Raw genomic sequence first — 72,089 nt, 5'->3', positions numbered from 1 at the left:
ACCACACTAGAACATAATAGTTGTATGGACACCACACTAGAACATAACAGTTGTATGGACACCACACTAGAACATAACAGTTGTATAGATACCACACTAGAACATAATAGTTGTATGGACACCACACTAGAACATAATAGTTGTATGGATACCACACTAGAACATAACAGTTGTATGGATACCACACTAGAACATAACAGTTGTATGGATACCACACTAGAACTCATAACAGTTGTATGGACACCACACTAGAACATAACAGTTGTATGGACACCATCCCTTTCATTGTTAGGTTCATGACATCCTGACAAGTAGATATAACCTTCTGAGTCGCCTCTTCATTTATATTGACTCTTTTGTCATCAGTAGAGGGATCGGTTGACATGCCTGTGGTCCAGGCCATGAAATTGAAGACCTTATTTGGTATTACATTTGAGGCAGCTGACAGAGTCAGTTGTTGTGCTGTTGGTGGCCAGGTGAGTTTGGTGCTTTTCCCTGGGGCGATGGGGGAGGTGGGGGTGGAGGGGAGGAGGAGGAGGAGGAGGCGGTGTGGAGCAGCCTGGCCGGGTGGAAGAGAAGGAGGAGGAGGAGGAGGAGTGGGGTGGTGGTGGGGGTTCCTCCAGGAGGATGGTGTACTGGCTGTGGCTGGAGGAGAGTGACCCGCCCAGACCCGGAGGCTTCTGCTGCTGCTGCTGCGGTAGCCCCACCAGGGGGGCCTCCGTCTCCGTGCGCCGACCCAGGGACCCGGGTCAGCCCTCTAGTGGAAAAGCCCCAAAAGTCATCAATATAGTGAACAAAGTCATTGTCTTCCTCGTTCTCCTCCTCCTCCTCCTCAAAGTCATCAATATAGTGAACAACGTCACACGCAGCCTGGCAAAAAGGTACCCTTCGGCCCTATGGTTCCTGCTCACGATGGGTAGCTAAAGAAGCGACCCGACCCGACCCAGGCCGACAAATGGAAAAGCACCAAAGGAGCAGGCCAGCCCGGGCTGACCCGGGTCAGCCCTCTAGTGGGAAAGCCCCAAAAGTCATCAATATAGTGAACAAAGTCATTGTCTTCCTCGTTCTCCTCCTCCTCCTCCTCAAAGTCATCAATATAGTGAACAAAGTCATTGTCACTGTCACTGTCAAGCACCACAGTGTCACTGTCACTGTCCAGCACCACAATTGGACATGAGGAATTGCTCCCCTGGCTCTGCTCCTCTTCATCCTCACTGTCCAATGCTAGTATGTGTTCTGGCACATCATCATCATCATCATCATCATCATCATCATCGTCGTCCGATAATACGATCAGTGGAGGAGGAGCGTAGAACACACTCCCTCCCTACTTCATTCCCTCTGGTTGTCCAGGGGATCACTCTCAGGGGTGATCTGTCTCTGAAGCCAGGAGACGATACATGAGTGTCTCTCAGACGATGGTGGGACACAGAGGAAGAAGGATGACCTAAGAGAATAATGACATATTATCATATAGTCATCAGTGTTTCCCCTAGGTTTGCTGCCTTGGGAGGGTGGCATGGATCCTCCACCTCCACCTCCACCCCCCCCCCCCCCCCCCCCCCCGCGTTGTGAAATGTTAATTTCTCCTCGTAATCGTTTTTTTTCAATGCTAACATTTTATTTCATCGGTGAATCGGTATTGTTTCATAGTCCGGGTCTCCTTTTTTATGCGTTAGCCGCTTGGAACTCTGGGAAGTGGCCAATTTTCTGTGCAGCCTCCTCAGCCCAGTGGGCCTCCAGCGCAGCGACCGCTTCATCCACCTGGTAGCGCAGCGCCTCAGGAGACGCTAGCAGGCGCAGCAGATCACGGTTGTCCATCTCCAGCAGCATGCCTGTGACCTTGGGGGCGATGCTGGGGTGCATGCTGAGGATGGATGGGAAGAGATGCTCACCTGGAGGGAGGGGAGAATAGATATCAGTAACAGTAACTGTTGTAACTTTATAGGTTACCTGATCGATTGACAGTTAAAAGAGATTGATTAATATGTTACATGTTTGATTGACAGTTAAAAGAGATTGATTAATACGTTACATGTTTGATTGACAGTTAAAAGAGATTGATTAATACGTTACATGTTTGATTGACAGTTAAAAGAGATTGATTAATACAATACATGTTTGATTGACAGTTAAAAGAGACTGATTAATATGTTACATGATTGATTGACAGTTAAAAGAGATTGATTAATATGTTACATGATTGATTGACAGTTAAAAGAGTTATTATTTATCGTTAAGGTAGTTAAAAAACAAGAAGTACATTTCTGTTGTATTAGTTAAAGAATGGGTTTCAGAACTGCAGGTTCCAGAATGCCTTGCAACAAGACGTCTCACAGAAGTCGACAGCTTGTTGTTTTTGAGAAATGCAAATTGTACCGTCCAGAATATGAAAGTGAATATCTAACAGCTTGTTTTATTGAATTGAAAGTGATCACAAGTGTATGTCAGCAGATTTGTATATAAAGAACATTTTCGCTTGATAACACCAGTCATAGCCATCATTTCAGAAGGTAGAAATTCTACAGTAACTGTAACAGCTAATGGGGATCCATAGAAACAGACAAATAGACTCGCCTATCATCTGCTTCTGGTCCTCATGGGGAACTGTAGCCAGTATGGAGGCAGTCAGTGTCTCCTGGTCCTGGTCCTGGACATGGACAGCAGGCTGCTGCACGGGGACTTGTAGCTGGGGAGCCGTGTGCTGCTGGCGGTCGTGTACACCAGCTGTGGACTTGTTCTGGGGCACAGCGTGCAGCCGTGCCATAGCTGGATCACCATCTGCAACGGCAGGGTGCTTTCTCAAGGCCTGGGTAGCTGAGAGGGGAAGATAAGCATAACCAAAGGGATATTTATGGCAAATGTTTGGATAGTGCTCTTGTCTCTATGTCAGGGGTCCCCACACCTTCTGAAACATCCCATTCAAGCACCTTTCAAGGACTTTCAAGACTCGATTCCCTCAAATTCAAGGACCCAACACGGCATAGTTTGAGACGGAGCAGGTTGACGAGCTGAGTAAAACATTTTTGAATATATATTATTTATTTTTTAGCGAGAGAGAGAGGGGAATTCAAGCACTTTCAATGGCCCATGTCTATTTTCCAAAAACTTTTAAGACCTTGATTTATTTTTCTCAAACTCACAAACTTTCAAGGGTTTCAAGGACCCGTGGGAACCTTGCTATGCGCAGGGATGCTTCACTAAATAAACTGACCTATGTGCTGAGACGTCATCCTACGGGGCACCTGGGAAGGTGTGGCGGGGGTCATAGCATCGAAGGTCTGAGGCCCGGTAGCCCATGGAGACGTGGTGGTGTCGTCGGGCGTGTTCTGGAAGTGCTGAGGTTTCGCCTCAGGTTCGAGGGTAGCCAGGTGATGAGTGGGTCTCAGCTGAGCTGAGGAGTATTGGGCGGTTCCACAGTCCTGGGTCTGTGGAATGTGAGAAGCCATGAAGAGTCCAGGTGGGGGAGCAACCTGGTAGGGTAAGTTAGGTAGGAAGTCTGGGTCGGGAACGGCGCAGACGCTGGCCATCCTCTGTGGCATGTTCCGGTTGGTTCTGAGAGCCTGGCGCTCCTCCTTGCGCTGGGCCAGGGCCACGTACAGGGGCTTCGCGCTGGTGATGGTTCCGAAGCGGGAGAACTCTTTGTGCAGTTGGTCGTCGTCCAAGCGGTCGTGCAAGTTCTTCACGTACAGGTTGACACCCTGCTGGTAGAGAGAGAGCATGTTTAGTGAGATGTTTTTATACCTCAAATACATCAGCAATGTTTACCGAGACTATCAGCTTCTTTTTCTTATACACATAATAATGTTAGCTGTAGCTAACCCAGTGACTAACACTGACAGATATTGACAGCTGTCAATCTAGAGGGGGAGTGGTTGTGTTACCGCCCATTAGCTGGCTGTGTGAAGGTGTGAAAAACAACCAACTCTTTAAACAGCTTTTTCTCTGGATTGTGATTGTATGACACATCATTCGAAAGCGTACAATCTGTAGTTTAAGCACATGTAAAAAAAAAACTGAAAAATGACTTTGCCTACTGGTTGCTTTGACTACTTTTCACCAGCAGCTGTCACATTTTTTCCTTCATAAACACACACCTGGTATGTGGTCCTGTGGCCCTGGTTCAGTTGCTCAAACTGGCTCTTCAGGACAGCCTGGCGCTCTCCTCTCTTCTGGGCCCGGCCCACATAGACCCGCCTCCCGTTTATCTCCTGGCCGTTCATCTCCTCGACGGCCCTCTTGGCGTTCTCGTGCCTCTCGAAGTTGACGAATCCAAAACCCACGGATCTACCAGCGCTATCAGTCATGACCCGGACGCTCAGGGCCGGTCCGAATCTCTCAAACCTCTCCTTCAGGCGTCGGTCGTCCATATCCTCCCCAAAGTTCTTGACGTACACGTTAGTGAACTCTCGCTCTTTGCGAGACTTCCAGTGTCCGACAAACACTTTTTGGTCGTTCAACAACGTGCCGTCGAGTCTCTCGATAGCTCTCTCTGCGGCCTCCTGGGTGTTATACTGGACGAAGCCGAAGCGTTTAGAGAAGCCGTTCTCGTCAGACGCTACCTTGCAGGAAAGGATGTCCCCGAACTCGGAGAACGTGTCGTAGAGGTCCTTGCTGTCGAAAGCCTTCGCTAAATTCTTGATGAAGATGTTGCCGACTCCACTGTTCCTTCTAGAGGGGTCACGCTGACACCACATGATGCGCATGGATCTCCCGTTGACGTCGTCGAAGTTCATGGTGTCCAAGGCGCGCTCGGCGTCAGCTCGCTGTTGGAAGTTGACAAAAGCGTACCCGAGAGACCGACGTGTCCTCAAGTCCCTGCACACTCTTATAGAGGTGATCGGTCCAGAAGGGCTGAATTTCTCACATAGCATTCCTTCAGTGGTGTCCATGTGGAGATCTCCTACATACAAGGAGGCCGTCGGTTGAATAGGCGCACTAGGATTCATTGTCTGGTGACTTTCGGATAGCGAGAGTTGGAGAAAAACTGTGAGAAGAACGAATAACTAATCTATCTATCTAGCTCTTCACAGAGGAATGGCAGGTAAATGAACGGCATGTGTACTGCAGCTGGATTCTAGAACCCCAGCTGCATGTTCTACATTGTTATGTCATCACATGGTGACATCCTTAATGACTGGATGTGATGTGGGGAATGTTTTAGAAGAATTCTAACTTTGGTCATTGTTACATCACAGACCATAGCCAGGGTCCATTTTGTATAGAGGTCAGCAAACCCATATTAATAATAATAAAGTTTATTTGTATAGCACTTTTCCTGCAAACGTTGCAGCTCAAAGTGCTTAGGCTATATTAGGAATACTTGAGGAATCCTTTCCCCAGCGGAGATGTATTACACGTAAACAAGGATATTGTAACTGAATATGAGGGACAGAGGGACAGAGGGAGGTAGGGAGAGAGGGAGGGAAGGAGAGAGAGAGAGACTGAGATGGACGGACAGGGCGTTTGTGTTTGTGTGTGTGTGTGTGTGTGTGTGTGTCTGTGCGTGTCTCTGTCTGTCTGTCTGTCTGTGTGTGTCTGTGTCTGTGAGAGATAGAGAGAGAGAATCCGCTCCAGTTTGCCCCTCAGCCATGCTACAGATAACAATAAAAGACCACAACAGTTTGGGGGTACTCAACGTGATTTGTTGCAAGGTTATATTTCATGTGTTTTAATGTGTTCTCTGTTATGATGGGAGTAATTCAACAGGGGCGGCTCTTTTTTTCTTCCCCAAGTCATATCGTTGAGTCGAGTTCCTTAAACGGTGCGAACGATACGATACTTCTGTTTCTGTTTTACTGCAACATGTACTGATCTAGCTCCAAACAAGAATGTTTGCTGGTCATGTATTTGCATGTATATGCATAATTATATGTCATAATCTGTGATTGCAACAAACTCAAAAAACTTTTTTTTTCTTTTTCTTTTGTCTCCCAGTACGAGTACAACGCTTGGGCAGCAGACTGGTCCAAAGAAATGAGGGGGATCCCCCTGATCAGCAGCCGGCCACTGGACAACTGGATCATGTTCCTTACCCACCGCAACGCTGACGTAGCCCACGCCCTCCTGGACGGCTTAAATAAGGTGTCCCCACCCATGGGCATCCGCATGCAGAGGCCTGTTATGTGAGTTCTCACTCTGGGTTGGAGGAGACTGGAAGGAGGCACACACACACACACACACACACACACAGTGCTATAGCACCACCTAGTGGCAGGGAGCAACATATGATACCTAAGTTAATTACAACGGTGAGTCCAGCTGTGAATGGGCACAGCTAGAATTAAGGTTCCAAGCTTGAGTTAATGAGCACTTTAAGCTGCAGTATTGTACCACAGGTGTTTTACAAAGCCTTGAGTATTCTTTGCCAATCATACTTGGGTGTTATCTCAAAATGAACATGGTATCATCAGTGGAAGTCCCATCGGTTAGATGTCCCAGTGCTTTGACGGTTTTGGTCTGTGTACAGGGTGGAGTACGAGGACCGCCAGGAGTCTCTGCTCAGGGCTCTGCAGCACAACGTTACAGAGACCACCCAGATGGTTAGTCTCTGAGCATAACATGTCTAGCAATCGTCTTAATCTGTGTCCAGGTAACCACCTCTAGGTGTTGAATGAGGACTAAAGCATGCGTGTTACCTCCTCAGGTGGTGGTGATCCTCCCCAGCAACAGGAAGGATAAGTATGACAGTGTGAAGAAGTACCTGTGTGTGGACTGTCCCACCCCCAGCCAGTGTGTGTTGGCTCGCACCCTTTCCCGCCAACAGGTCGTCATGACTGTGGCCACCAAGATTGCCCTGCAGATGAACTGCAAGATGGGAGGAGAGCTCTGGAGTGTAGAGATCCCAGTAAGTCGACCCAGTAAGTGGTCAGAGATGTACTGCACCCCCTCCACGGCCTTCCACAAGGAGGGGGACAGGGAGAGGAGACCCTGGGCATCCCTGGGGGAGTTGCTGGAGCCTCCAGCCTTGGTGACGTCTGCCCGGCCTGGACCCCCGCCTCCGCCTGTGTGACGCCTACACAGGACAGGACAGCTCCGCCTCCTCTCCTCCCCCCCAGGGGGTGGGGCTGGTTCTGGGAGAGAGGAGGCTGTGGCTTACTGAGGCTTTTACCATTCAAGCTCTGCAATGAAACACAATGAAAATAGAATTGAATAGAGTAGAATGAGCATTTTAGATTTTTTTGGGTGGACAAGCTGATATTTGTCTTCTGCCTTTGCTGACCCTCCAACACATACGCACACACTCATACACACACACACACACACACACACACACACACACACACACTCATACACACACACATACACACACTAGGGCTGTCCCAAACTACTATTTTTCTAACGATTAATCTAGCGATTATTTTTTACGATTAGTCGGTTACTCTAACGACTAATTTAACGATTAGTCTAACCATTATTTTTTTTACTGTTCGATTAACTCATTGACTGCCAAAGACGCCAATTGGCGTCATATAGAATAGTAACGTTGACTGCCAAAGACGCCAAATGGCGTCTTTGGGATTTATTTATTTTTCGCGGGGATCGCGTTATTGACATGTTCTACACCTAGCGAGTGAATTTCAGACTTGGGTGTAATGTATTTCGGTCCCAGATGGGGGCAGTAGTTCGATAAAAGCCTGGAGAAGGAAGTGGCTTGCTGTGGGTTGTAGTAATGGCGAAACGGATCAGGGTATGTGCCAAACGCGGCGCGGAGCATTGCGGCGCGGAGCATTGCGGAGCATCGCGGCCATCGCGCGACTCTTCAAACAGTTCAGAGTCGGATGATACAGAAAAAGTGCAGCAAAAAAAATAAAATAAAAAATTCTGCAGAAAAAGCTCGTTTTCTCTGTTTATTGGTCAAAATCAGGTGTTTTTGCTGAAACCACCCTATGTTCTACGGCCGATTTCTAAACACTCAAAGAGGCTAGAAACAAACTTTATTTTTCTGATGAAAGAAGAGAGTCTAAAGTTTTGGTAGATATGGTCAATGTTTATGTAGTCCGAAAAGTCAATATTTGGTGGGTCTTCAAAGTTCAGCGAAAATGCCCCAAAAGTCTGGCAGTGTGGAGCTCTCCGCTCTGAACATGGCTGGCAGTCAAAGGTTAATGTATCACTTAATTTTCCCCAAAATAATGGCTTGTATTGTCTCTCTCTGTTTAACAGTGTCTTTATAAAGCACTCTGGGTAATAGCTGCTGCTCTTATAAAACAAAGCAGCGTGTGACATGCACATTACTCAGACGGCCGCCCCTTTAAATGATCAGCTGATGTATGGGGGCTGTCTGTGGGCCCGCAATTAAACACAGACACCTTTAATTCGGCGACCTGCTACTACTACTACTACTACTACTACTGTAACTGCCTCTGTCAAACAGCCCCAGACACAGGGCAGACTCACTGCTATGTTTAGCCAACTTGAATGCCAACATGGCCATCAGGGTTTTTCCTGGCTCAAAATGAGGCGGAGGTGGTACCAGTGGTGTTTGACATCGGGGGGGACCCATGAAGCAGGGCTGTCTGGGGGTCCTTAAACATCAAACACTTAATTTCTTGCTTTCTGGTGAATTTATATGCACCAATTTGTGCCCTTTCTGCATCAATTTATGGTGGAAATGTCATGATTTATGTAAAGGAAAACACAATATTCAGGCACCAGATGACCATTCAAAATATAATGTAATATAATGCAATATAAGGCTCTCAGGCATTCTGTACTTTCAAATATGTATTCTCCTTGAGCAGTCAACATACTATCAGCTATTTCGTTAGCAAAAACGAAAGCTAACTTATTTGCGAAACAGCGCCCCCGCCACCACTTCGGCGCAGTGACGCAATTGCAGTTAGATTTTTTTGCGACTTTGCGACGCACCGACGCACATTACGTAGTCGATTACGTAGTCGATTACGTCGACGCGTGGTCCCAGCCCTAACACACACACACACACACACACACACGCACACACGCACACCTCTAAACTGGGGTCCTGAACCAGCATCCATGCATTACCTTGGAGGCCTCCTCGTGCAGGCTGCAGTACTGGATGCTGCGAGAGCGACCGCGGACAGAGCTCTGGGGCCTCTCTCTCTCTCCTAGGCCATACTGCACACTGCGGGAACGGAGCTTAGGCCTGCCCTGGCAGTGGTGGTGGTGGGGGTGGTGGTGCTTTTCCCTGGGGCGATGGGGGAGGTGGGGGTGGAGGGGAGGAGGAGGAGGCGGTGTGGAGCAGCCTGGCCGGGTGGAAGAGAAGGAGGAGGAGGAGGAGGAGGCGGTGTGGAGCAGCCTGGCCGGGTGAAAGAGAAGGAGGAGGAGTGGGGTGGTGGTGGGGGTTCCTCCAGGAGGATGGTGTACTGGCTGTGGCTGGAGGAGAGTGACCCGCCCAGACCCGGAGGCTTCTGCTGCTGCTGCTGCGGTAGCCCCACCAGGGGGGCCTCCGTCTCCGTGCGCCGACCCAGGGAGAGAGAGGGCGAACGGGCCAAGCTGTCCTGGGGGGCACCCTGAGGGGAGGTGGCGGAGGAGGAGGTGGAGGGGGAGAAGTAGGGCTCGTCCCCGGCCCCCCCGCTACCCCAGATGCGCCCCCCCCCCCCCCCGCCATATTGGTTATGAAATCAAATATACTGTATTTACATATGGTTTTCCCATTTCAGGCATGCAAGTTGTTTTTTTATGCATAAATTGTCGTTGATTGTCTGCCCCAATTATTTCAGGGGATCATCCGAGTGCCTGCACCCTGCCAGTATGCCCACAAGCTTGCTTTCCTGGTGGGTCAGAGCATCCACAGAGAGCCCAACATGAACCTGGATGACTTCCTCTACTACCTGTGAGAGGGGAGCAGCTACCTGAAGAGCACTTTGGAGTGAACTTGCCTGCCCTGGCAGTGGTGGTGGTGCTTTTCCCTGGGGCGATGGGGGAGGTGGGGGTGGAGGGGAGGAGGAGGAGGAGGAGGCGGTGTGGAGCAGCCTGGCCGGGTGGAAGAGAAGGAGGAGGAGTGGGGTGGTGGTGGGGGTTCCTCCAGGAGGATGGTGTACTGGCTGTGGCTGGAGGAGAGCCAGGGGTTGTTCTGGTCCTTGTGAGCGTGGGCACAGAAGTCCATGCAGGCGGTGACCCCAGAGAAGGGCCTGGTGGTGCTTTTCCCTGGGGAGGTGGGGGTGGAGGGGAGGAGGAGGAGGAGGAGGAGGCGGTGTGGAGCAGCCTGGCCGGGTGGAAGAGAAGGAGGAGGAGTGGGGTGGGGAGGTGGGGGTGGAGGGGAGGAGGAGGAGGAGGAGGAGGCGGTGTGGAGCAGCCACAGACCCGGAGGCTTCTGCTGCTGCTGCGGTAGCCCCACCAGGGGGGCCTCCGTCTCCGTGCGCCGACCCAGGGAGAGAGAGGGCGAACGGGCCAAGCTGTCCTGGGGGGCACCCTGAGGGGAGGTGGCGGAGGAGGAGGTGGAGGGGGAGAAGTAGGGCTCGTCCCCCCCCCCGCCGCTACCCCAGACGCCGCCCCCCCCCCCCCCCCCCCCACCGCCATATTGGTTATGAAATCAAACATACTGTATTTACATATGGTTTTCCCATTTCAGGCATGCAAGTTGTTTTTTGATGCATAAATTGTCGTTGATTGTCTGCCCCAATTATTTCAGGGGATCATCCGAGTGCCTGCACCCTGCCAGTATGCCCACAAGCTTGCTTTCCTGGTGGGACAGAGCATCCACAGAGAGCCCAACATGAACCTGGATGACTTCCTCTACTACCTGTGAGAGGGGAGCAGCTACCTGAAGAGCACTTTGGAGTGAACTTGCCTGCCCTGGCAGTGGTGATGGTGGGGGTGGTGGTGCTTTTCCCTGGGGCGATGGGGGAGGTGGGGGTGGAGGGGAGGAGGAGGAGGAGGAGGCGGTGTGGAGCAGCCTGGCCGGGTGGAAGAGAAGGAGGAGGAGTGGGGTGGTGGTGCGGGTTCCTCCAGGAGGATGGTGTACTGGCTGTGGCTGGAGGAGAGTGACCCGCCCAGACCCGGAGGCTTCTGCTGCTGCTGCGGTAGCCCCACCAGGGGGGCCTCCGTCTCCGTGCGCCGACCCAGGGAGAGAGAGGACGCACGGGCCAAGCTGTCCTGGTCCATAGTGTAGGCCTATGTCTTCACTGGTCCATAGTGTTTACCTATGTCTCCTACTGAATCACTGGTCCATAGTGTAGGCCTATGTCTTGGTCTCACCATCACTTCCTAACGATTGTCGGAAGAGAAAAAAAACACACAAGTTAAATGCCAAATGACAATGACATGATTGACACCAACCAGTCTTCAATCATGTCTTCATCTACTCTCCACCAGTCCTGTAGCTCCCTCTACTGGCCAGACGCTGCATGCTCCCCACAGGGGGCCCAAGTGTTTACACAATTTAGTCTGGCAGTATTGTTGTTAATAGGACCACAGTTATAGTCTGGCAGTATTGTTGTTAATAGGACCACCGTTATAGTCTGGTAGTATTGTTGTTAATAGGACCACAGTTATAGTCTGGTAGTATTGTTGTGAACAGGTCTACACAGTATAAATCCTGATTTTATGACATTATAATTGTACTGTGACCGTCATATTTTTTCTCCGCCAACTTGGAATGGATCTCTTATCCTTTAAAACCATAAGAAGAGACATGCACCATGCATGTCCATATGCAATTTTGGACCAATCAGACTTACAGGTGATTTTAAGTTTATTTTTATATGTTTGGCCAGATTTTGCACCTTCAGAAAAATCCATCATGGCGGACCTTATCGGTTCTTGAGGCAAATATGTTCCCCATGAGGAAAGACACATACGTACCAAGTTTCATACATCCGGGGTGGAAATGCCAGCATTCTGAAGTTAATTATTTACTTTTGGTTATTATAGCGCCACCTATGGTTTAATCATGGTCATTCTTTCTGCCATAGTTACTGATGCTCTCTAGTTGTGGCATGCAAATTTATAGCATTTTCGGTCAGGGACTTTGAGCTATTTGACCAAAGCGGGGAAAAAGAATAATAAGGATTATACCACCAATAACAATACTGTTCCTACGTAGTAGTAGTAGTAGTAGTAGTAGTAGTAGTAGTAGTAGTAGTAGTAGTAGTAGTAGTAGTAGTAGTAGTAGTAGTAGTAGTAGTAGTAGTAGTAGTAGTAGTAGTAGTAGTAGTAGTAGTAGTAGTAGTAGTAGTAGTAGTAGTAGTAGTAGTAGTAGTAGTAGTAGTAGTAGTAGTAGTAGTAGTAGTAGTAGTAGTAGTAGTAGTAGTAGTAGTAGTAGGAACACTAATTAAGACAAGTATCCCAGTTCTAGTGGCAGCTGTCATGTGAAAAAGATAGGATACTACATGAAAACCATTGTCTTTTTCAACATATTTAAACATATGGACATTTGATTTTCATTTGAACAATATTGATGGATGGAGGTAATATAACTAATCAAATGAAACAGAAATTATTATTTTCTTAAATATTTAATCTATTTGTAAAATGGAATTAATGGAAATGCAATTTTCTTGTGAGCAAAAACAAGACACCCCCCACATGTATTGCTACTTTGTGTATTGCTACTCTGTGTGTAAATGATAAGAACATTGTTAGAGAGGATTTTGGAGGAGCCTGTCTTATTTAAACCTCAGACATTTAGTTTGGTTTGCTCTTGATTGTTGAAGTGAGTGGTGTCACCATGGAGAGATAAATCGAGCTCTCTGAGGCCTGCAGAAAGAGGGTTGTAGATGTGTATGAGTCTGGGAAGGGATTTATAAAGATCTCCAAACAATTAGAAATCAGCCATTCCACTGTCCTGAAAATAATTTACAAGTGGAGAACATTTAAAACAACTGCCAACATGGCCAGGTCAGGCCGTCCAAGCATTTTCAAACACCATGACTTCTGGAACAATGTGTTTTGGATGAAGTATTTATGCACAGTAACAGAAGACTTGTTTGGTACAAACCAAAGACAGCATTTGAGCACAAGAACCTCATAGCAGCTGTGAAGCCTGGGGGTGGAAATGTAAGCAACTTACCATGAGAGGAAGGGGGTTGTGGAGTACCCTGTACCAGTGGTAAATGTCTCCACAACCCCCTGCCCTCGAATGGTTAATTGCTTTTCTACAAAAGCTACCACATAATATAAAAAATACACAGATGTAACATTATTAAAAATACACAGTTGTAAGTTGTAACATTAAATTCATTTATTTACAATCATTAATCATTTCTTGACTTACTTGACTTAGGTCCTTTTTCTTCGGGTGTGAAGAGTAGGGCTCCGACGAGTTTACGCCACCGGTCTCTGTCCCTCGTCACAGCGGCCGCCGCCTTCCGGGGTCTCAGACCCGGCATGTCCCGCTGCCCAGGGTTCGAGTTATGTGGGAGCCAATGGGAGCTGAGCTCCCATAGAGATGGTCTGAGGCTCTCTGAGCTCCCATGAAGGCAGTAAAATCAAAAATCTGTGGGGGTCGCTAATAATACATTACCACAACTATTATTTGATCAAAATGTCAATGTAATGAATATTATTTAATTTATATTATAAATATTGTAAAATAAACATGTTTTCCAAAAGAACTACGCGCACCATTAATCTCCTGTGAATGACAGTATGCCTTTGACTGCCTGCACTTCACCACCAAGACACCATGGGGCGCAGTAGAATATTGTGCAACAGCAAAAGGTTGATTAATCAGCTGTGCGGTAAACCGTTGGAACACACAGTGCACAGCTGATTAATCAATTAAACCAATAGAGTGAGACACCAGTTGCCTTTCAGGAAGTAGTGAGATTGTGCACCTAGCCTATTATTGAGAAGCAAACATTCATTCATTAGCTATACAGGAGTATATACATACAGTAGTAACTACCATGCCGCCCAAAAAAAGGCCACTGCTGCCGACCGGGTCATCAAGCCTAGAAAATTTCGGGTTTTTATCAAAGACAAATTTGACCCTCTCCCGTTCATCCAATCTTGGATAAAGAAAGGACATCGGACGTCAGCATCATGGGTTCCAGGACCGCGACCGCAGCCTACTGAAAACAGACCACTTTGGTCTATCTTGTCTCCGTAAAGGTAAGGTGGCTTTTACTTTTTACTAACCTAGTGTACTAACCTAATGTATTTTTCGCTCCTTCTGTATAGCAAAAATAACACAATTATTGGCCGAGATACATGTGTGACTATCGCTTTTATAGCTGTTGTTTCATGTGGGGCTGTTGATGTGGTGAAATGAGTAGCCTGCAGCTGTAGCGTCAGGATATGTTGGGATTTGAGGATGAGGATGATGTTTCGGTACCGGTACCGTTTTTAAAGTATCGATTTGGCACCGGTATCGAATAAAACCCAAACTGTACCCAACCCTAACTATATGTTTACATGCCAACTAATTAGCTAATTCATTTCTGTCATTTAGAGCTGAGGGGAGCAACAGAGAGACGGACAACAGGACAGCAACAGAGAGACAGACAACAGGACAGTCACAGAGAGACAACGGGAGAGGAGAGCAATAGAGACAGAACTGAATGCACTGAACCTTTTTTTTATTCTTTGCATTATTAACACTGTTGTGTTATTGTGTTATTAAAGTGTTTAAGTGTTTTATGGTAAAGCATTATGAGTGGTGTGTGTGTGCAGGGTGCTCGTGAGTTGTATATTTTGGGGAGGGGGGAGGCTTGTGTATGGGGGCGGGGGGTCCTCACACAAAGGAGTAGCCTAGGGCCACTGACCACCTTAATCCGCTACTGCCTATAGCTAATTAAAACTTGTAAGTCCCATCGCTGTGTGGGCATGATTCGCGCGTGCATGAGAACATTTCGCACTGTTATTTTGGAGACCCCCACAGAGTTCAGCTTATAACTCGAACCCTGCCGCTGCCTCTCGACGGTTCTCCTCCAGGTTTCTTTGGGGCGTCCCCCTTGTTCTTCGTCCATCAGGGGTCCATCTGAGGGCTATTATATATTATATATTATATATTATATTATAGCCTATGCGTTGACGGTCATCCGGGCTTTTCCTCAACACGTGGCCGATGTACTTCCATCTTCTCTTTCTGATCTGCGTGCTTACTTACCATCTCTATACCAGCACGTTCTCTCACTTCTTCGTTTGACACCCGTGTATATATATATATCCTTCCGCCACAGAATATAGTTCCATAAACAACATTAACGATTGCATTGTAGGCTTGGCCACAATTCACTGGCCTTTGAGCCAACTTGTTCGTGATTGGTGCCTTGGAATGCCACTCCAGATTGGTAGACTGCTATTGGCTTAACAGTGGGCGGAGTCAGCACAGGTGTTCTTAATCAGATTGATTGGGAGGCGCATTGATACTGGAAATGCGGTCGGAGCTGAACTGAAGGGAGTTGGGGGTATTTACCACTGTTGCTAGCCAATCAGAATCCAGTATCAAAACATGCTGTTGGAGAAGTCATTGCTCACCATCATAGAATCCACTATGAATTCTATATTGTATCACAGGGTGCTTGAGGAAAATGTGAGACCATGCAAAATTGAAGCTAAAGCAGATGTGGACCATGCAACATGACAATGACCCAAAACATTCCAGTAAATCCACCAACGAACGGCTCAAAAGAAAGAAATGGAGACTTCTGGAAAGGCCAAGTGAAAACCCGGATCTGAATCCTATTGAGATGCTGTGGGGTGATTTGAAACGGGCTGTGCATGCAAGACAAGACACCCCTCAAACACCACACATCTGGAATAACGCTGCATGGAGGAATGGGAAAAACTGTGTCAGAGATTTAATTGAGGTTATTTCAGCCAAAAAGTGCAATACCCAGCTATGAGGGCAAGTTAGTTTTCATTGTTTGTTTTGTTAACACATTCACTTACTTTCAGAATGTCCTTTTTGGCCATTTATTTGTTATTTATTATATCTCATGGACCTCAATATATCCTGTGTATCAACAGCCAGTCCAGGTGTGTCCCAATGATCTAAAGCAGCAGCGTCCTCCTCTCTCTATCTACATGTCCTTTATGCTAACTGACCTGGAAAGAATTAGGCACCTTTAAATCATTTAGAAATCACCTAAAACAGTGGATGATCAACACACACATCTGTCAACATTGAAATGTCCTGTCCTATACCTGTATGTCATGTGTACCGCCTGTCTGTGTACCGCCTAACATGTCTTACCTGTACAGTCTGTGTTGCTTGTTTTTAGTCTGCTTATCGTGCGTATATGTTGCTTGCTCTTTTAACCCCCTATGTTATGCCCTTAAGCTAAATGCTTGTCCTGTCTACTTTTTTGTGCCTAGGTCTACCTATATTTTATCTTTTAAACGTACTTTTTTCCTCCAGGGAGCCGTATAAGACATCATGGCATAGGGACTGCGGATGAAAACTAGCTTTCGGGCTAACTCTGGTGTATTTACAATTTATTTTTGTTTTATTAATATGCACTGTCCCTTGAATAAATAAATGAATCTGAATCTGAAACACAGGACAGAAGAAGACAAGAGGGAGGACGACTTTCAGCTGATGGTTTCATCTGTTCAGGTCTATAATGTCAGTGCAGAAGAACAGTAGGAGACAAAGAGATACGTAAAGGCAGCACTCGAGTTGAGGGGGGATGAGGGGGGATGGCATCCCCCCCCTGAAATAAAAACAGTCAAAATCATCCCCCTTCTAAAACTGCCCTCCCCCCTTTCTATCCCTTATGTCATTTTATCAATGAACGTGGCATTACTGCTATTTCAACATTTAGTTTTGCGCATATTGAGTAAAATACTGTGGGCGAGGGAGGGGGCACGCACACATGCAATGACATTTTTACCAAGTCACTGACGCTGTGGGGATGCTAAAATTGTCCCCATATGATAAAATCCACCATCCCCCCTGATTGTCTTTTACAACTTGAGTCCTGAGTAAAGGAATGGAGCTTCTAGATCATTCCAGCCAGCCAAGGAGGCAGGAAGAGGCCGACGGTCCCCAGGATGCACACCAAGATGAACACACAGAGGAAGATGCGGTCGATCACCATGGCGACATACTTCCACTCCTGCTTGACCTGGAAGGCAATGGACACAACAATACATCCGTGTCTCAGTCCAGTCAGAGAATTAGCAAGACAATGTTGATTATTAGTTCTGTTATTATGATCATAATGTTTCCTTATTATGTGAACCGGTTTTAACTCTGTTGTAGTGTGTTGTTGTGTAGTGGTCATGTGACCTTGAAAAAGGTAGCCACATCATGAACTCACTGGCATCATTTATGGTGTGTGTGTGTGTGTGTGTGTGTGTGTGACATAGATGGTCAATCATTAAATACACATTTCATAGAGACAGTACAAATTATTGGGCTATATTTTCAGCCGGCATATAACAGAAGCTGGTCCAAACGCAGGTGTATTGTTTCGTTTGCGTCGGCAGTAACAGGTGAAATTACCAGTGCTAGGCTAGGGGGCGCTGTCTCGCATGCACTCAGGTGGGCTGAATAGCGGTCAGGTGCACTGAACAATTCTGGCCTTAAAATTAGCACTAATATTACAGACACGCCCGCTCCTAACACCAGCTCCCACTTTCGCACTAGAACTTGTTTTTTTACGTAGAACAGCACAGAACCCATAAGGTTGTGAAAGAATTGATTTCTCTTCCAAAGCATGTAGCGTGCAACACAAAACATATGTTACGGTACATGTGGGAATACGGTACATGTGGGAAAACTAGGGTTAGGGTTAGGAGAAGGAGAAGACGACAGCCTCCACGTGGCCTCCTCTGCAAGTAACAAGAAATGGTGCAAGACCAACTTGTGAAACTAATGTCGCCAACCAAACGTCGAGCTGGCAGGCTTAGGACCGGCGGACGGGCAGTCATCCCCACCGTCGAAAACCGAGGCCTGTCAGTGCTTCAACTCAATGTCGAGGGCCTAACAACCGCCAAACTCGAAGTCCTGCGTCACCTGGCTGATTCCAACGGGGCAGCGGTTCTGCTCCTGCAGGAGACACACTGCACATCCGACAACATCCTCAAGATCCCTGGGTTCCATCTCGCTGGGTCCATCTACAGCAAACAACACGGCGTGGCAACGTTCGTCCGGACTGAAATAAACTGGTCAGCCAGTAGCCAATCCCCACCAGGCTCAAACATCGAGTGGCTGGTAACAAAAATCCAGGAAACATCAGTTGTCAACGTATACAAGCCCCCACCATCGGAGCTGTCTGCGACGTCACTCCCATCAATAACTGCACCCGCCATCTATGCAGGTGACTTCAACTGTCAGCACACAGACTGGGGTTACAACCACACAACACCTAATGGAGTGGCGCTGAGTGAATGGGCCTCCAACACTGATGCCCTACTGCTCTACGACCCCAAGGAGCCTCCAACCTTCTTCTCTGCACGCTGGAACACCTCCACCAACCCGGACCTGGCCTTTGCCATCTGCCACAGCAACGACCCGAAACCGGAGAGACGCGTCCTGGACAGGTTTCCCCGCTCACATCACCGACCATCCATCATTAAAGTCCCATCACTGGTGGAACCGGTACCAGGGAAACCCGTCAAGCGATGGAACTTCCGAAAAGCCAACTGGGAGTCGTATGCTGAGGAGACTGAAAGAAGGTCAGATGGCCTGCCAGACCCAGACACAGCCGATCTGGATGCGGCCTATGCAGCCTACTGCCAGGTCCTCCTGGGTGCGGCAAAGAAGACCATCCCACGTGGCTATAACAGGAATTACATCCCAGGTTGGGACGAGGAATGCAGCCGCCTTCTGTGCGACCACCAGAGGGCTAGTTCCAGAGAAGAGGTGGACGTGACTGCAGCAGCACTGCTCCAGAAGCTGGATATCACCCGCAGGGCCAGATGGACAGAAGTTGTCGAATCAATCGACTTCACCCATTCTAGTCGCAAGGCGTGGCAGACCATCAACCAGCTCACAGGCAGAAATACTACACCCCACAGCTGCCCAGTCACAGCAAACGCCATCGCATCCCAGCTCCTGAAGAACGGCCGCTTCCCGGATGCTGACAAAGACTTTGCCCGACTGACATCGCGTGAGGTGTCCTGCATCTCGGGAGCGGCCAGTGTCGATTCCAACCTCTCGGGAGAATTCACAGCAGAGGAACTCAGTGAGGTCATGAGCAAGCTCAAGCCAGGCAAATCCCCCGGCCGTGACAACATCCACCCGGAGTTCGTCATCCACCAGAGCACAACAACATCTGGCTGGCTCTGTGCTTTCTATACATCATGCTACCGGAGATTAAAGCTCCCAAAGACTTGGCGACGTGCCTCTGTCATAGCTCTGCCAAAGCCAAATAAACCTGCAGAAGACCCCAAGTCGTACAGACCAATCTCGTTGCTCTGTGTCCCATTTAAGATCTTGGAGAGGATGATCCATAGCCGCATCGAGCCAGTGGTGGACTCACAGCTCCCACGGGAACAAGCTGGTTTCCGTCGTGGAAGATCAACAGCAGACCAGGTAACACTACTATGTCAGGACATCGAGGACAGCTTCCAGGACAATGAGAAAGCTGGGGTAGTGTACCTAGATCTGACTGCTGCATATGACACCGTGTGGCACCGGGGACTCCACCTGAAGCTGCTGAGGACAATACCGGACCGCCACATGGTGAAGTTCATCATGGAGACACTTTCCAACCGCAGCTTCATATTACAAACCAGCAGTGGCCAGTGCAGTAGGCTCAGAAGACTGAGGAACGGGGTACCGCAGGGGTCTGTTCTCTCACCGATGCTGTTCAATGTTTACATCCACGACCTACCTGATACAGCATCCAGAAAGTATGGCTACGCAGACGATCTTGCCATCATGCTGAGCCGACCAACGTGGAAGGCGATGGAAGAGGGTCTTAACGAAGACATAGGCACACTGGTAGCATACCTTCGAAGGTGGCGTCTACAACTCAGTGTCGGAAAGACAGTCGCAGCGGCATACCACCTTAGCACCAGAGAAGCCAGGAGGGAACTTGAGGTGCGCGTTGACAACAAATGTCTGGAGGCCCAGCAAGCCCCGAAGTACCTTGGAGTGCGCCTGGATCGGACATTATCCTTCAAGCAACACCTGGAAGAAGTCAAGGCCAAGGTGACATCCAGGGCCGCGCTGATCCGCCGCCTCGCTGGTACAACCTGGGGAGCCTCCACTAAGACACTAAGAATATCCACCCAAGCCCTGGTCTTCTCTGCAGCGGAATACTGCGCCCCAGTCTGGAGCAGAAGCCCTCATGCGAGAAAGGTCGACGTGGCTATCAATATCTCCCTCAGAATAATAACTGGATGCTTGAAGCCTACCCCTGTGTCCCTCTTGCCAGTCCTCGCGGGAATAGCACCGGCCGGCCTCCGACGGGAGGCTGCCACCCTCGCCCTGGCCAGGAAGGCACAAAAGTATGACTGGCACATCCTGCACAACACCACCATAACACCAGCACCTCCAAGCAGACTCAAGACCCGCCACCCTTACAACAAGGCAGCACAAGCCATGCTCAACTCCACCTCTGAGGACATCTCCAGAGATGCATGGTTGGCAGCAGCTTGGAAGCAGGAGTGGGAGTCAGCCGGGCCCTCCCGAATCCACCGCTACATCTGGGACCCAGGAGATGGCGCCATTGGAGGAGACGACCTACCACGCCGGCAATGGACCACACTGAACCGTCTACGAACTGGTGTCGGTCGCTTTAAAACATCAATGAAGGCGTGGGGCCTGGCGGACAGTGCGGCATGCGAATGCGGTGACCCAGAGCAGACCGCCGACCATATAATCACCATCTGCCCCTTATATAGACCACCTTCAGAAGCCAGCCTCTTCGACTTAGAACCAGAGATGCGGGCATGGCTACGCGACACCGAGTTGGACCTCTGACGTTACACGAAAGAAGAAGAAGGGTTAGGTGCTAGGGTGCTACGGTTAGGGTTAGGGGTAGGGGTAGGGTTAGGATTAGACTTGCCAGCATGTACCAAGTCACCCTAGCACCCAACCCTAACCCTAGTTTTCCCACATGTACCATATTCCCACATGTACCGGTCCGTAACACATACACCATACTGTATTCTTATTCAGTCACTCATCCACCTACAGAGAAGTCCATGTCCTCAGCTCGGAGGTGGTCAGCGATGTACTGCACCCCCTCCACAGCCTTCCACAGGGAGGGGGACAGGGAGAGGAGACCCTGGGCATCCCTGGAGCTGCTGGAGCCTCCAGCCTGGGTGACGTCTGCCCGGCCTGGACCCCCGCCGCCTCCTGTGTGACGCCGACACAGGACAGGACAGCTCTGCCTCCTCTCCTCCCCCAGGGGGTGGGGCTGGTTCTGGGAGAGAGGCTGTAGCTTACCGAGGCTTTTACCATTCAAGCTCTGCGATGAAATACAATGAAAATAGAATTGAATAGAATAGAATGAGCATTTTCGATTTTTCAGGGGACAAGCGGATATTTGTCTTCTGCCTTTGCTGACCCTCCAACACAACACGCACACACACACACACACAAACACACACACACACACACACACACACACACACACACACGCACACCTCTAAACTGGGGTCCTGAACCAGCATCCATGCATTACCTTGGAGGCCTCCTCGTGCAGGCTGCAGTACTGGATGCTGCGAGAGCGACCGCGGACAGAGCTCTGGGGCCTCTCTCTCTCTCCCAGGCCATACTGCACACTGAGGGAACGGAGCTTAGGCCTGCCCTGGCAGTGGTGGTGGTGGTGGTGGGGGTGGTGGTGCTTTTCCCTGGGCCGATGGGGGTAGGGGTGGAGGGGAGGAGGAGGAGGAGGAGGCGGTGTGGAGCAGCCTGGCCGGGTGGAAGAGAAGGAGGAGGAGGAGGAGGAGTGGGGTGGTGGTGGGGGTTCCTCCGAGAGGATGGTGTACTGGCTGTGGCTGGAGGAGAGTGACCCGCCCAGACCCGGAGGCTTCTGCTGCTGCTGCTGCGGTAGCCCCACCAGGGGGGCCTCCGTCTCCGTGCACCGACCCAGGGAGAGAGAGGACGAACGGGCCAAGCTGTCCTGGGGGGCACCCTGAGGGGAGGTGGCGGAGGAGGAGGTGGAGGGGGAGAAGCAGGGCTCGTCCCCGGGACCAGAACACACACCGCCCCGGACACCGTCCCGCCCCCCACCCCCGCTGCCGCGGCCGACCCTGGTGCGCATCATCTCCACGAGCTTCCCGCCGTTGACGTCTTTGACCACGGCCGGAGGACGCCTTATGCACAGGACGCCGGGCACCACATCCAGGAAGACGGCGCGCACCCAGCACGGCATGGTGTGCGTGCGCGGCGATCGGTGGTGCACGTTGAGCACGAAGATGGTGATGATGATGGAGAGGGTCTTCACGAAGATCATGGTGAAGAGGAGGTACTCGCCGATCAGGGGGATGACCAGCGAGGTGGAGGGGATGATCTCGGTGATGAGGAGGAGGAAGACGGTCAGGGAGAGGAGGACGGAGATGCACAGGGTGATCTTCTCCCCGCAGTCGGAGGGCAGGTAGAAGACCAGGACGGTCAGGTAGGAGATGAGGAGGCAGGGGACGATGAGGTTGATGGTGTAGAAGAGAGGGAGCCTCCGGATGAGGAAGGAGTAGGTGATGTCGGAGTAGACCTCGTGGCAACATTCGTACTTCTTGATGTTGTAGTTGGCCACGGCGCTGACGAGCACCCACTCTCCACTCTCCCAGTAGTTCATCTGCGGTCCGGAGAGAGGGCAGGGAGAGAGGGAGAGAGAGAGGGAGAGAGAGGAAGGGAGGGAGGGAAAGAGAGAGAGAGAACAAAAGAGAAAGAAAGCAAGAGAGAGAGAGAGATGAGAAATTATAAAGGCATTCCGTTCATATTTACCCATAACAGACAATGTGTCCTCAACGTCACAGCCTGGAATGGAATGACAGAGGAAAAGAGCAGAATTCTCACCTGCTCCATGTTGGCTGGCCACTCACCTGGTACACATTGTGCTGGCCACTCACCTGGTCCACGTTGCTGGCCATGCTGACCAGGTCGATCTTGGCCCTGTCGTAGGTCCACGAGCCGAACTTCATGGTGCAGTTCTGCTGGTCGAAGGGGAAGAAGATGACGTCGATGCTGCAGGAGGACTTGTAGATGGCCGGGGGGACCCACTTGATCCAGCCGTCGTGGAAGAGGTGGGCCTTGGTCAGGTGGGTGACGGTGAAGTCACCGTCGGCACTGGGGAGGAGAGAGAGGGGGGAGCCAAACGAATCACACATCGTGACGTTAGAATTATAAGGTTCTATCTCAATTTTGTCAAAATTTTGTTTTTTTTACATAATCTGATCCATTAGGTGTTTATTAATGCCTGTGTGGTGCCTGCAAACTGTGACACTTTAAAATAACGTGAAAAAATACTTTTGTGCAATATGACAACCCTAGTTGACTATCTGTGCAGTATAGTACAGTGGATTGTGTACATAGCCTTTATTTATGTAAACCAGCTCCTTACCTTCTTGTGATTTTATGCTTCTTCTAAAATGTTTTTTTTTGTTTTCCTTTCCTAACACCAGTGGAGCCACCCCTCCTAAATTTCGTTGTTTGGTACCTGTACTGTAGCAATGACAAATAAAGTCCATTCCATTCCATTCCATTCCATTCCATTTTTAAAATGTTGACATTTTTGAGTTAGTAATTAATAAAATACAAAGGTTCCATCTCACAGAACATAATGGAATGTGAAAACTTTGACGCTCAATATCTCTGAACTACCCTAAACGGAGATAGAACCGTAATTCTAAGCTCACAAGATGGAGAGGTAGAGTATCTTAACTCCATGGTTAGTATGTGGATGGAATGTATATGTACAACATTCTGTATTTAGGGTATTTGGATGGAGTTTATGTCTATTAGGGGAGGCTGGTTGAGGCATCAGCTACCTCCACCAGCCTTCCCTGATATGTATATGTTACGGTACATGTGGGAATACGGTACACGTGGGAAAACTAGGGTTAGAGTTAGGTGCTAGGGTGACTTGGTACACGCTGGCATGTCTAACCCTAACCCTAACCTTAACCCTAACCCTAGTTACCGTAGCACCCTAGCACCTAACCCTAACCCTAGTTTTCCCACATGTACCGTATTCCCACATGTACTGTAACACATATACTATACTATTTTAACCGCCTATGATTAATGTATGCTCTTTTAACCCCCTATGTTATGCCCTTAAGATAAATGCTTGTCCTGTCTACTTTTTTGTGCCTAGGTCTACCTATATTTTATCTTTTAAATGTACTTTTTGTGCCGTATACAACATCATGGCATAGGGACTGCGGATGAAAACTAGCTTTCGGGCTAACTCTGGCGTATTTACAATTTATTTTTGTTTTATTAATATGCACTGTCCCTTGAATAAATAAATGAATCTGAATCTGAATCTGAAATCATGTATTTGAGGGTGGTGGGTAGCCTGGAAGTCGGGGGCTATAGTGTATCAATAATGACACTTTGGGGTGAAAACCTAAACATACTTGTTGTACAGAACGATGTCTGGTCTCCAGATGAGCTGTGAGGGGATCCTCATGGACGTGATGTTTTCATATTCTCTAGGGTTCCATCTCAGTTTGTAGTCGTACCACTCCTGAAAGAGCAGAAACAACAGTAACAGTATGGCAACAAACAGACACCTCGACACCAAATCGCTGCCCAAAAACTGCTAACCCTAACCCTAACCCTAACCCTATTGTCGACAGTATCCGTATGATTAAATGGAGAGATACTCACTTGTTTCACCCAGACGTTTGTGGTCATCATTTGATTTTTCTCGTCCTTGGAGAAAAAGAACAGTTGGCTGTTGGAAGGGGATATGTACTGTATGATCACGGTCTTAAATGACTGATAATGTGCAAATTCATGGTACCCCTTGAAAAGAAAGGTCACATGTTTCAACTGTCATACTGTAATATCTGGCCCTAGCATAGATTACTTTTTCTTGTGATGACTGATAGACGGACGTTTCACTTACTTAGACAAATATATTTGTTGTAAGTTGCTTTGGATAAAGGTGTCTGTTAAATGCCAAAAGTGTAAATGTAAATATCACAGGAATGAAATCAATGGTTCATTGTCCCTCACCACGTCGATGAGCTGAGCGATGGACAGGCCGAAGCGTACACTGACCACGTCAGTGGTGTTAGCGACGGGCCGCGCTAGCTTGTTGTAGCGGCTGAAGAGAGTGTTCAACAGCCTGTCCTCCGCCTGAGCCCAGGCCCCGGGGTGGGAACACTCTGGAGGAGGGGAGGGGGGAGGGGGGAGGGGGGGGGGAGAGGTGGGGGAGTAGTGGAGGGGGGAGAGGTGGGAGAGGGGAGAGGTGGGAGAGGGGAGGAGGGGAGGTGGGAGAGGGGAGGGGGGAGAGTTGGGAGAGGGGAGGAGGGGGAGGAGGGGAGGGGGGAGAGGTGGGAGAGGGGAGGAGGGGAGAAGGGGAGGGGGGAGAGGTGGGAGAGGGGAGGAGGGGAGAGGTGGGAGAGGGGAGGAGGGGGAGAGGGGGGAGTAGGGGAGGGGGGAGGAGGGTAGAAGGGGGAGAGGTGGGAGAGGGGAGGGGGGGGAGTAGGATGTTGTTTAGGATGAGTAGGATAATGATGAGAATTAGGGGGAGAAACAAAGGGGAGGAAGAGAGACAGAGAGACAGAGAGACAGAGAGACAGAGAGACAGAGATCCAGAGAGACAGAGAGACAGAGAGACAGAGAGACAGAGAGACAGAGAGACAGGGAGACAGAGAGACAGAGAGACAGAGAGGAAGAGAGACAGAGATAGAGACGGAAATGAGAGGAAGATGGAAGATGGAGGGATGTGAAGAGGGGAAGGAGAAAGGAGTGATTTTAGAGGGAGGGGGGAAGAGGGAGAGAAGGAAGAAAAAACAACATTATTTTACATACAATTACACATTCCACGTAAACATACATTATTCACTGTAAAGTGTATATGCACCTGCTTTGATTGTTTTACTAACAACACAGTACACGCTTCATGGTTCAATCCCATTTTATGTCCCCCATTGATCAACCTCCAACCATCCAATCTCCATCTGCTTCATATTCCTCTCTTACTAAAATATAATGGATCCATACCAGCACAATGGAGCTCTTCATCTTTGGAGTTTGCATGCAGGGAGCATACACTACCTTCTCATCTATCCTTCTCTGGCCTTCAATGTAATCCCTGTGTTCTCTACTAGAGTAATCCCATAATGGTAATACCAAGATGCCTTTCCCGTCAGTAATATCTGTACGTGAACTTGAATGACCTACAAAAACGAAGTCATATAACCATAGCAGTGGAGGCTGGTGGAGGTAGACATCGGAGGATGGGGCTCATTGAAATGCATGGAACGGAATAGGGAACGGTTCCTTATTCCATCCCGTACATTACATTGAGCCCCGTCCTCCGACGTCTACCTCCACCAGCCTCCCTGAGCTCATACATTCAATTGCATGACGCAAGACGTGTGTTCTTTTGGCTACATCATGTGGCTCATACATTTGATCATGTGTGTATCATGACTTGGTTGTTTGAAAAGATCTCAAAAATAATATAATTGATGGTATAATTTGGGTTCATTCACAACTGAGACTATCTCTTCCCACTAGAGGGCACTGTTACAACATAGAGTCCAACAGTTTCTACTAACCTTATGTGTGCGTTCTGCAACGTAAGATTAGATCAGATTCAACTTTATTGTCATTGCATTGTACAGAGTACTGAGACAACAAAGTGTAGTTTGGCATCCAACCAGATAGTGCAAATAGTGGCATAGTGCAAAATACATGATATTATAGACTGTGCATGATACTACAGTGAGTATAAATAAATGAGTATAATATATACATGAGATGAATATCAATATGATATGTACAGCTGAACAAGGGCAATAGGTATTGAGGTATGTTACATGTCATGTAAGTTGTATAATTGGAGACCAATAATTATTACCATAATAAATACAGTATGTATAAACAAGCAGTAGTGCAAAAAAGTTTCACTGAAGTCCTGAGTGTGCAGCCAGTAGAGGTATGGGGGGGGTACACTGATACTGGGAGATCATGTTCCTCTTGTTGGGGGGTGGAGGGAGGGTGGTGGGTTCAGCAGAGTAACAGTTGCAGGGAAGAAGAAGCTGTTCCTGAGCCTGCTAGTGTGGGAACGGAGACTCCCGTTCCTCCTCTCGGATGGTAAGACGCAGTGGCGGCTGGTGCTAACATTTTTGGGTGGGGCACAGTCTTAATAACCAGGGTTCCCTTTAACACATTCAATCACCAATCATTCTGATCGTATTTTCTCTCTTCCCCTCCTAGACCCAAACTCACAGTGGTGGTTGTGAAGAAGCGGATCAGTTCCAGGTTCTTTGCCCAAATTTGCGGCAAGATGGCCAACCCACCCCCTGGAACAGTCATCGACACTGAGGTCACCCGCCCAGAATGGTATCGATTCAATACGCAATTCAGAAAATATGTTGTTTTTTTAGAGATGTGCTATGTCTGCTTTATCCAGTCTTAAAACGGTGGCTACAGTTGCAATTTCCCATTTTCAGGTACGACTTCTTCATTGTCAGCCAAGCTGTTAGACAGGGAAGCGTCTCCCCAACCCACTACAATGTGGTGTATGACAGCAGTGGACTGAAGCCTGACCACATGCAGCAACTGACCTACAAACTCTGCCACATGTACTTCAACTGGCAGGTATGCTGGGTTGTCTTACCAGTAGTAGTTTTAAAGGGGAGGTTTACCCGAACTTTCATTATTTCGTGTGCAGCTGCATCATAGCCATCAAAACGTGAGGTCTGTTGTGACGGGGAGAGAGGGGGGGATCTTGGGAGTTTGGAACATCAGGGCATTCAAAGCGAGATATAATTTTACTCAGAGATTGTTTTATAACATGATTCTTTGTGTGTGGATATGTCTACTTTAGAATAATGAAAACAACAAATGCACAAAATTACAGGGTAAAGGTCTGCTTAAACTATTCTCTTGGTCAGTAATTCAAATGCAGGCATGAACAGGGTGTAGTTCACATTGAAACACATCTTAAACCTACTGATGTATCCATATTGGTTATGAAATCAAACATACTGTATTTACATATGGTTTTCCCATTTCAGGCATGCAAGTTGTTTTTTGATGCATAAATTGTCGTTGATTTTGTCTCCCCCAATTATTTCAGGGGATCATCCGAGTGCCTGCACCCTGCCAGTATGCCCACAAGCTTGCTTTCCTGGTGGGACAGAGCATCCACAGAGAGCCCAACATGAACCTGGATGACTTCCTCTACTACCTGTGAGAGGGGAGCAGCTACCTGAAGAGCACTTTGGAGTGAACTTGCCTGCCCTCTCTGCCTGCACTGCCCTGCCCTGCCTGCCCTCTCTACCTACCTGCCCTGCTTGCTGACCCTCCTGATCTGCCTGCTTCACTATAGAAGCTCTGCCCCTATTCCCCGGAATCAATAAATACACCCAGCTTTGGGTTTTACTCTCCATCTGCCTCTTGTGTTCTGCACTAGTCTGGTTGTCACAAATAAAGAGAGTTGACTCAGTAGTAAGAGGGCATTGGCTGGCAACCATAGGTAACATATATGTAGTTTTACTGTCTAAACTTCCTTCCATTATCCTTATCAGCCAACATAGTGAATTCAAATCATATCTTTCATACAAGCACAACATTGACTTCAGAACATCAATTTCTGGGGCAAAGTAACCACACATTTCACTTTCCCCTTTGAACATCCAGAGGAAATTAGATGCAGTATGTCCATCCAGAATCCATGTTCAGCTCTGTTACTGTACATCTTAATACATAATACATAATACATAATACATTGGTATCTTGTTTTTTCCATCCACTCTTGTTCTTGTGCCCGTTCCTCGCTTCTGTCTTGTCTGGGACTTTAAGCTGTTTGCTTCATAGCAGTCCCACACCACATCCACTCTGTCAACACTTTCCAAGTAAGCTGCAACAACTGAAATACCTACATTCATAGCCTAATAGACAATTCTGGACTTAGAGAACTATAGTAAATAAATTATTATATGAAATATATTATGAAAATTGAATATGCATATTCTCAGATACTGCGATTTCATTTTAATCATTCTCAGTCACAACATCACTGATTTCACCACTAACTATTCACCAGAACATTTTATGATGTTGTATATGGTATCATTGTAATCCTTGACCTTCAAAACAGGGGGGTAGACATCATTTGTTCAGTGTTAAGTTATCATGTTTGGTTGAGGAGATATGAAGCAAAATACACAATTGGGCTATGGCGGAAAGGAAAATGCCCGCCATGGCCACTAGGAGGAGTTTTTGCGAGTGCTCCACGTCTGAAAATGTTCATGTTCAAGTTCAATGCCCAAACTGTACAAGTGTACCAAGTGTTGTGCTTTTATGAAAAAGTGAACTATTTTTTCACATATTAACCGGACTATACCAACTAGTGGACATATTTTAGATTGGAGCAAATCGCATGTGACTATTATGAAAAGGGGAGGTAGAGAGCTCTCCCCGAAATGTCCGTGGTCGTAGTGATTACTGCGCCATTACACTACCAAGATATAGTTCTCTCTCCTACCCAACTGTATAGCCTACTATATAACTAAACAACGAGTATGTGTACAGTGTCTAGTAAGACATTTGTTTTACTTCCTTTGAGTCGAAAATGCTGCCCGTGTATTCAATAAATAACATATTTATAGAATTCAGTATTCTGTGAACCAATGAATGACAGGAGAATTGTATGACGTGCGCAGTGATACTCAGGGGTGAGAAGCCCTACAAATGACCTGATACAATTCGTATCGCAGACAGTTGATCAGATTTGAAAGAAGTCACTTCTATGTAAGTACATCTAAGGCGTTCTGTGAGGAAATAGAGCTAGCTACACGATGTTTATGACCTTACATGCTGCCAGATAATCACTGTCAAAGTAATTAAAGAATATAAGCTTTTAATTGAGCCACATGAGATGGTTTCAAGTCCAGTTGCCACCAGTTGTGATTTTAGCGAGCTAGTTTAGACAGGCCGCCTGTTCTAACGCGATGTTTAAATGTTCAATAATATTAGCCAGTTAGTAATTAATACATCTAAAGCAATGCATTTTAACTGTAGACTACAGAAGCAACGATGACTCTATTAGCTAATGTATGAAGTACAAAGTGGTTGTTAGTTAGCTAGCTAAGGCTGGTCTCTTGCCTCGTGCAGCACTTTGCGCCAGTATGTGGTCACGACTGTGTAAGTAAGTAAAGTAAGTAAAGCTTTATTTATATAGCGCCTTTCGTACATGAAATGCAACTCAAAGCGCTGTGGTCACATAGACATGTGCTCGTGACTGTCTTTAACCATCTATGGCACCTTGTTGCCTCTAGCCATTATTGGCCTTTTACATTCACACAATGCATCCCCAGTTATGATGCAATACTTAGAAAAAGAGGCAGGGCCATAAGGAACCAATAGCAGTGTTTGAATTTGTCACTCTGGAGGCCATGCAGCATCCCTTTCTTCCAGACCTTCCCACAAGAATTAGCTTAGACATTTCTGTCCACAAAAATCGATTAAAAACATATTTTCCTGGCCTTTTTCAACTTTGAAAAAAATATATTCACAATAATAGGTAAGTAAAGCTTACTTTCTAATAGTTTAATAATTTACTTTATTTGCTAATTAAGTAATGGAAACAATCCTAGTCCCTAAAATTAACTACTCTGTCCATTTACCTCATAACCATAAAACCAGACTCAACAACCTAAACAACTCCATTGAGAAACTTAGCCACATCCCCCAAATCCCCCCACAGGACTTTCACACCTACCAAGATCTGATTCATTGGACACCCCTTACAGGAACTAACATTTGGACTCTCTGGCAGAAGTCTTTAAACTAGTGACCCTCTCTAGCGCAGACCAGCGGGAGAGCGGTACTAATCCCCATCACCTAGAAACGAGTGTCAAAAGCATCTTCAACCTCTCTAAGTCCTTCCGACCTACCCCAGCCCAAATTTCCCTACTCAAAAGGGGCCTCTCCTTTATCCCCACCCTCGACTTAACCAAGAGGTCTCGCACGCGATTACAAACGGAGGCTCTCTCCTACCACAGGCGTCTAGAATTAATAGCCTTCTTTGATAAAGACCCCGAAAACACAGTAGAGATCCCCCGGTTCCTACCCAAATCCACCTGGGAACCTTCCTACACCCAACTCCCCCATTTACTATCCTGTCTGAGGCAAGCGGATGACGAAGCCATCTCCTCCATGCCCCTTCTCCGGGAAACCCCCAACCTACTACCAGAAGAAGTCTCAGCCCTCAAATTACTCCAAAATGACCCACACATAATCATCAAACCGGCAGATAAAGGCTCAGTGGTTGTCATTTTGGACAGAGACCAATACATCACTGAAGCCGAAAGACAATTACATTTACCACAATATTACACAAAACTAGCGGCACCTATCTTCCCCAACACTGCCTTAGAAATCTTTGACATACTGTCAGAATTACACGGCACAGGCCACATTAATGACAAACAAATACGCTACCTGGCCGGTGAGGTAGATCCACAAGCCAGATGCTTTTACCTCCTCCCTAAAATCCATAAACCCCCTTCCTCGTGGCCTAAGCCCCTTGAGATACCAGCGGGCAGACCCATAGTCTCAGACTGCGGCAGCGAGACCTATGGTATTTCAGAATATATTGATCATTTCCTTAACCCCCTAGCTACTCTTCACTCTAGCTATGTTAAAGACACTTACGACTTCATAGCCAAAGTTAAATCAGCCCAGTTGGGCCCCAATGACCTACTCTTTTCAATGGACGTAGACAGCCTATATACTAACATCGAAACTGCACCAGGGTTAGAGGCAGTCCGCAAATGCCTATTGGAGAATCCGGTAGTGGGTCGACCGGACTTTCAAATTATGAGACTCCTGGAAATAGCACTTACCAAAAATGATTTCAACTTCAATGGCCAAACCTACTTGCAGATCAAGGGAGTAGCCATGGGCAAAAAATTTGCCCCAGCCCTGGCAGACATCTATATGGCAGAATGGGAAAGGACCATCCTCCCCCTCTGCCCCCTCAAACCATCTTACTACCTCCGGTACTTAGACGACATCTGGGGCATTTGGCCTTACTAAAGGGAAGAATTCAAGGAATTCGCTAATATACTAAATTCCCACCACAAATCCATTACCCTCAAACATAGCCTTGATTTTAACTCCATTGATTTCCTAGACACCACAACCTTCAAAGGAAATCATTTCCCCCTAACAGGTAAACTGGATATTAAAGTGTTTTTTAAGGACACTGATACCCATTCCCTCCTCCACCGAACTAGTTTCCATCCTCCCCACACCTTCAGAGGCCTAGTAAAGTCCCAATTACTTAGATTCCACCGATTCCAGACCTTCCCACAAGAATTAGCTTAGACATTTCTGTCCACAAAAATCAATTAAAAACATATTTTCCTGGCCTTTTTCAACCTTTAAAAAAATATATTCACAATAATAGGTAAGTAAAGCTTACTTTCTAATAGTTTAATTTACTTTATTTGCTAATTAAGTAATGGAAACAATCCTAGTCCCTAAAATTAACTACTCTGTCCATTTACCTCATAACCATAAAACCAGACTCAACAACCCAAACAACTCCATTGAGAAACTTAGCCACATCCCCCAAATCCCCCCACAGGACTTTCACACCTACCAAGATCTGATTCATTGGACAGTATGGACACCCCTTACAGGAACTAACATTTGGACTCTCTGGCAGAAGTCTTTAAACTAGTGACCCTCTCTAGCGCAGACCAGCGGGAGAGCGGTACTAATCCCCATCACCTAGAAACGAGTGTCAAAAGCATCTTCAACCTCTCTAAGTCCTTCCGACCTACCCCAGCCCAAATTTAGAAACAGAAAACATCAAAACACAGACATGCGTGATAGAAGCCTCTCCATGGTAGAGGCAAGCAACCATACTTTGATTAGAGTCAGTTTGAGGATAAATGTCGATATATTCTGACAGATTACATCTCCATGGTAACGCCATCGAGGTAACATCAACAGATGATAAGGAAGTGGTGGGCGTGGTCTCAGGGGGGCACAGGAAGTGCTCAGGGCATGGTGACATCACATCCTCTCTCCTCCGATAAACATTGGCTGTGTTCGGAATAGCGTACTAGCATACTCAATGAGTATATACTGCATACTACCTACTAAATTCATAATAATACTGTAGTATAGTAGTATCCGAAAACCAGCCGACCATTATGCATCCGCCGGGAGCGGCGAATTTAAACCTCCATTTTAAACCTCCATTAGCTAAAATATGTAATTTTGGCTTTACAAGTGTTAACATGTCATTTTATGAAGTTTTAATATAGGCGAGAAAGTAACCACATATATTCCCAAAATGTGTCCAGTTTACCAAAATAACACGTTTATATATCTGATCTAACGATTTTTTGCGCCTTCTGTTCGCTAGCTGTGTTCGTAAATTCGCCCTGGAAATATGATCAGCACTCATGGAATGCCTCTTGTCCAATCAAATTACCTGGTCCCTTTATGACGTTGCACCCAGTGTGCGCTCCGGCGCTCTCAGAGCGATTTTAACTTCTCCCTTCATCCAGGACACCTTGTGCATAGTCTACCCACAAATAGAGTGCTTATATAATGAAGTTCCATGAACAAGAGTGCTCCAGGCACAGGCATATGGATGCTTAGGGTCATGGTCCTGTTGCTCACGGCCATACTAGCCTGAATACGACCTGTCGTAGAGCGGGATAGCAGCGGGAGCGTTTTGAAAATTATTGTGTGCATGAGAGTTTGGTGTTTGAATATTTGCGTAGTTTGTGTGAGTGAAAGGAGAGTCAGTGTGTAAGAGTTTATTCCCCCAGCAGCTTGCTGTTAGGGGGGATATTTTTGTTTTTTCGTTTTGTTTGTACACGGACGGCTCAAACATGGTAAAAGAACTCGGAACGACAGACGACACGACTAAGAAAACGGACACCGGCATGGCGAAAGAAGGAGAGAGAGAGAGAGGAGATGGAGAGACAGAGAGGGAGAGATGGAGAGAGAGAGGAGAGAGAGAGAATAGCGAGGAAGAAGCAGGCGGCGGAAGCGAGGGCGAATGCGGAGAGAGAGGAGAGAGAGGGAGAGAGGAGAGAGGAGAGAGAGGAGCCGGCCTACAGCAAGGAGTTGACGGTGGCGGTGGAGCTGGTCGGCGAGGAGAAGGTGACGATGATGGCACTGCTCCGGGCGACGAAGGAGGTGTGCGGGCTCGTCGTGGGCTGTCGCTACATCAGATTAAACAAATACGAAGTCACGATGAGCCATCCGAAGGGGAAAGAGAGGCTGCTCGACGGCTTCAAGATCAAGGAGACGAGGCTCATGGCGAGGGAGCTGTGCGGGGACGAGATGGTGGTTTCCTTCATCGGGCTGCCGGTCTACACCAAAGACGGGGACATTTTACGGAAACTATCGGACTGGGGGGGTGCAAGCGGTCTCCCAGATAAAGAGGAGGATGTGGCCGGGGACCAGCATTTGCGAAGGTACACGTTTTGTTAAGGTGAAATTCAATGATGTTGTTAAGTCACTGCCGTACTCGACCAAGTTCGAGACGGACAATGGGTCTGATTTCTTTCGGGTGATTCATGACAGACAGGTGAAGGTGTGTAGGATGTGTCTGCAGCCAGGGCACATCCTACGGGAATGTCCCGAGTTCAGGTGCAGAAGGTGTGGGCTCAGCGGGCATTATGCGAGGGAATGCGCGACTTTTGAAAACAAGTGCAGGGGGTGTGGGGACCTGGAATCCCAATGTAAGTGTAGGGAGGAAGAGGAAGTAGTGACGAGTCCATCCACTGTTTTTAGACAGAGGGAGGAAGAAGGGAAGGGGGGAAAGGGGGAAGAGGAAGAGAAGGGAGAGGGAGAGAAGGGAGAGGGAGAAGAGGAAGAGAAGAGCGAGGGAGAGGAGGAAGAGGGGATGGAGGAGGGAGTATCGTTGACAGCTCAGACTGTGTCAGAAACTCAGAGTACGAGGTTGTCGGGACTGACAGGAGAGAGTGGGGGGGGGGGGCATGGGGTCGAGCCTCGACAGCTTTATGGGGGTAACGCAGGCATCGGAGTTGCAAGGGAGCGCACAGACGACCGGGGGGAGAGGTTCCCAACAAGAGCCTTTGCCCCCGAGAGTCGTGCGCCCGAAAGAAGCACAAGAGGCAGGCAACAAATCAAAGGAGGGAACCCCCATGAACAACGAGTCGGAATGGCGAGGGGCCGTATCCGTAAGCCCCCCCCCGAAAACATCTGAAAAGATGTTAACAAGTGTCAGTGACGATGGGTGCGGGGAGCAAGACGAGTCTGAGCTGTTGACGATAGTGGGAGGGAGGAAGAGGGCGCTGTTAGAGGGGAAACTAAAGCGCAAGTCAAAGCAGCAGAAAGCGGAGGGAAACAAGAAATAAAAGTAAAATGGTAGTAAACATGTTTATCCTCCTACACTTGTTTTCAATGGTCACGCTTTCCTCCATAAACATCAACGGGCTCAACAATATGGAGAAGCTGGAGGAGGTGCTGGTGACTTTCACATCTGATTTTCTGATACTGCAGGAGACAAAGTGGACAGACACCAAAATGACAGAAATCAAGGGGAAATGGAGGGGTATGCTGTTTGCAAATAATGGGACAAACAAATCATGTGGGGTAGCAATATTAATTAAAGAGAATAGGGTAGAGAATGTAAAAGAGGTTTTGAATGACGGGAAGGGTAGAGTAATAGGGATAGAATTTAATATAAATAATGTTATCTTTAGATTAATCAATGTGTATGCATCAAATAGAGAGGTTGAAAAGAGGGATTTTTTTGTAGAACTGGGTTTGCACTGCACAGGGAATTGTATTTTGGTGGGTGACTTTAATGTATTTTGCACTAAGATGGATGTTTATAGAGTAGATAGTTTTAAGACAGATTCAGCTAGGAGGGGGTTATTAGAAATGATAGAGCAGAGAAATGTAATAGATGTGTGGAGAGTTAGGAACACAAGTAAGAGAGAGTTTTCGAGAAGACAGGTAGTTAGTGGGGTTTTGAAGCAGAGTAGAATTGATTTATGTTTAGTGTCACAGGGGATAGAAAAGGAAATAGGGGATATACAACACAAATTCACGGGGTACAGCGATCTTGGGTTTTGGAGACAGTGCAGGAGTATTATGAGAATTTATTCAAAAAAGGTAGTGTAGACAATGACAGTGTAGGAGAAGTTTTGGGGACAGTTGAGCATAGGTTAGCGGATAGTGACAGGGAAGGGTGTGATAGGGATTTATCAGAGGGGGAGGTCACCTTAGCCATTCAGAGCTCAAATAATGGCAAAAGCCCGGGCTCTGATGGCTTACCAGGTGAATTCTACAAGTGTTTTAGTGCAGTGCTTAGTAAGATTTTGTTGAGGGTTTATAAGGAAATGGAAAGGGTAGAGAAGGTTAGTGAGTCGATGGCAACAGGGTTAATTACTTTATTATACAAGAAGGGTAGTAAGTTACAGTTAGGGAATTACAGAGGGATTAGTTTATTGAATACAGATTACAAAGTGTTAGCGAAGATTTTAGCCAATAGGATTAAGTCAGTAGTAGGGTCCATAGTGTCATCGACTCAGGCGTATAGCATACCAGGGAGAGATATAGCGGATACAATAGGGTCAGTCAGGGATACAGTGAAACACATGAAGGAAGAGGGAGGGATAGTGTTGAGTGTAGATTTCAATAAAGCTTTTGATAGAGTAGAGCATGAGTTTATGTTTAGGACGTTAGAGAAGTTTGGTTTTGGGGAGAGGATAGTTCAGTGGATTAGGTTACTGTATAGTTGTGCAAAGAGTAGGGTAAAGTGTAGTGGAGTTTTGACAGATAGTTTTAGTTTAGAAAGATCAGTTAGGCAGGGTTGTCCGTTGTCCAGTCTGCTGTATAGCATTACAGCAGAGCCACTGGCGACGATGTTAAAATCAGACAGACACATTCAGGGTATACATATTCCAGGGGGTGGGAGGAGTTTAATACATCAGTATGCAGACGACACAAACATAACAGTTAGGGACGTAGATAGTGTGAAGAGAGTAGTCAAGTTATTAGAAGTATATGGGAAAGCATCAGGGGCCAAAATGAATGTAGAGAAGTCAGAAATACTGTGTGTAGGGAGTGTAGACATGAGTGAATGCGATTTACCTTTGAAAGTGGCAAAAGGAATGATAAAAGTGCTAGGAGTGAATGTGGGTGTGAATGAAAAAGAAGCAAGGGATGTAACATGGACAGGGATTTTGAACAGGGTGAAACAAACACTGAATTCATGGAGAAGGAGAAAACTGAAACTAAGGGGGAAGGTGACGGTAATAAACTGCCTGATCCTATCAAAGGTGAACCATGTTTTAAGTGCACTAGATTTACCTTTGTGGGTCACGAAAGAATTGAATGGGGTGATAAATAGTTTTTGTGGGATAGCAAGCAGGCACTAATTAGGCACAGGGTGTTAATAAATAGTTATAAGAATGGGGGGTTAAAATTGATAGATATAGAGGTGAAGAAAAGGGCACTTAGGGTCAAAATTGTGAAAACGTTTTTGTATGGTAGGGATGAATATTGTTGGATGGGTTTCTTTGAGGATTATTTGCACAGGTATGGGGGGTGTGGTGTGAATGGTCTTTTAGTGGTTTTTAATAAACCACGGTATGAGGGAATGTCACTGTTTTATAGAGAGGTGTTTGAGGCATGGGGGAAATATTTAGAGCAGGTAAGGTGTTATGTATGTAGACAATAACATCGCTAATTCCCGATCAAGAATGGAGGCAGAGACGGCGAAACACTTTGATTATATCCGTAGTAGCTTTACTGAACACATCGCAGGTATACAGGCATAATCCCTTCCGCATTTACCTATCCGCTTTTTATCACTCCAACTACGGTGGTCCACATAGCTCAAAATTACACTTCAATACATAACATATTTCCTCCCCCCTTAAATGATAATGTCCACATTAGCATCATACACATTAAATGTCAACTAGGGAGAGATGGTAGACAGGGTTAGCACCAGGCGCTCAGGAGGTTTCCTGTCTCTTGGGGGATAGCGCCTCAGCACCGGAGAAGGGCTGGGTTCCAGCTCGATCACAGGGCATTCGATCACCGAGGGGTCTGGAGGTGCTGGCTCTACTGCAGGCGGCGAAGGGTGCTCAGGTGTGGTGTCAGCTCGTCCGTGAACGTGAATCCTGATGCCCCGGATGTGGGGCTGGTCACTCCTAGCTCTCTAGGCAACAACTGGTCCACGTGCCTACGCCATGTCTGATTGTCTTTGGTGTGAACATGATAGGAAACAGGTCCAGTCTTCCGGAGGACCGTGGCAGGGGTCCATTTCTCCTTAGTAGTGTAGTTGCGTGCGAGGACAGAGTCTCCAACATCAAACTGTCTGTCTTTAGACCGCTTAGCTCGCTGATTTACTTGTTCCTGCTGTTTCTCGTGGACTGATGTTTCCGTTGAGGTAGGTCGCAGCAGATCAAGACGTGTCCGAAGCTGCCTCTTCATTAGAAGGTAAGCTGGCGAGGTCCCAGTCGTTGCATGAGGGGTATTACGATACTTGAATAGAAAAGTATCAAGGCGTTGCTTCAAGGGAGCCTCACTCTTGGATGCTTTGAGGGCATGTTTTACAGTTTGCACCATTCTCTCCGCCAATCCGTTGCTGGATGGATGGTATGGACTTGAAAGGATGTGCTTAATTCCATTGTTCTGTAGGAAGTCCTCCATCTCTGTTGATACAAAAGATGGCCCATTATCAGTGACGATCTGCTCAGGGAGTCCAAATCGACCAAACATCTCCCTCAATATCTGAATGGTCTTCCCCGAGGTGATGGTGGACATGACAGCCACCTCAGGCCACTTTGAGTGTGCGTCCACGGCCACCAGCAGCATAGCTCCATCAACTGGTCCTGCAAAATCCAGATGAACTCGTTGCCAGGGACACGCTGGCCAGTCCCAAGGATGCAGCGGAGCCAGGCTTGGTGTGTTTCTGATGACTTGACATGATGGGCATGATCTGGCTTTAGATTCAATGTCATAGTCTAGCCCAGGCCACCAGAAGTAACTGCGTGCAAGCTCTTTCATCCTGACGATGCCACAATGGCCTGAGTGTAGCTCTCTCAGGACTGGTTCTCTCAGCTTTGTCGGGATTATGACCCGCATGCCCCAGAGCAAGCATCCAGCCGTCACCGTCAACTCCTTCCCACGCGAAAGGTAAGGCTGAAGATCCGGTGGTGCGTCAGGAACCTGTGACAGATCCCCTCTCATAACGCGGTCAAACACCCTGGAGAGGATGGGGTCCCCCTTTGTTTCCTTCCTGACACGGTGAGCAGTCACCGGGGCACTCTCCACCATGTCAAAGTAGAAAATGGTTTGCTCCTTGCTCTTAGGGTGATCAGGAAGTGGAAGGCGTGACAAAGCATCCGCATTGGCGTGTGCCCCTGACCTCCGGTACTTAATTTCATAGTTGTGAGCACTGAGGAGCAGTGCCCAGCGCTGCATGCGGCTTGCTGCCAGGGTCGGTATCCCTGCATACGGACCCAAGATGGATGTCAAAGGACGATGGTCGGTCAGCAGGGTGAACCTCCTTCCGAACAGGTAAGTGTGGAACTTTTTAATTCCAAAGATAATGCTTAATGCTTCTTTCTCTATCTGTGGATAGTTCCTTTCTGCTGTGCTCAGCGTACGTGACGCAAACGCGATGGGTTTGTCTTCTCCAGTCGGTGTGATATGGGACACCACGGCGCCCACTCCATATGGCGATGCGTCACATGCGAGTTGGAGAGGCAAGGACGGGTCGAAGTGTGTTAACACCCTCTTGTCGGTCAATGCTGCTTTGGCTATGTTAAACGCTGCGTCACATTCTTTTGACCATGACCATGTTTTGCCCTCCCTCAGTAGTTCGTGCAACGGCTTTAGCCGCGTAGACAGCTGTGGAATAAACTTGCCATAATAGTTTAGAAGCCCAAGAAAAGATCTCAACTGGCTCACATTCTCGGGAGCAGGAGCCTCTGAAATGGCGGTCACTTTAGAGGGCGCTGTGTGGAGCCCGTCTGCATCGATGACATGGCCCAGGTATTCCACTGCTGCCTTGAAGAAGTCGCATTTTTCCTGGCGAACACGTAAGCCATATTCTTCAAGTCTTCCCAGAGTTTTATCCAGGTTCAGCAGATGTTCTTCATCATCCTTTCCAGTCACCAAGATATCATCCAGATAGCATTGCACACCAGAGAGACCACTCAGGACCTGATCCATGGCCCTCTGGAACACTGCCGGGGCGGAGGTGATGCCAAACGGCAGACGGTGATATCTAAAGAGACCCTTGTGGGTGGTGATGGTGAGGAGCTCCTGTGACTCTTTTTCAACATGCATCTGTAGGTAGGCCTGGTTCAGATCGATTTTACTGAATTTCTTACCACCAGCCAACCCAGCAAACAGGTCCTCAATCACTGGAAGAGGGTATTGTTCAACAGTCAGCACCGGGTTAACAGTTACCTTGAAGTCACCACACAGGCGAACTGATGCATCTCTCTTGATTACCGGGACCACGGGGGTGGCCCAGTCGCTGTATGGTACTGGCTCAATGACCCCAATCTTCACCAGCCTCTGTATATCAGCGTCGACCTTTGGCCTGAGTGCATAGGGAACAGTCCTGGCTTTCATAAAGCGTGGTTTGGAATCAGGTTTGACCTGCAGCTTGACTGTGATGCCTTTCATGCTCCCCAGCTCGTCTTAAACACAGCTGCATGTCGCTTTAACACTGCTGATATGCCGGTGGTATCTTCTGATACTGCATTCACCTTTCTCCAGTTCAGACGCATCACCTCCAGCCATGGTCTGCCCATCAGTGCTGGATAGTCCCCTCTGACCACATAGATCGGAAGCCTGACTTTTTGTCCATTTAATTCAACTAGGACCTTAGCCCTCCCAACCATGGGGACGGTTTCACCTGTGTATGTTTTTAGAATGAGCTTTGCCTGAGTCAATGGCATATGGTTCAGTTTTTTCTTGAACAGTGTCTCTGACATTAGTGATACAGCGGCTCCAGTATCGATTTCCATCGTAATGGGATGTCCTTCCAATAACGGGGTGACACTATAGGCTGCCGAGCCTCCTTTTACAGTTAACACCTTTATTGGTAACTCCTCTTCTGAGTCTGTTCCACTGCTGCTTGTCTGTCCCTGCTTAACACTGTGCAGTTTCTTCTTTGACCGCCAGTTGTCTGTGTTTGCCTTGTCTGACTTTTTCCTATCTTTAAAGGTGTCCTTTGTTGACTTCTCTCTCTTAGCTCTACAAACCCGCTCAATGTGTCCCCTCTTGTCACAGTGATGGCATAGGAGCTCCCTCGCCCAGCATTCTGATGACAGGTGATCACGTTTCCCACAACGATAACATTCCAGGGTACCCCCTCTCTGTCTATCATGTGTGGCTGCTACCCCATGCACTCTTGAGGCAGCCCCTAGCTGCAGTGCTTCCCTGGCAGCTAGCTCCATTGATATTGCAATATCCACAGCTGTCTTAAATGTGAGGTGCTCCTCTGTGAGCAGGCGCTTCTGTATTGCCTCACTCCTTAATCCACACACAAGTCTGTCACGCAGAGTGTCACACAGTGATGTGCCAAACTGACAATGTTCAGTCAATTTCCTCAGTACTGCTACATATTGAGTAATGGATTCACCTTCCTCTTGATTCCTCTTGTGGAACCTGAACCGCTCTGCAATCACCAAAGGCTTTGGGCAAAAATGTCCATTTAACGTTGTCACAATGTCCGTGTAAGAATAGGCACCTGGCTTGTTTGGTTGGAGTAAGTCCCTTAGCAAGCCAAACGTTTTAGCTCCTATTATACTGAGGAAGGTTGCCACCACCTTGTCATTTTTAATGTCATTAGCAATAACAAAAAACTCAAACCGTTCAGTGTAAGCATTCCAAGTCTCTAAAGTGTCATCAAACTGTCCAAATGCTCCAGTCATCGGCATTTTCCCAATTTAAGTAAGTCCGTTTCACTTACTTGTGTACTCTCCTCCAATATGCGCAGTGTGAGTTTCTCTTTTCCCGAACTTCACAGCACGCACACCGCCCTGGTCATGACTCCCGCCGGTGATAATTTGTAATCCAGGGGGAAACAAAACCGCCGCACAAGTTCGTCGATTCTCGTCGCCAATTGTTTTGTTATGTATGTAGACAATAACATCGCTAATTCCCGATCAAGAATGGAGGCAGAGACGGCGAAACACTTTGATTATATCCGTAGTAGCTTTACTGAACACATCGCAGGTATACAGGCATAATCCCTTCCGCATTTACCTATCCGCTTTTTATCACTCCAACTACGGTGGTCCACATAGCTCAAAATTACACTTCAATACATAACATAAGGTACAAGTGTGTAGGGAAAGATGAGGTTTTAAATCAGCCCATCTTTTTTAACCTGAAGATAAAGTATAATAGCAAGATGATAGTTAGTAAGCACTTTGAACAGGCAGGGTTTAGACAGGTAAAACATTTAGTGTCAGAGAACAATTTCAAAACAGAGCAGGAGATAGTGCAGGGAATAAGGGCAGTGAATAGGGATATAAGAATAGGTGGGATTGCAGGAGTGTATAATAGAATTAGGGACAGTATAGGTAGGGAATGGAAAACTTTAATGTTAAGACAGGGAGAGGCAGGTGAGGAAAAAAGGATGGTAGAATTAAGGGTAGAAAGGAAAGGTTTAGAGGTCAAGTTTGAGGATGTGAAAACAAAAGGGATATACATGGATTTACTGGGTGATGGGTTGGTGAGGCCAGCGTCAGAGAAGGTGTCGGAAAGGGTTTTTGAAGGTTTTGATGTGGGAAAGGTATGGGCAAATTTGGGTGTGAAATATAATAGCGTAGAATGTGAGCACAATGATTTTAAGATTAGGCACAATAGGGTTTACACAAATGTCGTATTGCACCAAATGGATAGGAATGTAGGTAGGGTATGTGATGTATGTAAAGGGAGGGATGAACATTTTGACCACTTTTTTGTTGAATGTCCAAGTTTGTCTGTCTTATTTGTGAAAGTAAAGGGGTTGTTAAGTGTACACTGTGGGGTTACCGTCATGAATGAGATTGAATGGAAGGAATTGTTTGAGATTGAGATTGAGAGATTGAGATAACGTTTATTGCCACTATGCATTACACATATAGGAATTTGCTTCGTCACCACAGCAAGTGCATTTATACTTTTTTCACATGTCAAAAAACAGGACAACACAACAACAACAACACAGGACAGACAACAGTGCATTGGATAGTGCGGTATAAAGTAAAGTGCAGTGCAGAGTTTTTACAGTGAGTCCAGTTCAGTCCTGGGCAGACTTGGGGGCGGGGGGGAGGGGGAAGCCAGAGTCATTTATCAGCCTGGCGGCTGAGGGGTAGAAGCTGAGCCTGTGGCAGGCCTTCAGTTATTGTTTGGGGTGGTGGGAAAAAAGAAAGAAGTGAACGTAGATTTGGTTAATTTTTTGTTGAGTCACGTAAGGTATGCAATTGTATGTAGGAGGAATGTAGCACATTATGAGGGGAAAGTTACCAGGGTGTGGGATTTGTTTGTGTCACTATATAAAAAGGATGTTAGGTTAGTGCACACACTGGGGAAAGCAGATTTTTGTAAACACTTTGTCAATAATAGCACTTTGGTGACTATTACGGGATCAGGGATGTTAGGTTTTAATATAGAGGATTAGTATCTGTGTTTGGTTTTGAGTCAGTGTTTATGTTTGTTTTATGATTTTTCTGAGTTGACCAAGGGCTGCCAGGCATAGATAAGACCTGGTATGCTACTTGGTCTCATGTTGGTTTTGTCAATTCTGGTTTAGGTTTAGGGTTTAGGGTTAGGGTTAGGGTTGTGTTTGTCCCACTTTTTGCGCTGTCTGTCATGAATCACCGTGTTTTTTATGTGTCGTATCTTTTGCTTTATCATTCTTTATTGTTTTATCATTTCTTTATTTGTTGCAGCATTCTTTATTGTTTCTTTGTTTGGATTATTTTGCGTATGGTTTATTTGTTATGTTGATTTTATGATTTTTATGATTTTACCAAGGGCTGCCAGGCATAGATAAGACCTGGTATGCTACTTGGTCTTTTTTGTTGTCGTCTTTTGTCTATTCTATGTCTGTCCCACATTTTGTGTTGTGCTGTCTGTCATGTCTCACTGTGTTATTTACGTATCGTATCTGTATGTGTTTTGTGAATAATGTAAATAACCAACTGAAAAAATTATCTGTGAAATGTATTTTTGATAATAAAAGAAAAATAAATAAATAAATACGCCCGATCTCGTCCGACCTCGGAAGCTAAGCAGGGTTGGGCCGTGTTAGTACCTGGATGGGAGACCGCCTGGGAATACACGGTGCTGTAAGCTTTTCGTTCCTCCGCGTTACCGAGGAGAGGCGCGTGCAGCGGCCGAGGAGAGTGTACTCTTTCCGGATAGACATTTATGCATGCTCTCGGGGTTCGAAACATAACTTCCCGGGGTGCCAGCGGGGTGGTTGATGGCTCAAAATGACCGTATGGTGAAGTTAGCAAAGCAGTATTGTGTTTTTACCACCTTCCTATCCGGTGTTATTCACGGACAAATACGGTGCCCGGGGCACACTCTTTGCGGGTTAATAACGTCGCTTTACCGGGGCTTACGGTGAAAATTCAAATGTGTCCGGACAGGAGAGAGGGGCGGGATCGTAAATCACTTTGAATGGAGTCGATTGGAGACCCCCATCGATGTCGACACTGCTCGGCATACTGCTACTAGCTTACTAGCTTACTATATTGTTGTCTTAACAGTTGGTAAAATAACATGATTAAAATAAATATATATGAGCAATAACATATCGTGGGCAAGTGTAACGGAGTAGAAAGTACAGTTCAATTATAGCTAAAATAGAGCTAAACTGCGCCCTCTAGGGGTTTAATGTAAATACAGCTGTACAGTGCATAGCGCGGGACGCAACATGATCCTGCTCAGTTCATCTGAAAACATTGACTGGGTAGGTCACGTTTTCTACAGGGTCTGAGATCGAATATCGTTTGAGAGATTATCAATGTACCTATGTTTTATTTGAATGTTTGATAAGTAAGATAGCTGTTTTGAGTTTCCCCATTTATAGTATTTTAGTTTGGAACATATCACAAGTTTGTTAATGTGAGTTTTCTGTTGTTAACAATGATGGCGCTAACGTGAATGTCCGTGTGTAACATCATTTTAGAATCTAGCCTGATGACCCTGCAACCGTGTCCACAAATTGATGCACTGTATGTTTTCTACAGGTAATATTATTATTGTTGTGCTATTGTATGTCTGTTGTTCTGCCAAAGTTAGTAGACCGTATTGTAGGAGTTTGGGTTTTCCATCTCGCTAGTTTGCACCACGCTCGCAGCTAACCTAGCAGTCAGGTTGCAGCCATGTGTTGCACGTGGTGTGCATGCGTGTATTCCAGTTGCGCTGTTTTTCTATGCATTGTATTGTTAATATATATATAATTGATTGTTTGACTGTTCAAATACCACTATACGATCACACAAGTGAGGATTTATGTAGTCTACACATTTTGTATTTTTGTTTCATATTATTGTTATAATTTGTGTAGTATGAGTGACTACTGTATGCTCAGTTCATCTGAAAACACTGACTGGAATCTAGCCTGATGACCCTGCAACCGTGTCCACAAATTGATGCACTGTATGTTTTCTACAGAATAAATGAACGTGAGCCATCCAGCTGAGAGTGATTCATGCAAAGATACACCCCGTCACACAAGCACTACAACCAACTTGTCCGTCTGAAGCTACAATACTGGGATCATTCGTGATTGGGCTACAAACAGTCAAATACTAGGCGAACATGTGTGTAAGACACAAATAAACTTGGATTTCATGCATTTCAAGTGGCATATTTGTAATCATGACGATGTAGTCATGTCTAAGAATGCATTTCATCATGTTAATTCCAAGTATAGTGAAAATACCACCGCTCATCCGTGATCAGACTTAGCTGGGGTGCTGCAGCTGAAGAGTATCAGATAGAGTGCAAAAAAGCAGCATCTGCACACTCAAATATGTGCAAAAAACAATGTTTATTGCAAGCTTTCGGTCCCCAGGCTATCGGACGATGTAAACAATAGCTGTATGACAAGTTTGTATGATGCAGTTTGACGAGGCTGAAAGCGCACAGGGTTGCCAGATGGGATTGACAATTTACAGCCTAAACTTTCTATAACCTCAAAATCAAGTAGCCCATTCGGCGGTGACCCGCCCCATCTGGCAACCCTGGACGCAACTCTGCAATTCTGGACGCGAAATGCATTTAGGGAAATAGGAGACGAGATAGTGTCCATCAAAACCGACTTCAAATTTCCCGGAAATAACTGCTCGCCTACTAAATTTCTCGCATACTCAAATCTTGCATACTGTACGTTCGGAACGTACTACATACTCAAAATCTACGTCATATCTAGTATGAGTAGTATGCTAGTATGCTATTCCGAACACAGCCATTTATTTAATCACAGGAGCCACATGCAGACAGGTTCAACACTGTCACCAGTAGATGGCGCTCTACAGCAACGAACTTTAATCAATGTCAGAGAGGGACATGAAATAACAAGCAGACACAGTTAACTGTATAATTCTCAGCATTTTATTGTGCAAAGTACCAGACTCCACTGTTACCAAGACAAACTAATTTCTAGAAAGAAAAACTGAAGCTTCGCCAGGTAACTCAAGCCCAACACTTATGGTGGTACCCTACTGGTGTGGGGTGGTACTACAGGTAGTCTAACACAGGATATCAGTTTTCAAAGCAAAAAGAAAGAAATATTCAAGTATTAAAAAGTAATTCAGTGAAATTAAATGACTAATAATAAGAAAAAGAGTACAAACAGATAGAACTGTTATAATATTATAATGTATGAACATTGTAAAATAGAGAGGAGGGGGGGAGGAAGGAGGGAGAGGACGGGAGGGTAGGAGGAGAGGACGGGAGACATTGACAGAAAATAATCTAGAAAAGGCTCATGTCATGACACAACCTTCTCCCTGATCCGATCAACAAGTACATATCCATACAGTATATGATGGTGCAGCCAGCAGACCCCCCCCTTCTTCTTTAGGGCTCCTGCCTCCTTTAAACTCCTCCCACACTGGGAGCAGTCATGTTAACTAGTGTGTGTGTTCTCTGGTGTTTCTTTAGGGATCCTGCCTGACTGAAACCCTGCCCACACTGGGAGCAGCAGAACGGCTTCTCTCCTGTGTGTATTCTCTGGTGTTTCTTTAGGGATCCTGCATGACTGAAACTCTGCCCACACTGGGAGCAGTGGAATGGTTTCTCTCCTGTGTGTATTCTCTGGTGTGTCTTTAGGGATCCTACCTGACTGAAACCCTTCCCACACTGGGAGCAGCAGAATGGCTTCTCTCCTGTGTGTATTCTCTGGTGTTTCTTAAGGGATCCTGCCTCACTGAAACTCTTCCCACACTGGGAGCAGCAGAATGGCTTCTCTCCTGTGTGTATTCTCTGGTGTTTCTTTAGGGATCCTGCCTCACTGAAACTCTGCCCACACTGGGAGCAGAAGAATGGCTTCTCTCCTGTGTGTATTCTCTGGTGTATCTTTAGGGATCCTGCCTCACTGAAACTCTTCCCACACTGGGAGCAGTGATATGGCTTCTCTCCTGTGTGTATTCTCTGGTGTGTCTTTAGGTCTCCTGCCTGACTGAAGCCCTTCCCACACTGGGAGCAGCAGAATGGCTTCTCTCCTGTGTGTATTCTCTGGTGTCTCTTTAGGGATCCTGCATGACTGAAACTCTGCCCACACTGGGAGCAGCAGAACGGCTTCTCTCCTGTGTGTATTCTCTGGTGTCTCTTTAGGGATCCTGCATGACTGAAACTCTGCCCACACTGGGAGCAGCAGAACGGCTTCTCTCCTGTGTGTATTCTCTGGTGACTCTTTAGGGATCCTGCATGACTGAAACTCTGCCCACACTGGGAGCAGCAGAATGGCTTCTCTCCTGTGTGTATTCTCTGGTGTCTCTTTAGGTTTTCTGCCTTACTGAAACTCTTCCCACACTGGGAGCAGTAGAATGGCTTCTCTCCTGTGTGTGTTCTCTGGTGACTCTTTAGGTTTCCTGCCTTACTGAAACTCTTCCCACACTGGGAGCAGCAGAATGGCTTCTCTCCTGTGTGTATTCTCTGGTGTTTCTTTAGGGATCCTGCCTCACTGAAACTCTGCCCACACTGGGAGCAGCAGAATGGCTTCTCTCCTGTGTGTATTCTCTGGTGACTCTTTAGGGATCCTGCATGACTGAAACTCTGCCCACACTGGGAGCAGCAGAATGGCTTCTCTCCTGTGTGTATTCTCTGGTGTCTCTTTAGGTTTTCTGCCTTACTGAAACTCTTCCCACACTGGGAGCAGTAGAATGGCTTCTCTCCTGTGTGTGTTCTCTGGTGACTCTTTAGGTTTCCTGCCTTACTGAAACTCTTCCCACACTGGGAGCAGCAGAATGGCTTCTCTCCTGTGTGTATTCTCTGGTGTTTCTTTAGGGATCCTGCCTCACTGAAACTCTGCCCACACTGGGAGCAGCAGAATGGCTTCTCTCCTGTGTGCATTCTCTGGTGTATCTTTAGTTTGCTCATATAACCAAATCTCTTTCCACACTGAAGACAAGAGTGAGTCTTCTGTCCTCCTTGAGTCTGTGGTTGTGATTTAAGGTGAGTTGGACAAATGAAACTCTCACTGCAATCTAAACAGTGGTGATTCTTCTGTCTTGAGCTCCTCCTCCTCCGTCTGTGTTGTTTATGGCTTCCTGATGCGGAGGAGCTGGGCTCCATGTCTGAGTCTGGGTTGGAGCTCTCTCCTGTAAGAATAGGAACATATACAGGATTAGAAACAACAAGAGAGAACAAGTGCTGCTTCCATAGACTCAGCAGTGCCAGAAGTAACACCACATCTCTGGAGTCTGCACACGCTGTGGGAACATGAAGTGTTCAGAGTGTTAGGATACCTGTAATGGAAAACTGTAATATTCCATCCTTGATAGAACTGTGTCATTTAAATTAGGGATGCACCCAATTGAAATTTCTTGGCCGAAGCTGAATTTAAGGAAACATTTGTCCGAATACCGAATGCGTACCGGCAGTTTTTCATTTCACTATTGATCACTTTTATTGAACACTCCAGCAGACATTAGGCTATACCAACAAAGCACAATAACTGGAAATAAATAAATAAATAAGAAGAAGTTTGATCGCGTCATCAAAAACGTCTACTCAGGGTTTTTCCTGCCACAAAATGAGGTTATGACAGAGAAGGTTTGTTAGTCCTTGTTAATGACAGTAGTACCATGTAATTCCCCCCCCCCCCCCAAAGAGCCACTGCTTTTTGGTCAGGCTGCATTTGCAAATAAGAATTTGAAACCCCTGACAGACTTCAAAACTGATCATTTTGCAAATAATACATTAAAAGGAGCACTGACTAACGCTAGTATAGGCTCAACTTGTCATTCTGGATAATGGAACAGCAAGCCAACTAATGTGACTTTCAGGATTTTTGATATGAAATAACGTTTCGACCTAAAAGACTATTCTGACAGTTGACAAAGTGACGAGTGTGCAAGTCCAGGGCTCCACATGTTGCTGGCTGGTTCCTTGTTTTGTCTTCGCTAGCAAACACCAAAGCTAAGCTTATTTGCAGCACAGCGCCACCAGGGTTAAGGTTAAATAGCGCCCCTGCCACCACATGGGCGCAGTGCCGCAATTGCAGTTAGAAATGACAGAAATCCACAGAGTGCAACGCTTGTCGAAAATACGACCGTCAGAGTTTTGACGAGAGCTGGAGGCGGCAAGAAATATGACGGAGGCGGCCGCCTCATAATTCTCTATGCAGGAAAAACCCTGAAACCCTGCTACTATTCACCTGTTGATAGGATGTGTTTTTCCATTGTGCATAGGTAAATTCTAAATACTGTATCATTGGTAATTATAATCAAGTTGTAATATCTAAACTGTTGAGATTGAGCAAACCTCTCTCTGTCTCTGTCATGCACAAACTGACCATGCTTTTCTCTGTAACTGGACCGGAGCCAGATTTAGACCACGGCTAGTGGGGCCAGTATACCTTGCAGCAGGGAAACCTGACTAAGGGGCCAGGGGAGAGACTGGGTCAATAGGTCAGTATATTTAGGACCGGCCAGTCAGCTGACCAGAGTCAGGTAACTGAATTGCCATGACGACCAACCCGTTATGGGATGGAGACGAGCCGAACGTACATCTAACTTTAGTGTAAACAACATGTTTGACAGGAGAATAATGATTTGCAAGGTACAGCTGATTCCTGTGTCAGCAGGAATCTAGATTATAAGGAGGCACTGTGAATGTCATTCTGTGTGCGTTCTCTGTCTGTGCCTGCGACTGAACACACCCGGCGCCGTGAATAAACTTGTATCTTAATTGTCTACTTTGAGCAAGCTTTAATTAATTACTTTGGGGAATCAACAAATCTCGGCCTCCGCCCATCATCAGAGAATCATCTATTATCACCTGTATAACCAGGGGTGCACATAACTTTTTGGGGCCAGTGCTCAGAGGAGCACCTAGTGATGCTGCTTGGTGCTCCCCGAGCTCACGAGTCACGACCCGTCCCACAGGATGGATAAAAAAGGGATACATGGATAACTTAGGGGTAGTGGTGGTCTAGTGGATAGTGAGTTGGACTTGGGATCGGAAGGTTGTGAGTTCAAATCCCGCCTGAAGCCACACCACTACTAGTGTGCCCTTGGGTAAGGCACTTAGCCCTCAGTTACTCCAGGGGGAATGTCCCTGTAATTCGTAATTGTAAGTCGCTTTGGATAAAAGCGTCTGCTAAATGGCAAAATTAAAAATTAAATTAAAATTATAACTTATATTAGCAAAACGACATGTTGTCATAAATAAAGATGAACAAACAAATGATTGTGTGCAAAACAAAAGAAACAAATGCAAATTCAAATGACTGCTCTTTAAGCATGAAAGTCTGTCAGACTCCTTTAAATACAATGAAATCAACTGACATCACTTTAAGCACTAACTGAATGTCTGTTCTTTAAACACACTGAAATAAACGGACATCTCTTAAAGCACTGCTCTGTTCTGTAAACACTGAAATCAACTTTTCAACAAAAAGTTACAGCCTAAGCATTTATTTATGCTACAAGCTTAATCATCATCATCACTGCTCTCTTGACTGCTGTTATCACTGTCCTCAATTTCAACCATGGTAGAGGATGTTATAGGCTATCACTTTAAATAGCTCATTATTTTGATTGTGCAACAAAGTCTTTTTTTTTCTTTTTTCTAATAGAATTCCCAACCATATTCCCTGGGTCAGGGGTCGAGGTGCGATAATGAAGCTGTAAAACAAACGTCTGAACGTTTGAAAGCTTCAGAGAAAAGAAACGTGAAGTCCCTTGGTGTTGTTTTTCCTTTTAGCGACGAGTCGTTCGGGACTGAATTTTCACGTGGCGGCGTGATAACCGTGCGATACGCGATACGCGGAATGAAAGTACGAGTTACGATACTTTCCGAATGTTTTCGTGAGGGGAGTCGCCGTGGTCGTCGTCGGTCGACTGTTGTGATGGATTACTCGTCAGGCCTTCGGCTGAGGTGACGGCAAATAGTTACTTAGTGGGGCTGGCTTCTTGGACATTTTGACGGCTCGTCGGGTGCCTCAGTGATGCAGCAGTCAGCAGTTGGATTTTGAGGAAGTAAATTCCTCTCCCAGCGGTTCCAGCTGTTGGTGCGCAAGAGCGCCTTCGTGCGGCTGATCTGCCGCGCAGCATGCATTTTGGCGACGCATGCGCACTGGCGCACCAGTTGTGTGCACCCCTGTGTATAACCCTGCTACTATTCACCTGTATAACCCTGCTACTATTCACCTGTATAACCCTGCTACTATTCACCTGTATAACCCTAACTCTTTGACTTCAATAAATGGAATGATCATTTAAAAACTGCATTTTCTATTTACTCAGGTTATCTTTGTGTAATAGTAAAATTGGTTTGATGATCTGAAACATTTAAGTGTGACAAACATGCAAAAACACACGGAATTGGGAATGGGGCAAATACTTTTTCACAGCACTGTATATGCGACCTGCCTGCTGAGACCGCAGTAGACATGACACATATCAGATTCATATCTGATAGAGGCCGGCATGAGATTGAGGCCTGAATGGGATCTGAGAATATCAGAGTCAATGTGCTTGTTTACTGCTTACACCTGCATGTTACATAACCCATCTGTGCCACATGAGAAAAAACGTGAGAAAAAATTGAATTATGTCACTTGGACCTGCGGTGTAAATGCAGCCTAAATATCTGCCAGCGCCATTTGATCTACTCATTAACCTGGCCTGGCCTTCGCCAAATACATAGCATGAACTCACCATCTTCATCATCCTCACCAACTTCATCATCTTCACCATCCTTGTCATCTTCATCCTCCTCTTCCATCACCACATCTTCCTCCTCTACTTCCTCTTCTTTCACCATCACATCTTTCTTCTCTTCTTCCTCTCCTCCTTCTTCCTGTTCTTCTTTCACCATCACATCTTTCTTCTCTTCTTCCTCTCCCCTTTCTTCCTGTTCTTCTTTCACCATCACATCTTTCTTCTCTTCGTCCTCTCCTCCTTCTTCCTGTTCTTCTTTCACCATCACATCTTTCTTCTCTTCGTCCTCTCCTCCTTCTTCCTGTTCTTCTTTCACCATCACATCTTTCTTCTCTTCTCCTCCTTCCTCCTCCTCCTCCTCTTTAATTGCCACATTGAGTTTGAGTGTTTTCCTGCAGTCTTCCAGCTTCACTGCCACCATCCATCGGCCGTGTGTGCTTTCCAGGGCTGGAGAACCACAGCCAGAACCAGGGGACTGTGTGGACCTGGGGTCAGACATGGTAGCTGGGCTGTGAGGTGGATCTGTGCAGTGGAAACAAAGGAAGCATAAACAGTGAAGAGTATATTTCTCAAACAATACCAACAACAACAACCCCTAACCAGACACTTAACTCTCTACTCCCTCCACCTGTCATTCTAACCAGACACTTAACCCTTCTAACCAGACACAACCCTTCTAACCAGACACTTAACCCTTCTAACCAGACACTTAACCCTTCTAACCAGACACCTAACCCTAACCAGACACTTAACACTTCTAACCAGACACTTAACCCTTCTAACCAGACACCTAACCCTTCTAACCAGACACTTAACCCTTCTAACCAGACACTTAACCCTTCTAACCAGACACCTAACCCTTCTAACCAGACACCTAACCCTTCTAACCAGACACTTAACCCTTCTAAGGGGGTGTTCACACTTGACGTCTTTTTTTAGAAAAAAGCGCCGCCTTCAGCGCCTTTTTACATACAACCCTATGGGAAAAAGGGAAAAAACTGCCGCTTTTTTAAAAAAGCAGCCGTCTTTTAAAAAGCGTGAGAAAAGCGCAGCTGCCGCCGCCTTTTTCAGTTGAACTGAACTTGACTTCAAAAAGCACAGCCTTCACCGTCTTTTTACATACAACCCTATGGGAAAAGGAAAAAACGTCCGCCTTTTAAAAAGCGTGAGAAAAGCGCAGCTGCCGCCGCCTTTTTCAGTTGAATTTATTTAACTTTTCAGAAAGGCGCTGTGTGTCGTCAAGCGCCTTTCTGACAGCTGACCAATCAGGACGAGGAGAGTAGGTACGCGTGTACCTTCCCTAGTAACCAACTTCCTAGCAACCGGTGCTCCAAGGCGTCAGACCCATCAAGATGGAGAAAAACAATGTATCAGTTGAGCAACTCGTGATTGCTGTTTCACATTACACCGAGTTGTATGACATGAGTCACAAGAGATACAGCAACATTCACATCAAAGACTCAATCTGGGAACAGATCGGTAGATCTTTGGGTTTTTCTGGTAAGTAATGACAATGGACTCATTCACTGACAGCTAGGTAGTTAACTGCTAAATTAACGCTAGATAGGAAAGGTATGCAGCAGCAAATGGAAATATCTCCGAGATAAATATAAGAGGGGGAAGAGAGAAGAGCAGGAGAAGGCCAGGAGTGGTGCTGAGGGTGGTGTCAAGGAGAGGAAGTGGAAGTACATGGACATCCTAGCATTCCTCGAGCCTTACAATCAGGATAGGGAGACCACCTCCAACTTTGAATCTCCAACAGAGATAGGAGAAGTAGTTAAGTAGGCTATTAGTAATGTGTCTTGCAGAAAAACTGTGTATGTGGGCTATGGACCAATGAAAAGACAAAGACCAGGGGCCTCATTTATAGAAAGTACTTTGAATCAAATTTGATCTTACCCGTGTCGTACGTGGAAACGATCGTAGCTCTACGTCAGGTATTGACTTGACGAACGCACATTACCTACTATCACTTAATTTCCCCCAAATAAATGTCAAAAACTTCTCTTATCAACATTTCAGTATTTTATTCAATTATTCTTGCACTGCAGGGCAATATTCCACACAACAAAAAAGATCCTCTCTTTCTTACAGTCCAACATAAAATATAATATTATAAAATATAAAAGTTAACTTCAAGTAAAAGGAAAAGTGCAAGTAATGCAGTAAATTCTGTAAAAAAGCGAAATTCTAACCGGAATACCGTATACCTCTCAGTAACAATCTTTAACAATAACAATCTCAATAACAAACATAACATTCTCCCCCTCTCTCTGCTCTCCCCCTCCCCCCTTAGCTCTCTCCCCCTCCCCCCTTAGCTCTCTCCCCCCCTCTCTCCCTTCTCCCCCCTCCACCTTAGGCATTACTGTGGAGGAATGTGAGCATGTCACACTCACACACAGACACACAGAGACAAAGATACACACACATGCGTGACACATACACACACACACACACACACACACACACACACACTGACAAACTGTTCCGTTGTGAGACAAGCATCACTTACGGCCCGCGACCAGTCAGAACAGGACTGTGGTAAACACAACAGCTTAGCTAGTACTGTTTTAGGAGATAAATATGGAGATAATAGGGCTATGCCCCGGGGTAGAAACACAAGACTATAGCTGGATAAGGTCTACAGGTCATCACGGTCATTTTAAGCCGTCAGCCAGCCCGCTACGACCACGGGAAGTAATGTTAAAAGTGAAGTTACTCCTGTTAAACTGGCTATAAGCTAACATCGCTAATCGCTAACTCTCTCCGTGTTTGCACTGGTCGCAGCCATTTTGTTTATTTACGACTAACCGACGCATATTACGCAAACCGACGTATTGACGTAGTCGATGACGTCGAATAATCGTAACAGCCCTACTACTGGTTATGCGGAGTTATTACAGGCATGTGAGCTGCACTGCCTACTGTAATTCATGCGACGGCTCGTAATAAAATTAACGATGTTTTTATCAGCCGAGAAAATTAGTTTAATTCAAGATTTAAAGGGAACTGATGTTTATGATTGTATTTCAGTCTTCCTTTATATGCCAATAGGTTATTGTATGATGTAATCATTCTAGATTGAGGCGTGATAAAGGCGGTCGGGTATATCCCAGCCCTCCTTCATCCGCATGATGTGATCGGGGGAATTCGGGGGCGAGCGTTTGCGACCGCGCGTCTATTTCTGATAAAAGACTGTCGATCTCCTCCTCAGTAAAGTTTTTCTTCTTTCGTTTGTCTACCAACATGTGAACTCGTCAAAGGTGCTGCACAACACCTCAATTAAGCCTATTTATAGCACTCGGCTTAATTCAGCCGCTATAATTGAGCCGCTATCACAGGGCGTAAATACAAGGCTCATTCACCTGCGTTCAATTTCAAGTATATTTGTTATTTATAGAAGGAAGTACGTACGCAATTTTAAACAAGCGCGGTTTTATCAATAATGCAGGGCTCGACAGTGTGACTGTTTTGGTCGCATTTGCGAGTGAATATATTTCTGTACGACTTGGAAATACATTCAATCGCACCAGTGCGACTACTGCTGAACTACTGTCATGCGCAGTCAAACTTATGTGTATAAGCGATGAGGGAATGAAAACAGTGAACAGAAACGCGTGTCGCAGAAATGCTTCACGCGAGTCCTCTCGTAGCGCTGTGTGCTTCCGGTTTCATTACAAAGAGGTTAACCCTATATGTGCCTGACGTCTAACAACATTCAAATGACTAACTTCATATTTTTTCGGATTTCAATGTATGACACATCATTTGAAAGCTTATGATCCGTAGTTCCAATCCACAACACGTCACATTTGAAAGTGTTTATGTAATTTTTTTACATTTGAAAGTGTTTTTTGTTTTTATATATTTATATTATACAATTTACCAGTCATATTATGGAATGTGTCTAAATGTTAAAGTTCCATAAGTATAAGCAAAATAAAGTAACAGTTTGTAAATAAATAGTAGCATTTAAAAAAATAAAAAACACGAACCGTGAACCGTGACCCAAAAACCGAGGTTCATACCGAACCGTGGGCCAACTGAAATTAATATTCTTACTTCCCCTTTACATTGTGTGAGTCTCCATTTTTATTACGGCCAAGAGCCGGTTATGATCATTTTGATATGTTATGATTAGGATAATTTGTTGTCGTTGACGAAAATTGCACAATTTTCATTGTGCTACTGAAATTATTGGTGTGCTACTAAATTTTTCAACATGGTAGCACAGTGCTACCTGGGGAAAAGGTAAGCGTCAAGCCCTGCAATAATGCTTACGACCATTTAGAAAAATGTGCTTACGTGCAAGTCAAAGATGACGTCCAAGTACATTTTTATAAATGAGGCCCCAGCCACTGACAGATAAACGTTCAGATTCACCAGCCACACAATAGTAAATCATTATTTTGTGTCTGAAATAAATCTACCAGCCACTCTCATATTTTATCAGCATTTGGCCCTGTTATGGACGTATGATTAGGCGGGTGTTTAAGAAATGTATAAACTTGGAAAACGTAAATGTTCAAGTGCTGTGTTGGGTTTTTCCGTACAGGATCAAACTGAGGACTCCCTAGGCCAGCGTTTCCCAAACTGTGGGTCGCGACCCCCTAGTGGGGCGCGGGGGTACTGCAGGGGGGGCGCAGAAATAATATGGGAGGGGGAAAAAATGCACACACAAGAGCTGTAAACAAACACTGCTTGCTTAAGGTTACCATCAGGGGTGTTGTGGGCGTTGGATGATAAAAATGAGAACCTGAATGGAGCGCAGGCCATAAACTGTAACAAAGAGGCAGCGAGGGGGCTCCATTCACGTCATTGACGCGCGCTCCATTCACGTCATTGACGCGCGCACTCCCTCCTCCAGCTATCTAGCAGCAACAACAACAATGGATAAGTTTATGAAAGAGCCAGAAGCTAAACGAAAAGCGAAGGAGCCCATGACAAACGTCAAGAAAGCCCATGACAAAAGTCAAGAAAGTATGACGATACATACCTCTCCCTGGGCTTCACGTCTAATGTGGTCGGTGCGGAGGAACGACCACTGTGTGTCCTCTGTCTCAAAACTTTAGCGGCAGAAAGCATGAAGCCTAGCAAGTTGAAACGTCACTTGGAGACCACACACCCGACTGATGTGAAGAAGCCCCTCGATTTCTTCAAGAGAAAACTCCAAGAATACCGTGGTCAGCAGAGCCGTTTCGTTAAAACAGCATCTGTTACGTCTAATGCTCAACTTGCCTCCTACAAAGTGGCATATCGTATCGCCCAGTCTAAAAAACCACACACCATCGCTGAGGAGTTAATACTCCCTGCTGCAATAGATATGGTTTCACATATGATAGACGAGGCAACAGCCCAAAAACTCAAAGCTATCCCCCTGTCAAACAACACTATTGCGAGACGCATCAATGACATCTCAGAAGACATGAAAGAGCAGCTTGTTGAGAAAATAAAAGACCAACGCTTTGCGCTCCAGGTAGACGAGGCCACAGATAGTAACAAGGACTGTCTGTTAATAGTGTATGTCAGATACATTGATGCGGAGGGTTTGAGCGAGGATTTGCTATTTTGCAACTATGTCCCAAACAGAGCAACAGCTGATGAACTGTTCAAAATCATAGACAAATACCTGAGTGAAGCCGATCTGAAATGGGAGGACTGTGTGGGGATATGCACCGACGGTGCCCAGGCCATGGCAGGAAAACGGGGAGGGCTCCAGACGCTCATCAAGCGCGTTGCACCGAAAGCAGTGTGGACTCACTGCATAATACACAGGGAGGCACTCGCGTCAAAGCAGCTGAGTCCAGAGTTGAATGACGTTTTGTCTCATGTTATCACCACCGTCAATTACATAAAAACAAGACCACTGAAAGCTCGCATTTTTTCCGCTTTGTGCGAGGAGATGGGCTCCGAGCACACAGCCGTGCTATTTCACAGCGAGTCGCGTTGGCTCTCTCGCGGAAAGGTGCTGTCCAGGGTGCTATCGCTGAAAGATGAGATCCGAATCTACTTGGAGGAGGAAGGGAACGAACTTGCCAGCAAGTTTAATGATGAAGACTTCCTCATGAAATTGGCCTACCTAAGCGACATGTTTGAGAAGCTCAATGAATTGAATCTACAGTTGCAGGGCAACAACACACACCTTCCACATCTGGCAGACAGGATACAATCTTTCACACGGAAACTGGACATGTGGGGCAGGAGACTTGAACAGGGGGACATCGACTCATTTGGGAATCTGAAGGCATTCATCGAGACCAATGAGCTGCAGAGCACAGTGGTTCCATGTATGAGAGAGCACATCTCAGCCCTGAAACAAAGCTTCCAGAAATACTTCTCTGTGGATGACAGTGCCAAATACGACTGGATTAGAGATCCATTTGTTGCACCACCACCTGCCATGTTCAGCACTGCGGAAGAGGAACAGTACATCGACATGACTTCAGAGTCAACCATGAGGCTGCAGTTCACATCCACGACTTTGGCTGGGTTTTGGATTGGAGTGGAGAAGGACTACCCTCTCATTGGACAGAAAGCTGTGGGAATACTGCTGCCTTTTGCAACATCGTACCTGTGTGAGATAGGCTTTTCTGCTGTTGCTGCTATCAAAAGCAAATACAGGTCGAAGTTGAACATTGAGAATGAACTGAGAGTGGCAGTCTCAAAACAACAACCCCGCTTTGAGAAGATTTGCAAGGCAAAGCAAGCACACACAAGTCATTGATCGTAATTGTGATAGAAATGTGAGGAGTAAGAATAGTGATGCAGTAGAAATTAGTTAATGTTGATATGTTGAATATTTCAGTGGCACAGGATCATTTGCCAAGCACTTATGTTCCTTTTCAAACCATAATAAAATCTAAAACTATAGTTGGATATACTGTATGTGTCTTGTTATTATTAGAAGAGAAAATGTAATGTTTTTACAACTTTATACAATTAATTATATCAATCTAGGTGGGAACCGGGTTAGGGGGGGCTCGAAAATATTTCCAATTACCCAAGGGGGGCCTGATTGAAAAAGTTTGGGAACCACTGCCCTAGGCCTAGAGGATAGTCTACTTTCCACAGACCACATGCCTCCCTCAGTGACATCTACACATGCCTCCCTCAGTGACACCAGTCCTTGCCTGTAGGGCTGTCCCAAACGACTATTTTTCTAACGATTAATCTAGCGATTATTTTTTCGGTTAGTCGATTGGTCTACCGACTAATTTAACGATTAGTCTAACGATTATTATTTCTTTTGTTCGGTTAATGTATCACTTAATTTCCCCAAAAATAATGGCTGTATTGTCTCTCTCTGTTTAACAGTGTCTTTATAAAGCACTCTGGGTAATAGCTGCTGCTCTTATAAAACAAAGCAGCGTGTGACATGCACATTACTCAGACGGCCGCCCCTTTAAATGATCAGCTGATGTATGGGGGCTGTCTGTGGGCCCGCAATTAAACACAGACACCTTTAATTCGGCAACCTGCTACTACCACTACTACTACTACTGTAACTGCCCCTGTCAAACAGCCCCAGACACAGGGCAGACTCACTGCTATGTTTAGCCAACTTGAATGCCAACATGGCCATCAGGGTTTTTCCTGGCTCAAAATGAGGCGGAGGTGGTACCAGTGGTGTTTGACATCGGGGGGGACCCATGAAGCAGGGCTGTCTGGGGGTCCTTAAACATCAAACACTTAATTTCTTGCATTCTGGTGAATTGATATGCACCAATTTGTGCCCTTTCTGCATCAATTTATGGTGGAAATGTCATTATTTATGTAAAGGAAAACACAATATTCAGGCACCAGATGACCATTCAAAATATAATGTAATATAATGCAATATAAGGCTCTGTATGTATTAATATAAGGCATTCTGTACTTTCAAATATGTATTCTCCTTGAGCAGTCAACATACTATCAGCTATTTCGGTAGCAAAAACGGAAGCTAACTTATTTGCGAAACAGCGCCCCCGCCACCACGTCGGCGCAGTGCCGCAATTGCAGCTAGATAAAAAAAATTGCGACGCACCAACGCACATTACGCAAGTCGACGTATTGACGTAGTCGATTACGTCGACTATGTCGACGCGTCGTCCCAGCCCTACTTGCCTGGTTCCTACAGACCCTACTACTAAGTCTAGTGGCTGGGGGAAAAGGAAGGCCTCTCCTCCAGAACCTCCAAGAGAGCTGACCCCATACCAGGCTCAAATTATACACAGATTAGACCAAGCACAGACCAAATACACCGAAAATGAACACGACCTCCTCAGTTTGGCACCCACATTAGATCGTCTTGACCCCCGAAAGCAAGCCATGGTGAGGCTTCGCTTCAAACAAGCCTTAATTGATATTGAATTTGGAGAGTAGTGAGTTCACTGATCAGGTAGTGTTCATTTTTGGTGTATGTTGGTGTGTGTGTGCTTGGTCTGATTTGTGTATAATTTGTTATTATACTGTACATTTGTATAGAATAGAATAGAATAGAATAGACTTTATTGTCCTTGTACAGTTGCCTATACATATGTATATAGTACATTTGCCATGTTTTGTATATATTTTGTAGATTTGTATGTAGTCCTCTTCTTCCTGCTTCTGAGTAGATTAGACGGGTTTCTCCCTCGCTCCTCTCATACCACTGCTTTCCAGCTTTTTTCTTGCTTCTTTTTTATAGTTGTAACATTTTTTTTATATAGCTGTTATTCCTACCATGCCTGCTATCTGTCAAAGTTGTGTGGATCTTTCAAAGAGAGTAGACTTATTGGAATATACTCTCCAGGGGCGACTCTCCGCACTCGAGAATCGCTACGCTAATGGTTCTCCACCCACGCAAGCCTTTGAAGAGGATTTAAATCAAAATTCACACTTCCCAAAGCTAACGAGGCAGGTGACAGCTGCAAAATTCACTGGACAGATGAATTATCCCCCGAAACTACTGAAAAGCAGCCAACTGAAGTCCTCGTTAGCACCGTTAGCATCATTAGCAACAGGTAGGCCCGAGCCATGGGCTTGCATGACTAAACAGAGCCGAGATAGGAGTCTGAGACACCGGCCCGCGGAGCAGCGAGCTGGCATGACTCCCAAGGCCCGAGATAAGAACATCAGAGTCACGCCAAGATTTCCCAGGCCTGGGAATCACGTGACTCCCCGGCCCCCCCCGGTGACTCCCCGGCCCGCAGACACGAGCTCAAGGTCACCCCCTCCTTCTTCTACTTCTCTGTGTGACATGCAGCGGATGAAACAGACTTCACCTCCAAAAGATACTTTGTTGATTGGAGACTCGGCGATCAGAAACGTAAGAGGTAAAAAATTACATATCCACTGTCTTCCTAACCTAACGGTCTCAGAAATAACAAAAGATTTGGAAGAAACACTGTCTAAAAACCCAGACACAAAGCGTCTTGTATTACATGTGGGACAAACCGATTCACGTAAAATGGGCTCAGTAGACTTGAGACGTGATTTCATGGAACTTTTCAATAGACTTGACAAGCTTAAGATTGAGACATTCATCTGTGGACCGCTACCCACTGTTGACAGAGGTAACCTGGAATTCAGCCGGCTCCTAAGCCTTAACACGTGGCTCTCTGGTGCGTGCCAACTTAAAAGGCTGAAATTCATTGACCACTGGAACATATTCTGGAGGCAGAGAGACCTATTCAAAAGAGATGGCCTCCACTTAAACAGATCGGGAGAATACCATTTGATGAACAACATACTCTTCAACCTCAAAAACTCTGCTCCCCCTTCCCTCGCTCTTGAACCAACTGAAAGGCCTACAGCGCAGGATTCTTCAGACTCAGCACAGGCAGCTGAACTGCTCACAGTGGATAAACTCTCCCCACAGTCCTGCGACTCATCACAGCCTACAGTAAAGGGCCTTCCAAACTCATCACAGCTGGCTGAAGTGCGTGCTGCAGATGACTTATCAATCTCCCCATCGCAACTGCCTAAACTGCGCTCCACAGTCGCCAGGGCAAAACTAATCATTAGCCAACTCGTTGAACTGGGGGTTCAGTTTTAGTTTTTTTCTAAGGCGACGGTCCAGCCCCTTTCCTCTCCCCCCACCCTCCCTCCATTTACATTTACATTTTTGGCATTTAGCAGACGCCTTATTCCAAAGTGACTTACAATCAATACATTTGAATACTAAGCATGTGAATCAGCAGTCCACCATTCGTTGCAGGAAGAGTACTCTAGCTCGGGCCCGGGGCCACTGATAGAAGGAAAAACCTTCTCCCTATTATCGCTTTCTACTAAAACTTTTTTATATATTACTGGAGAAACTGAGAAACAGTACAAGGGGGGCAATAGAAGTTCTTAGGGACACAGAAGAGGGGAAAGCGGGTGTCTTTAGGAGACGTAGTGGTGAGGGTCAGAAGATGTCCCAGGAGGAGCAGTTAAGATGTAACTTGAAGAGATGGGTCTTCAGTCTACGACGGAAGATGGGTAGTGACTCTGCCGTTCTGACAGCCGTGGGGAGCTCATTCCACCAGCGGGGAGCCAGTGTTGTGAAGAGACGTGATCGGGCAGCCCGACTGCTGTGTAGAGGAGGTGGGGCCAGTCGGCCAGCCGAGGTGGAGGAGCGGAGTGAGCGGGCAGGGGTTTGGGGGGTTACCATTTCCTTCAGGTAGGCAGTAGCAGGGGAGGCTGGTTCATTAGGGGCAATTGGACAATGCCCCACCAAAGGGAGAAGAGAGAGATTTTTTTTCTATGACTTCTAGACAGTGTTGCTTCTGAATATCATAGTCCAAACAGCTAGTGTTCTGTGGCGTATATCATAGTCCAATCAGCTAGTGTTCTGTGGAGTATGTTCCAATCAGCTTCAAGTCCCGCCCCTTTCGGGGCAACTTTCACACTACGCGAAATTGCACTAGGCTGTTCTCGTAGACTTGCATGTAAAATCTATTTTGGTAACTTCAGGCCATTCGGTCATTTGTCTATGGGGTTTTGGGACGTGCACAAAGAATCGTACGTGCTTTACCATCGCTATGGCGGCTAGTAATGTTCTGAACAACTCGGTTGAATCTTTAAAAGAAACACCGTTCAGCCGTCGTAGCAACCAGGAGAAATTAACAGTAAAGGAATTAGGACCACCCAGACCAAATTTAATTATAAAGCAAGTTTATACAAAGGCAGGGAAAATTGGAAAATCGTATAACCGAGGATTTAGGAGGATTTCTTTCTGTAAACAAATTGAACAAATGGATTAGAAGGAGGCATCTTTTGTTCCCAACTTGAGGATATTACAACTGGACCTATTACCGAAGTCAAACTTCGTTTGTGGTCGCAATCTCCGCGGCTGTTAGGCTGCTACTGTTGGTGTTTTGCGAAGCCAGAATACACAAACTCGACCTGAAGGTAAGAGAGTCAGCTAAGATAAAAGCTACTTCAAACATTTAGTAATATCGTCAGCATGGTACGTTTTCTATTGTCGTCTTTTAGCTTGTTTGTTTATGTATTCAGCACACGCACACACACACACACACACGCACACACGCACACACGCACACACGCACACACACACACACACACACACACACACACACACACACACACACTCACTAGAGGGGATGAAGAGGTCTGTACAGGGGGGTAGGGGGGATGAAGAGGTCTGTACAGGGGGGGTAGAGGGGATAAAGAGGTCTGTACAGGGGGGTAGAGGGGATGAAGAGGTCTGTACAGGGGGGTAGAGGGGATGGAGAGGTCTGTACAGGGGGGGTAGAGGGGATGGAGAGGTCTGTACAGGGGGGTAGGGGGGATGAGGAGGTATGTAGAGGTGGGTAGGGGGGATGAAGAGGTCTGTAGAGGTGGGTAGGGGGGATGAAGAGGTCTGTAGAGGTGGGTAGGGGGGATGAAGAGGTCTGTACAGGGGGGTAGAGGGGATGAAGAGGTCTGTACAGGGGGGTAGAGGGGATGAAGAGGTCTGTACAGGGGGGTAGAGGGGATGGAGAGGTCTGTACAGGGGGGTAGGGGGGATGAGGAGGTATGTACAGGGGGGTAGAGGGGATGACGAGGTCTGTACAGGGGGGTAGAGGGGATGAAGAGGTCTGTACAGGGGGGGTAGAGGGGATGGAGAGGTCTGTACAGGGGGGTAGGGGGGATGAGGAGGTATGTACAGGGGGGTAGAGGGGATGAAGAGGTCTGTACAGGGGGGTAGGGGGGATGAGGAGGTATGTACAGGGGGGTAGAGGGGATGAAGAGGTCTGTAGAGGAGGGTAGAGGGGATGGAGAGGTCTGTACAGGGGGTAGAGGGGATGGAGAGGTCTGTAGAGGTGGGTAGAGGAGATGTAGAGGTGGGTAGAGGTGATGAAGAGGTCTGTAGAGGTGGGTAGAGGGGATGAAGAGGTCTGTACAGGGGGGTAGAGGGGATGAAGAGGTCTGTAGAGGTGGGTAGAGGGGATGAAGAGGTCTGTACAGGGGGGTAGAGGGGATGGCGAGGTCTGTACAGGGGGGTAGAGCTATTCTCATGCTAAAATCGACTGTAAATCCAGATTTTAAAGTTGATATTCTTCCCCGTGGAGCATGCCCCCATAACCTGTGCCCCACCCAAAATGTTTAGCACCAGCCGCCACTGGGCAGTAGGGATGCTCCGATTTATCGGCCACCGATTTAAATCGGCCGATTTCACTCCAAATGACTCGATCGGTGATCGGCAAAAATGGCCGATCGCAAAAAACGTCTTTTTTTTTTTTTTTTTTTTTTTTTCCTGGGGAAGACAGATAACTGAACAGAAAACATAGGAGGACGTAACAGTATGTAAACCATGAAGGCCACGTTTATGATGTCTTTTATACAGCCATATCGACTGACTTGGGCTTCAGGTCCTAACTGGGTGATAGGCCAGACTTTTACTATGCCATAAAAATGGGTCTGCGTTTGCTTGGTGCCTAATGGATCAAAACTTTTGTCTAAAAAGCAAAAAATATGTAGGCTATCCAGTCAGTAGGCCTACAGTTATGTATTTTTAAAAAAATTGGTATCGGTATCGGTTGATCTTGAGGAAAAAAATCGGTGATCGGTATCGGCCCCAAAAATCCAGATCGGAGCATCCCTAGTAGGCAGGGGCTGTCCCTTTAGCTGCCTGGTATGCAAGCACCCTCCCTGCCTCCGACCCCCCAAACCACTCTGCCCCCGACCCCCCAAACCACTCTACCCCCAACTCCCAGAGACACTCATCCACTGAGTCCACTGAGCTCTCCTTCCTCCAACTCACGCCGTTCCTGCCTTTCTCAGCTAAGTTAGAGAAAATGGTGAAGACAGGAGTAGAGCTCACCCCGAAAGCTGCTCCATCTCAGGCAACTCTCCATTCTACAACACCTGGCCCCACACTCCCTGTGACGCCAGCCTCATCAACAATGCCAGCTTCATCAACAATACCCATCGCCCTACCCCGCCACAGGATGCTATCTACACAACACCCATCCCCATCCCCCGGATGACACCCAGAATCAGTTGATGCTCTAACAGTCCCTGCACACAGCCCACACAGAGACCAAACACAAAACCACTCAAGCTAGCACTTTTCAATGCCAGATCCTTAGCTAATAATTCTCTCTTAATCAACGACTTGATTAGCTCCTATGAACTAGATTTCTTATTTATCACTGAGACCTGGTTAGATAAAGATAACAAGACACCAATTCTTATTGAGTCAGCACCCCCCAATTTTAGAACCTTAGATGTCGTTAGATCCCACAAAAAAGGTGGTGGGTTTCCGGTTACGATGTGAAAGGAGGTAGACGCGTGGAGGGTGGCTCCCAGTATTTCATATTTTAAATCTCAACTATCGTGATCACTTAAACATATTTTTAAGAAAAACAATTAGAAAAAGTTCAGGTGTACAACTTGTCTCGAGGATATGCCCAACAAACGCGCCAAAAGGGGCACACGACCATCTACACCTCAACAGCTAACAGAAGACGCTAGCGAAGTAGCTAATATGGCGGCCGAAGCCTCAGCGAACCTGCCTACCGACCTACAAAATCTCCGCTTAATGCTAGTCACGGACATGAAGGACATGATTAAGGGATTGATCGAAAGCGCCCTCTCTCCACTCAAAGAGTCTTTAAATGCTGTGCAATCAACCAACCTTGACCATGGTAAACGCATTGCTGAATTAGAAAGGGCGCTCAACGGATACAGTGACACGACTATAGCCCTGGAAAAGACCTGTGAACGACTTAGCTCCGAGAATGAAGCTCTCGCTAGCCGTGCGGAGGACATTGAAAATCGGTCCCGCAGGTGCAACCTACGAGTCATCAATATTCCAGAGAACGCGGAGGGAACGGACACTGTTAAGTTCATGGCTGAGTTCTTTACAGAGGTCTGCAAAGATGTCTATCCAACTCCCCCCGTGCTGGACCGTGCACATCGGATTGGCCAAGTACGCCCTGGACCCACTGGACAACCCAGAGTGATGATTGTCCGTTTCCATTACTACCAGGACAAAGCCCGGGCTCTGAGATGCGATCGTAATCAGCTTGTATGGCGTGGACGTAAAGTACCATTCTTCCCAGACTACAGCATCAACACATCCAAGCAGCGTGCATCATTCGCCCGAGTGAAATCACTGCTCTACGAGAAGAAGGTCAAGTTCCGTCTAATTTATCCTGCTCTTCTAAAAGTGGACTTCAAAGACAAAATCTACGACTTCAAGACTGCCCCAGAAGCACAACGGTTTTATAACCAACGCGTTGCTGGAGTGGATGGTGGCGGGGATGCTGACTAGTATATGGCCATATGCGGTGAGCATAAGCTATTCTGTAGCTGACACACCAAGAGGAAACGATCACCTTCATGACTGCTAGTATAAAGTTAAAGCTATGCTTAGCCTAACTAACTTCTATATAGCATTAACCATCTTTCTTTTTGCCCCGTAATAACGTTACCGTGAACTGTTGACAACCCACGAAGGTTTGAATTTATATGACCCTGATCATAAGCCACCGGGGCTGGCTAGCTCTATGTTTTGTTTATACTGTGCTTATTTTTCACCGGGAGGCTGCATCGCTTTTTTGAACTGCGATACTATGAGAGGACAATTGGACCTATAACCGAACTTATATGCCTGATTCGATTGAACACTTTATACACGGACCAGTTTAATTAATCACTGAAAACCGTTCAGACATAGGCTTCATAGGATGATGATAACGTGAGTCAACAGTCCCCAGGTCATTATCCAGCTAACTCTGAGCTAATTTCAGGGATTGCGCAACTCATTGACTGTTAGTATTACATAGTTACATAGCGCTGTATTATGGGTTTACTTCTTACCATGACTAACTGTTTATATACGCGCGCATGCTTAAGGTGACGTTACATAGCGCTGTATTTCGGGTATACTTTCTCCTATTGCTAATATGTGTGTGTTGGTGTGCATGCGTTTGAATTGACGCTGCGTGATGCTGTATTACGGACCTACTTCCTTCTTTGATTGAATGTGTGTGCGTGTGCTTAACAGTATTGACGCTTACGGTTCAAACGCCTTTATTACTTTTCATCTATAGCCGGATGGCTCTTGTATGAGAGGCTACCTAGAACTAAAATAACACCGGAGCAGGAGCTGGGGTTCGTTGAGGGGGTCTGTGACATATCTAAAGGGGCGTGCGTTTATACGCGCGCATAATATCATTCACGCAGCGGGTGCATACATGCATAGGCAGGTGTGTGTGTGTGTGTGTGTGTGTGTGTATATGTGTGTGTGTGTGTGTGTATGTGTGTGTTGCTTGCTGTGTGTGTGCTTATTGCTGTGTGTGTGCGTGTTGCTGTGTGTGTGTGTGTTGCTGTGTGTGTCTGTGTGTGGGTTGCTGTGTGTGTGTGCGTGTGTGTGTGTGTGTTGCTGTTTGTGTGTGTGTGTGTTGCTGTGTGTGTGTGTATATGTGTTGCTGTGTGTGTGTGTGTGTGTGTGTGTGTGTGTGTGTGTGTTGCTGTGTTGCTGTGTTGCTGTGTGTGTGTGTGTTAGGGATGGACGGTTTTTCGGTTAAACCGAAAACCGGGGTTTATAAAAATAGAAACGGTTTTTTATCAAAACCGTCAGAAACCGGATTTTTTTTTTTTTTTTCTTTTTTTTTTTTTCCCTATGTTGTTCAAAGAATAAAACTGGAACATGTCACATGTTTGTCGTGTGTGAAAATAACAATGATACAGTCTGAATCTGCCGCGCAATGAGTGAGAGGTTTGGTCAGTTGTGAAGAATAACTGAGGATTAATATCTAATTGGGATTATATTTAAGGGTAACGAATCACTCTATGGGAAAGATAGTTGCCTTCAGTTATTGGTAGATAGGAAAGTGTTTTTACAATTACTCGCTTACATTTAATAAGATCATTTTCGCTGCTCTCTGTAAAGCGCATTGGGTCACTTTTGTGAGAAATGCGCTATAGAAATAAAATGTGATTTGATTTGATATCAATCAATCAATCAAACTTTATTTATGTTCTATAGCACAAATCATGCATTGAATGTAACTCCAAGTGCAGTATTTACTAAACCACAATATAATAAAACAAGAGCTATACGGATCAAGAGTGTTTGTGCACAGCGCCACTGTGTGTGAAGGCGCTACTGAAAGTGATGACAGAACGCATGTCTCAGAAGATACGCGGTCACTTAGTGACGCAAAGGTAGTTCTGTATTTATCTCTATCTGTATTAGTACATTTATTTAGAAAGCTCTATTTTGACAGCTCTACCATGGGCACTTTTATTTTGATGGGGCATTCTTTGTTGATTGACTTACGACAGTTCAGGACGAGTCAGTCTCGCGGCATGTGGTTTTTATGAAAAGCTTTAAGTATGTTCACTGCATAATTCTAAGTCTAATATTTCAGTGATTATTGAGCAGTATTCAAATATTTCAATACATTGAGCAGCAGCTGAAACTTTGTCTAAGAACCAAGATATTGAGAAAGCAGTTCATTCAATGAAGACGCTGTTCCAAGAGATGATCTTCCGTGCAGGCGTGCACCCTGGATCAGCGGAGCTGGTGTGTTAAGTGTTCATGTGTTTTCATGTATGGTGTAGCTTACAAAAGTCTGCCTTTCCACTTATATTTGTGAAACAAAGTAGCCTAAATGTGTTGCGACTGTGCTTACGGTGTTTTAATGGTGTTCGACATGAGTGTATTGTAGCAGTAGGGCTCAATTATTTGAAATTGTCGCTCTCTTTTTTCTTTTTCTTTTTTCTTCGTTTTTTTCGTTTTTCGGTAGTTTTTCGGTTAACCGGAAAACCGCGGTTTTAGTCTTTGACGGTTTTTCGGTTTCAATAATTGGAAACCGTCCATCCCTAGTGTGTGTGTGTGTGTGTGTTGCATGTATTCTGAACCCCGGCAGCTCTGTTTTAGCGACACTGGATATGGGCTATATTCATTCATCATATTGACACTGTTTCTTTTTGTTTTTGTTGTTGTTTGTTGTTGTTTTTCTTGTACTCTGGGAGCCACCCTTAGTGCTTTAAGGTTAGAATGTATAAGAGTTGCGTTAACTGGGAACATTTTGGATGTTTTTTCCCGCTGTCTTTTTCGTTTGGGGAAGAAGACTTAGGGACTGGGGAGGGACTGTCTGCAGAAAAGTGCTACTCACACCAGAGGTTTTATTGTTTGGTTTCTCTTTTTATTCATTTTCTTTCTTTTCTTTCTATACCTATTTTACCCCATCTATTTTGTTTTGTCATCTGCTTTGTTAAACAAGGAATCATTTGCTCTCCAAGACTCAATGGAAGTAGGCCTTGCAAAGGCATTACACTCACTGTAAGGATGCTTACAATTACTTACCTGCTACACTCACAATATGACCAATTTAGGCAATAAGGATAAATACTCAAATGTTCGGTTCCTATCATGGAATTTGAAAGGCTTGAATGGTCCAGTCAAAAGATCTAAGGTTTTTCTACACTTAAAACGTCTAAAAGCAGATGTAGCCTTTTTGCAGGAAACTCATCTTCGGCTGTCAGATCATGTTAGACTACGTAGTAACTGGGTAGGCCAATACTTTCACTCGAGCCTCAATAGTAGGTCGAGAGGTGTAGCTATTTTAATTAATAAAAGACTTAATTTTGTGGTCTCGGAGGTCAGGGTAGATACAAAAGGCAGATATGTTGTTGTGGCGGGTACCCTTTGCCAAACACCAGTACTCTTAGTAAATGTATACGCTCCCAACTGGGATGATGCAAGCTTTGCCAGCAACCTGCTATCGTCCCTTCCACACTTGAACACTCACCATCTTATTTTAGGAGGCGATCTGAACTGTGTGATGAACCCTCTATTAGATAGATCAAGCCCTAGGACTCAACAACAGTCCGCTATGTCTAAAGCTTTCAGTGTATTTATGCAGGCAAATGGCTGTGTTGATCCTTGGAGAGATAAAAACCCCCACGCCAAGAAATTCTCCTTCTTCTCAAACCCTCATAACACTTTCTCCCGCATAGACTATTTTTTTGTTGACCAACTTTTCCTGCCAGCTGTTGAGTCATGTGATTACACGGCCATAGTAATCTCGGACCACGCAGCGGTGCTCCTTGATATCAATTTATTTTCTATCAGTCAGAAAGAAAGACCTCTTTGGAGATTCAATTCCCTACTTCTCTCAGATAAGATTTTTTGTAAATATATCTCAGACTCAATTGACTCATTCATTATTTCAAATAAAACAGAAGGGACTTCGGCTTCCCTCCTATGGGAAACCTTGAAAGCTTTTCTCAGGGGCCAAATAATCTCATACTCAATTTCGTACAACAAAGACAAGCAACTTAAATTTGATAACATATGTAAGGCTATCTCTGACATAGACCAAAATCTGGCTTCTAATCCTGACCCAGAACTATGTAAGAAACGACTTGATCTTCAATCACAAGCCAACTTACTGACTACGTCCACAGCTGAAAAACTCTTGTTGAGATCAAAGGCCTCATACTATGAATATGGGGACAAACCTAGCCGTCTACTAGCGCATCAGTTGAGACGACAAGCAGCTGCTCGGCTTATCCCACAAGTTAAAGACAGCTTGGGCACTCTCCAATCTACTCCCTCTAGTATAAATGAAACGTTTGTCACTTTCTATTCCTCCCTATATAAATCAGAATTTCCAGCTGATACGTCTAATATGATAACCTTTCTATCAAATCTCGACATCCCTAATGTTAATCTGGCTGACGCAGAGAATATGGACAAATCTCTTGACATAGATGAGCTTACTAAATCAATTAAACTAATGCAAAATAACAAAACCCCTGGCCCTGATGGCTACCCTGCAGAATTTTATAAGACCTTCAATACCAAGCTTTTCCCTCTTCTACTCGACATGTATAATGAATCTCTAGCGAACGGCTCCCTTCCCCCCACTCTGACACAAGCTACTATTTCCCTTATTCTTAAAAAAGATAAAGACCCAACTGACTGTGGATCCTATAGACCTATATCCCTCCTAAATGTAGACAGTAAAATACTAACAAAGACCCTTTCCGCTAGACTAGAAAAAATCTTACCTAATATTATTTCAGAAGAACAAACCGGTTTTATTCAGAAACGCCACTCTTTCTCGAATGTTAGGAAGCTCTTAAATATAATACATTCTCCATCATCTTCGAGTCCTGCGGAGGCGGCTATTGCTCTTGATGCTGAAAAGGCTTTTGATAGAGTGGAATGGGGATATCTATTTGCGCTACTCAAAAGATTTGGTTTTGGCAATACATTTATCTCTTGGATT

General features: G+C 46.1%; 1 protein-coding gene across 1 annotated transcript; it reads right to left on the bottom strand.

The window, feature by feature from the left end:
- Window positions 1–21,355: 21,355 nt before the first annotated feature.
- Window positions 21,356–25,138, bottom strand: LOC308171329 (neuronal acetylcholine receptor subunit alpha-4-like; the record flags this gene model as incomplete). Its single annotated transcript, XM_080546162.1, has 6 exons — window positions 25,016–25,138; window positions 24,665–24,709; window positions 24,412–24,521; window positions 22,900–23,116; window positions 22,037–22,625; window positions 21,356–21,390 (listed from the first exon to the last, which is right to left on the bottom strand). Exons 2-6 carry the CDS (start codon window positions 24,692–24,694, stop codon window positions 21,356–21,358), a joined length of 981 nt encoding a protein of 326 aa, XP_080402288.1. The 5' UTR covers window positions 24,695–24,709; window positions 25,016–25,138.
- Between the last annotated feature and the right edge of the window lie 46,951 nt (window positions 25,139–72,089).

This window comes from Nansenia antarctica, assembly GCF_963989245.1.
Source record: "Nansenia antarctica genome assembly, chromosome: 15".
Taxonomy (NCBI): domain Eukaryota; kingdom Metazoa; phylum Chordata; class Actinopteri; order Argentiniformes; family Microstomatidae; genus Nansenia; species Nansenia antarctica.
Note: the sequence above shows the minus strand (reverse complement) of the source record. Positions and strands in the feature narration are given on the sequence as shown.